Source organism: Vipera berus (assembly GCF_964194415.1).
Source record: "Vipera berus genome assembly, chromosome: 3".
In the NCBI taxonomy this organism is placed as follows: Eukaryota; Metazoa; Chordata; class Lepidosauria; order Squamata; family Viperidae; genus Vipera; species Vipera berus.
This window is the reverse complement of record NC_138204.1, coordinates 113848379-113920467: the sequence shown is the minus strand read 5'-3', so window position 1 is coordinate 113920467 and position 72089 is coordinate 113848379.

Genomic DNA, 72089 nt, shown 5'->3' with positions numbered 1-72089 from the left:
ACTCAGAGTCATGTATGTGAGATGGGAAGCTCTATAACTTTACCAAACAAACAAATACAATAAATAAAATGAGAAGTGAGACTCCATTCAGGAATAAAGGTGAAACCTTTCCAGGCCTCGGTAGTTCAAATACTCACAACCAATCAGCTATGCCAAGAATGAGTCCAAATATGTGCTTTTCTACCCAAATCTGCAGAGTCTCCAGATACCAAGATAAGATCTTGATAGCATCACCTAATTAGCCTGGGGTTCAGATGTACAACTAGGTACTCCAACTATTAATAATAATTAATAATACCTGACCCCCAGCCAATAGATGACCTCAATAGCACCATGTAGATGCTAAACAGGAGGGCAAAACCATTAGTCTCAAAAATGTCCTACACTTCAGGGAACTCTGATTCGATCTCTGTTTTCCAACACTGACTGGAACTGACCACAGAGAAAGAGAAAATTATCATCACAATGCCATGCCTCCCACTCCAAATCCCTGTATATATGATCCATAAAGACACTCAGGTAGATGGTATTGATAGCTGTTGCAAGATCAAGGGCAGCATTGAAAGCTGCATTAGCTCCGTCCCAATCCTGCCAAAGGTAATCAGCAAGCATGATAAATTTTGTCTCAATATTATGACCTGATCTAAAATCTGACTAAAGGGATCTAAATAATCTGTTTCCTTCAGGTCCTTCTGAAGGAAAAGGTAGCCACCTTTTCAAAATCTTTCCCTAAAATATGAAAGCTTGGAGACTAGATGAAAAGCAAAGGCTTTTTGAGGAGGTCATATATCACCTCCTCGTTCAAGGAAGGGATATCATCCTATCTCTCTCTTGATAAAACAGATACAGACATATGGATCTAACCACATGTCACATCTTGGGTGGCCTTCACCAGCCAGGAGGGATATGTTTCTTGTAAACAGGTGAGTAGATTAACAGTCCCAACAACTCTATCCACTTCCTCGGGTGTTACAGGTGTTACAACCCACCATAGGTAGCTGAAAAACATTTTGCTGCTTGCACTTTACCATTTGGAGTTTAACTACAAGTGATTCTGAACAACTTTATCCATTTTATGCTAAAATGTTCTCATAGTGGCCATAAGGATGATCCTTATTCCTCCCCAGCAAGGAATGAGTCATTTTATAAAGGGCTGTTGGATAGCTATCTACCTGTATAGTGATACGAGTGAACAAATAGCTTTTTTTTTACACTGGTACCACATTTTTGTAATTCTAAATATGGGCTCTTACCGATGCTTGGTCAGATTCACTCTTCATTTTCCTCCAATAGTCCTCTAGGCATCTCTTCTGGCACCTCACCACATATAACATGAGCTTTCCCGAAAAAATGGAAAGCTTGATTCCATTAGGATCTTATGCTCTTATATTTTATGGCACCCAAGAGAAGAGGCATTGGAAGTTAGAATGAAAAGCCAGTTCAGCTGCACACCAGGAGCATTGCATCGGGACCATTCCGTCTTGTGCTATTATGAAGCATCTTGCAATAACAAGCAGGGGAAAAAGCAGCAAAACACAATTGTTTGCATTTTAGGAAGCTCTCTAATGATTTAAAGATATATAGCAGAAAAAGCAAAACATCATTAAAGTGCATAGGGGAAGGAATAATATGACTCAAGATAAATACTGTTCATACTGCATCATATTTTTTTTATTTTTTAAATAGCTTAGGCATTAAAGGGGCAGTAACCATGAACAAAAGGCAGCCTTTTTTAACTGAGTAGAATAATCAATAGCTTTATTATGAGGTTTAGCAAAATAGCTTTTTCTCCCAGCTCTTTTCATGCTTTTTTCTTATAGTTCCCATGTAAATAATTCAAAATACAGCTTTAAAGAATCATTTGTGGCTTCCTTTAAAACAGAAAATGAATAATCAGGGGCTAAGAATGCACCAATGCATTTAGGGCTGGAGATATAAGGATTAATTATAAGATTGTGGATTCCCAAACTGTTTTCAGGTTGTACGCAGATAACATTCTAAATACAACAGTGTATGCTCATAAGAGATTTCTGAGAACAATTAGATAGGACAGCTTTTTTTAAAAAAAGTTAAGAGCTGAATAAGGATTATTTATAAGGTAGAAATAAGGTTAGAAATTATAACTGTAATTTAAATTTTGCAAAAGGCAAACCAACAAATTGCCTATGTCAGTTGGTACAGATTCTTCAGTTAAATTGCACTTCACTCCAGATTCCCACAAATCAATAGCTGCTGATAACCTTAAAAGTTCATATATTTTTTGCCACACACAAATATGTAGCTTTGGATTATTATCCTCAGTGAATGAATGAATGTAATTTTTTATTCATTTTTTTAAAATTTGATTCTCTTTATCTAGTGTTAGAACTGTATGAAGAACAGATTGTGCATTATGAAATATTGGAAATTAATTAGTAATAGTTTTTACAACTTTTCAGAAAAGAATTTAATATTAAAGTTCCAGAGAGCTGTTAGAAGAAATAAAGAATAATATTACAATGACATCTGTAAAATCATTAAGGAAACAGCCGTGGAAAAACAAGGAAAATTTCCCAAAATATCTCTGAATTCAGAAGGAGATTCTAACTTCAGAAAGGCATCCCAAAGGACACCAATGGGCAAAGAAAAAAATGTTTTTTTAAAAAAATCCAACAGAGATGGAAGGAATATATAGAATTTATGTATAGTCGGGATAGCATCCAAATGCCTTAGATGTTCCCTATTTAAAGGAATCTCTAGTATTAGATGATTTCATTTCCACATTCCAGGTTTTATTGAATTGGAAGGTTACAGGAATTGATGGAATATCTACAGAATTGTGGCAAGTAACAAAAGAAGAATCAGTAAATGTTTTAATTAAGCTATACCAGCAAATCTAGAGAACAACACAATCTCCAACAGATTTAAAGAGGTCAGTCTACATACTAATTTCAAAGAAAATAAATTTAACAGCTTGTGTAAACTATCACGCAATAACCTTATTTTTTCACATGTTAGCAAAATGATGCTCAGGATCATCCAATGCGGATTAGAGCTTTTTTTGGAAAGGGATATGACAGATGTTGAAGCTGTTTTTAGTAAAGGCCAGGGAACAAGAGACATAACCGCTGATGCACTTGAGATAAAACTAAGTAATTAAAAAAAAAAGAAATTGCTATATGTTTCATGGACTAAGCTTTTCATTGTGACAACTGTGAAAAATAATGGACAATCCTTAGGAAAATGGGAATCCCAGAACAACTTATTCTCCTCATGCAACATCTATGTACACAGGACAGGAAGCCATAATGTGGACAGAATATGGGGAAACAGGTTAGTTTCAGATTGACAAAGGAAAGGTTGTATAGTTTCATCTTATTTGTGTAACCTATAAGCTGAAAATATACTGAGGAATTCTTTTCAACAAATAAATGATGTATTGGGAGAAGATGAACATGATTTTAAAACTGGAGAAAGAACCATTAATAACTGTTCTATGCCAATGATATTATTCTGATAGCTGAAAATTCAAATAATCAGCAAGTCAAGAAGCACAGTGGAAAAAATGGGACTAAAATTAAATCTGAACAAGACCAAACTAATGAAAACAGGTTCAGGAACCAGAATTGACAATGAAGATGTTAAAACAATTGATAACTTCTGCCTTTTAGGATCAACTATCAATAGTATAAGGGACGCGGTGGCTCAGTGTGTTAGGACGCTGAGCTTGTCGATCAGATGGTCGGAAGTTTGGCGGGTCGAATCCCGAGTGCCGTGCAGCAGAGTGAGCACCTGTTACTCGTCCCAGCTTCTGCCAACCTAGCAGTTCGAAAGCACGTAAAAATGCAAGTAGAAAAATAGGGACCACTCCGGTGGGAAGGTAACAGCGTTCCGTGCGCCTTTGGCGTCTAGTCATGCCGGCCACATGACCACGGAGACGTCCTCGGACAAGCGCTGGCTCTTCGGCTTTGAAACGGAGATGAGCACCGGCCCCTAGAGTCGGAAACGACTAGCACGCATGTGCGGGGGAACCTTTACCTTTACCTTTTATCAATAGTAAAGGAAGCAATAGTCAAGAAATATGCTGCATTTAATAGATTACTTATGAAGGTTTTGGAAAAGTATTCAGATGTTGGGATAAGCTTCAAAGTTTACAGTCATAAGAACTTTGGTTTCGTGTAAGGTTTCATGTAAACAATCAAGAAACAATGGATGGGAACTAATCAAGGAGAGAAGCAACCTGGAATTAAGGAGAATCTTCCTAACAGTGAGGACAATTAAGCAGTGGAACAGCTTGCCTTCAGATGTTGTGGGTGTTTCATCATTGAAGGTTTTTAAAAAGAGACTGGACAGCCACTTGTCTGGAATGGTATAGTGTCTCCTGCTTGACTAGAAGACCTCCAAGGTCGCCTTCCAGCTCTATTCTGATTGATTGATGCAAACAAAGGTTCTCTATGACACTTTTTATGAAAACAAAAGTTGGACTTAAGCAGCAGGTCATGCTTTTGAACTTTGATGTTAGAGGAGACTCTTAAGAATGTAATTAATAGCTCAGAAAAACAAACAAATAGAACATAGAACAAACTGGTCTTGAATTCTAACTTGAAGCAGAAACCAGCATGCTCAAACATAAAAGTCTGGACACATTATGAGAAGATCATGCTCCCTTGAGAAGTTGTGATCTTTCACCTTAAACATGATGGAAAGGGTATGGAAATACAGTCATATGAATCTAAAACCTGACATGGAGCTGCTTTACATTTACTGCATTGGAAAAGAATGGTCTGGCATCTATTCAAAATTCTCAGTGCAAAATATGAATACGGTGCTATAGACTGTGGCCTGTGTTTGACTCAGAATGCAAGGCAGCTTAGCATTCAGAACTACAAAGTGTTTGTACTCTAAACTCACCAATATTAAATTCTTCCTCATCAAAGGTTTAAGCCACTCTCCCATTTTAGAATAGCTATTTGTCTTTGCTTTTGAAAATCTTCCCTGCTCGTGTAGAAATATGCCTTATGAACACATCTTTTAACTGAAGCACCTGTGAAGCTTTCAAGGAAGTCCAGAATTACCTTGTAAAAATAATAACACCAGCATCTGATCTGGCTTGCATAGATTTAAACAGTGGTGCATTGATAGCTTTCTGCAGGCATACTGTGTTGTTTCCAACCCATCTGTGCAAAAAGCAAACAGGGCACCTGAAATTTATGTGAATGCAGTAATACGCCTGCTGAGACATTTTATTGTGGCTACATTAAAGGAATGCTGCAAAGTAATTTAAGACAGTCTGATTGCTGCAGTACAGCTAAAAACAAAGTGGAGTTGAAATGTTGAAGAGCATTCAACAACAATAAGAGCAATAGGAACAATTAAAAGGCACAGTGAAGACAACTTTCTTGATCTTAACCCAGGATTGGCAGGTTCTGTTTTGATATGCCCAGAATGCAAGTCAGCATTTTAATTCCAAGGGGATACAGGAGGCATTTAGAGTTACGTATTTGGAAAGCCTATCTCTTCAGAAAGTTACTGCTTTAACAACCTAATCAATAGAGCTGTACCAATTATCATTCCTCTGCCAGTTGTTTTTCTAGAACAGTACTGGCTTTCTGAGCAAATCTGCTTGGGGGCAGATAAATTCACTGGGCACTAAAACAACCAGTTGTAGTAGAGTCTAAAAATCCAGATAGCTTTCCTTGCCAAGTCCCAGAGTTTCCTAAGTCTTGATGTTCCTTCTGTGCAGGATTCAGTTGCACAGTGTAGGATCTAATGGGAAATATTTTGCAGGACACATCTGCTGCTATCTCTTTTTGTATATAATTATGAGTTGTAACCTTGTTCTTTTTTTCCGCCTTTGGGCCACACATGTTTCAGCATACAATGCTTTCATATTAGATAATGCTTTTTCTATTTGCTCAATGTAAGGAAGACAAATTTATCTGTAAAAAACATTGGTTATGTTTTCTGCACACTATGGTTTATAAACTATAGAGCATTTATTAGAAGATTAAATTAAATGATCAGGGTGGTTCAGTACATATATATATATAGGTACATGCCTAATTTAGCTACCTCTCTTTGTGAAGTTAATGATCTTGGTTTCAAGCTTATAAAAATTCTATGGGTGAGAATGATGCATATACATTAACTGCACTGTACTAAGCGTTATATTTTACTCCCTTGAAAAGAGCCTTGGTGGAGCAGTGGGCTAATGCCTCCTTAAGTAACACCAGCTGCCTGCAATTAGTGCAGGTTCACATCCCACCAGGCTCAAGGTTGACTCAGCCTTCCATCCTTCCAAGGTAGGTAAAATGAGGACCCAGATTGTTGGGGGCAATAAGCTGACTTTGTAATAATGCCGCTTGGGGGGTCCCCCAAAAGCCCTAATAAGCAGGCATATACATAGAATGAAGGCTATTGCTAAGCACATTGATTTGTGCTTCTTAGATTGTAAGCCGCCCTGAGTCTTCGGAGAAGGGCGGGATATAAATGGTATTAAAAAAACAACAACATTCAACAGTCGTTAAGCTTGTTAATAAGGAGATACACACTTTATTTGAGGAATAAGACTCATCTACCATGATACTTAGCACAATGCAGGAAAATGAGATTAGTAGTTTTGTAGAACAGAGGAATTTCACTGAGGTTATTCTGAACCCGATAATATGACAAGAATCAATTCCAAATATGATCTGTTATGAAGCAATAAAAAATAGAACTCAGAAAAATCCTTTTTCTGACAACTCTAGGGCAAATCGGAATAGAATGTCCTCTACCTTTACTTATTATTCCATTAAATACACTATTACTAGTATAACAGAAATAAGAAAGACACCATCCCCACAGAAAGCAGTTAATTGAGAAATGCTGATTAAAAAATATTTAAAGCATGATAGCAGATTCCAGGTTGGTGCAATGTGATGTTCAAAGATGTTGAATTAGTCCCCACGGAGACTCATGTTCAAATACTTAGCCATGGAAACCCACTGGATAACCATTAGTTCTCTCAGCGTACTATACTCAAGATCCCTGTTGTGGGAATAGAAATGAAAAAAAAATCCCCATATCTACCATTTTGGTCTCCTGGAGGAAAGATGGAATATACAGGAAAGGGAATATGAGTGTGTATTATGTGTATGTATGTGTGCATATGCATATGTGTGTGTATGTGTATTTATGTATGTGGATTTAGATATAGTACAGGTTCTACACATCTACACATCTGTTGTTGAAATCTCCAGCTACTCTTTGTGGAAGCCTTTCTTAAGACAACAATTTTCTTTTTGTAACAATATTCCTAACTACTCACTTGCAGTTTTTCTGATTCTGATCTGAGAGAATATCCAGTATCTTGGTACTCCAGGATTATTCCCTGCAGAATGCAAACCTCCAGGAAAAAAAATAAATAAATTCTCATTTTACTAGAGTGTATGCAAACTTCTGTTAGTGGGTAAGCTTTCATCAAATGAAAATTACCAAAGGGCAGGGAGAGATAGAAACATTTATGTTAGGATAGCTATCAGTAAAAAATAGTATGTTTATAATTCACACAAAAAATCACAAATGATGACAAATAAATACAGACCATTAGTATCATATTAATATCAAAGAAATAAATGAGTTATATGTGATAACTGAAACGAGCAGAAAGGATGATGAAAAAGATGTGCTTTTTGAAAAATTCTTCAGTAATATTTAGACAAACAAGACCAGATTTTATTTTAGATGTTACAATCATAGACGGATTTGTTCATGTGAGATCTTTAAAAGTGCATTTGTGTAAAGAAAATAAAAAGAAATAAGTTTTACAAAGGAATCCCTGAAGGTATGCAGCAGAAGCAGGCTATGGAGAGGGCTGACTGGCACTTCTGGCATCAACCTCCTTAATTATCACCATTCTCTCTGGCCCTGTATGCATCTGTATTTTACAGTAATTCAGCAAAGGTTATAATATAAAGCTAAACAGTTCTCAAATTGGCATGAACTGCAGCCAACTTCAAATCAGTGCAAAATATGTGCTTGACAGGATTTCAAAATGTAGATTAATGTCACTCGAGGCTCATCCCCACATTCTGACTCCCCTCAGCTGTGCCTTCAGCTCACAGCAACTCACAGCAAAGGTAGCTTTCACCGGACTTATTTATTTATTTATTTATTTTATTTTATTTGTATACCGCCCTTCTCCTGAAGGACTCAGGGCGGTGAACAGGGCAATAAATACTAAAATACAGAAATACAAAAATTAAGAAGAGATTAAACCATAATGCCCAATAAAACAGATAAATTTACATAAAAACAGTGATAAAAACCCAAAACCCATCAGACCAGGCCTGCTCCACATCAAAAGTGGTCCTTTTTGACTTCTGTCAGCTACACAGTCTGTCTATGGTGCTTAGTTGTAGGCAATGCCTCCATTCTTATTGGTCAATGTTCCTCTCCCTTCTGGTCAGTGGCAGCTGCTCTCCATAGTCTTTTAACCTGGATCTAGGAGATTGCTTGAAGGAAGGTTCAGTATCAGAAGGAATCTTTCCAGTTAAAGCCGGCCAATGCTCTGCTTTGCAGGGCAAGTCTCGGGCCTTCAATGGACTCTTTATGAACCTCAAGTGCTTTGGAACAGTGATACCGTGGTTTCTGTACGAGTAAGGCCCCAAGGTATACTTGAATAATGAAAGAGTGATAGTTGGAGTAAGTAGGCCATAGGGTAGTTGCTTTTATCTTTTTATATCTCCCTGTTCCCCCACAGAGGAACATCACATAAAAATGCAAGGAGGTAGTTTCATTTTGCTCATTTTGAATAACCTATGGGATACTACTGATGCTGTGACCTCTTGCTGCTAGCCTTCTTTACATCCTTAACTGATTGGGGGCATTTGGGATCTGGAATGGAATTTCATGTGTCTTGCCAGTCTGTCTGTTTGTTTGTTTTTCATATTTCTGTAGCATTACCTCCTCAGAGGCCGTCAAAGCCCAGGCCCTCTCAGCCCCGCTCCCCTCAGTCGCGCTCTGCAGCTACCCTCTCAAGGTGTTAATAAAGTGTATTTTCCAGCAGAGCAAAGTGTATTTTCCAGCAGGAGCTCACGCAAAGTGAGGAGGTGGCAGATTCTCGTTGTCAAGGAGGAGGGGGGGCTTTCAGGAACAAAGATGACCAGCCCCTAGCCCTGATAGTCAATGCGTGGCGTTGTTTAACAGCCCCAGGCAGTCTTAGCAGCAATAGTCAATAATTTTACAACAACTGTTTGGAAACAAGGGGGTGGGGAAAACCCTGGCTCCAGGCAGCAATGGAAACACAAACAAAGGTAGTCAGCGCTCTGCAGTAACAGCTTGTCCCACAAGGGCAACTCCCCACAATGGGAGTTACAGTAATCAAAGTTTGGATGGCCGCTGGTCTCCAAAGCAATAGCGACCAGCCTCTCCTTCTCTTCTGTCATCACTCGCAGTCTCAGGTCTTGTTGATGTCAAAACCCCTCTCCCCTTTTCCTTTATTGTTAAAAACTGTATTTAGCAACCCCAGCAACTTTCTCTCTCCTCACTCTCTCTCTTGCCTCTGCTCAGGATATCCCCCCCCCCCACGAAAGAAGCAATAAAATTCCACCTTCTCACTCTCTTTCACTCTCTCCTTGCCTCTCCTTCTGATCCCTCTTTGGCTTCACCTGGTCTCTCCCTGACAACAGCCATAGCAACCACCCCCTTTCTTCCCTCCTTTTTCTTTCCTTCCACCCGATCCATGCCTGCCATGCCCCAAACCGGCAGCAGCTGTCCGAGCTTCCCTCTCCTCAAGCAGGCTCCCACAAAGCTTTTCAGCCAGCCCTGCTACATTTCTAAACATCCATCTCTCTCAAAGAGGGACTCTGGGTGGTGTATAATATATTCTTATTGATAAAATAACATAAAATTAAAATAGGATTAAAACTTTTAAAACTCTAGAATAAAGACAATTAAACATCAAAATGGGGGGGGGGGAGTCCTAAGATGGCCATTTAACAATGGTTATTACAGGTGAGGGGGGTTTGCATGGGATTAGCCAGCCCCAAGGTTGCGTGGTCTTTGGTGTCCCCCACACAAGGCAGCAGAACCAAGTTTTATAAACCAAGTGACAAATAAAACTGTTTGCCTATATATGGTAAGAAACAGACCACCAGACCTATTTGAAGGCTGGAAAATGGCTGGAATACTCCACACTCATCCTCCATTCCATTGTCAACTGGGTTATGCTGGGGTGGAGACTATTATCAGACTGGTACAGTCTTCCTGTCTGTTTGATTTATCACATGTATATGTCTCTGGGTGGCATACAATCAAACCTTAAAAAACAATTTTAAAAAGCATTCAAGTACAAAAATTAATCTTATTTTTAAAAGGCTAGGAGAGATTGCCAGATATTATGAACAATAGAGCTACCTCATCACATCATCATTCCCTTCTAAACTCCAGGTGTGTTGAGACAAAAAGATTTTGAGGGTCTTCTTGAATGTTGACAGAGATGGGATCAATCTCACCTTGGGTGTGCTTGTCTCTGTGAGTGTGTGGGATGTCCCACATGGCAGGTGTCATGACAGAAAAGGCCCATCTCCTGGGTCCCACCAGATATAATTCCTTAGCAAATAGGTCCAGCAACATATTTCTTCTGCCAGCCCTGATGGAATGGGCAGATGTAATTGGGAAGAGGCAGTTTCACAAATAACTTTACTGACTTAATTATTATTTGGGCTGTAAGAAGATCCGGAGATTTCTTTTCAGAATTAGCCCAAGCAGAGCACCTGCACACCTGTGACCCATCACTCAAGCAAATTGAGGTGCTTCATTGCAATAGTCTAAAAATTCTACCTCTCCATACTCAGCCATGTCCACCTCAATAGTTAGGGCTTCCCTTGCCAGTAACAGGTACCAAAGTAGGCATTCTACACCCTGCCTCTCTCTTCTCCCATTTCTAAAGCAAACAGAAATCCCTTTTGGCTTTGTGGCTATGGCAGAAGTGACACTGGGAGGGTAGTCAGTGTTTCTTTCAGCTGCCATATTTTAAGCTGTTTCCACACTGAATAATAACATTTTAATGATGCCATGTGGGAAAGCCATGAATCTGCATGAATCGTGCAAAGATGCTGGACATAAATATATTTTGTATTAAATGTTCCTAAAATAATAAAGCCATTACTGCATAATTTGGAAAGAAACTTAACTGAATATGATATCCTTTGATCTGTATCTGCATATCAGTCTATAGGAAATGACAAAATGTTACTTCATTTTTGTGCAAGGCAGTGAATAACAAAGTCCTCAGTCTGGCAAGATTTTGTCTATAGGTGTGAAACAATAAAGAATTCAATTTAGAAGTATTGCTATGTGTCATTCTTGGTTGTGCGCCTGACATCAATCTTGCCAGACTGAGAACTCTACTATCTGCAACTACAATATACCCTGGGAACTATTAGGCAGGGGCTGTCTTCACCCTCTTTCTCTCACACATAATATCTGAGCTGAGCTGCCTCTTATTCCTCTGGAATGCACTCCCTCCCTCCCGGGAACCTGCCTCCTCACTATATTCCATTACAGCACTAGAGCTACAGAAATTCTCTGTCTTTAATACTTCTTATCTTCATCCTGATCTTTAATACCACCACTTAAATCAGGGCTTTTCAACTTTTTCACCCATTGTACCACTTTTAGGATATGGCAACATCCGAGTACCACCAGTTGCCTAGCAAGGTGTCAAAAACTTGATGACCAAAAAAAAAGGAAAAATGTGATGAAGTACAGGTAGTCCTCGACTTACAACAGTTCGCTTAGTGACTGTTTGAAGTTACAATGGCACTGAAAAAATTGCCCCCCAAGCCACAGCTGAGCAAGACACCTGCCTGCCTGCCCGGTGGCGTTCTTCCTCCTGTCTGAGGTTTTCATTGTTGTGAGCATTTCTGTTGAGGATTGGTTTTTATTCCCTCCCCATCTGCTGGGTGGTTGCAGCAGGTTTTGGTCACTTCACATGATCCTGGGACACTCTAACCGTCATAAATATGAATCAGTTGCCAAGCATCCAAATCACAAGACCCTGGAGATGCTGCAACATTCCAGCTGATCGGTGCTTCTTCTGGGCTCAGAAGCGCCAGGATCAGCATCAAGCTCCAGCTGGAGCCTGGTGCTGATCCTGGTGTTTCAATGAGCCCTGATGCAGCTCCAGCCATCTCTCGCTCAGGCTTGTGTGGTACTACCACCGGTTGAGCTCATTCCCCTCCCCCACTACCACTTTTCTAGGATGGTCACGTACCACCTGCCAGGTGCCAATGTACCAAAGGTGGTACCTGTACCACTGGTTGAAAAGCCCTGACTTAAACAATCACATTTTTATGTAGCCATTGTATTAAATTACCTGTATATTAAGCTTAGCTTTCTTCATTTTAGAGAAACAGCTAGAGTTAGACTCCACCTGCTATTTATTTCTGCTCCTGATTATAACTTCACATGAATTCATAGGAAAACCATCCCCATTTTTAAGGGTAAACAGTGACCAAGAGGCAATTACTTTCAATAGAAAATTGATGACCCCTTTCTGTATCAGACGCATATTCTGGAGATCTAATTTTACTAAATGTAACCAGGTGATTTGTTCCTATTTAAATATGTAATTTATATCATGTAGTTAGTCTCTTACCAGAGTGACTATAATTCTGATATGCTAAAGTTTTGATCATGCATATATAAAGTGATATATACTTCAGATTCATAACAGGTTCAAAATCTACACCAGATTTTAGACTGCTGTGCACAGTTATCTCTTAGGATAACTGATACCAACTTATCCATCTTATTGGAATCTGAAGTCCTGCACATTTAAATTATACTTCAGGCAGAATCAGGTGACTCTGAGAATAATTGTATAATGCCTGTTCTTAGCATTTTGTCCTTTCAGAACTAATTAATCTTCTTTATACTTTTGGAGAGTTTCTGTAGTTTATGCATTAAAAATGTCCTGTTAAAGCAAAGTCAGATCAGAGATCTGTTTTCCTGTTTTACAGGAAAGCTTCCAAAAGGCTTTGCAAAAACTTGTGTTCCAATATACTGTGATTCTGCCAGCAGTTTAATTATTTTGTGTTGCCAAAATGGCTATATGCATGCATACCCCCTAAGCATGGGGGAAAACCCAACTTTTTTGCAGAAAAAAAATGGAAAAATCGTATCTATCATGTAAAATATCTAAGCAGCCTAAATGAACTGAGCAAGCTCAGTGAGGAAAGAATCACAATATTCTTTGGAAATGTTAAAAAAAAAGATATGGAACAAAATGAAATGGAATTAACTATCCTTGAAAGGAACATGCCTGCCTGGCTGGAGGCTGGAACAGGCTCACTGTAAACTTCCAGCATTTATCGCAGGTCTTAAGTCTTGGATTGTCTTTCTATCTTTCTATGTTGCCCTTTCTGTCAAAGAACCAATGTGCATTTTAACAGATTTGTGGGCACAACCATATGAGATTTGACAATGTGCCTTGAAACAGAACCAATGCTCCCCTAGAGCTGTGCATTGCAGCAAATGATAGCGTGAACAACTTATTGAGATGACTTATAGCCACAGGTAAGTTCTGATTTTTGAAGCCACAGTAATTGAGAGAAGTTGGGAGATGGAATTATCTAGAGTTATCAGCACCCCAACAGAGATCAGGTTTATGTTAAAAGCAATTCAGCCAGTGGTGTCTGAGCTATTGGCCTGTCGGGTGAATATCTGAATAAGGAAGGCCAAGAATAGAACTAAAAATGGTCCTTTTAAAATGGAGCATATGCTCTCATTAACAGGGCTAGTTCACTTTGGGGTACCAATGTACAGAAGTACATATATAGCCCACAGGCACAACCCTTGAGAGAAACCCAAAGGTCAGCTAAGAGGTTGATCCAATAGGTCTGGATGGGATGCATCTGACACATTTGTCTCATTTAGACACCATCCTCCATCTGGTACATACTGTAGATGGGCCACCTGTGGTGTTGTTTCTCTTAGAAAGTTTCTGCAGCACCGCCATTTTCTAACTGATTTCCTGCACTCATATCTCTTACCTATTGACTTAAATATATATATATATATATATATTCTAGCTGCCTTCCTGAAATGTCAATTAATTAAGATACTGAAATGTTGGAATGAAGGAGATATTTCAAATTTTAATAGAGAGGTGGAGAGAGAGAAAGTGTGAGGTAGCAAGAGTGGGACAGAGCACTATACATAATCTCCAGGAGAAATTAATGGCCTGCAGTTATTTCTGGTTGTCCAAAGAAAAAGGCTGAAATGTTGACATCTAAATTCAAGGAAAAATGTTTGGAGACTTTCTACTAAGGGTACCTTCAATATATCAGGGAAAGTATAGAGTTTCTGGTGGTTATCATTGAGAAACCATTGTTCTGATTCTATCTTCAGAAGAGGTTTTAGAGATAACTTTGATCAGATTGTGCTGTTAATTGGACCTTGTTCAGATTTTTGCAACTTCCTTAGTGTTTGTAATATCAGATTCCTCTCATTTTTAATGCCCTTGCATGTAAATTCATAAATATCAAGACACTGTGTGATGCAAACCCACCATTCATCTGCTACCTCTCTCTCTCTCTCTCTCTCTCTCTCTGTGTGTGTGTGTGTTTGTGTGTGTGTGTGTGTGTGTGTGTGTGTGAGAGAGAGAGAGAGAGAGAGAGAGAGAAAATCTGGTCTCTATTTTTGCAGAACAATGACCTATTTCCTTGTATAGTTTTGTTGTTGTTAGTTGCGAAGTCGTGTCCGACCCACTGTGACCCCATGGACAATGTTCCTCCAGGCCTTCCTGTCCTCTACCATCTTCTGGAGTCCATTTAGGCTCACACCTACTGCTTCAGTGACTCCATCCAGCCACCTCATTCTCTGTCGTCCCCTTCTTCTCTTGCCCTCAACCTTTCCCAGCATTAGGCTCTTCTCCAGTGAGTCCTTCCTTCTTGTCAGGTGGCCAAACTATTTGAGTTTCAACTTCAGGATCTGGCCTTCTAAAGAGCAGTCAGGGTTGATCTCCTCTAGGACTGACCTGTTTGATCGCCTTGCAGTCCAAGGGACTTGCAGGAGTCTTCTCCAGCACCATAGTTCAAAGGCCTCAATTCTTTGGCGTTCAGCCTTTCTTATGGTCCAGCTTTCACTGCCATACATTGCAACTGGGAAGACCATAGCCTTGACTATACACACTTTTGTTTGCAGGGTGATGTCTCTGCTTTTTAGTGTGCTGTCTAGATTTGCCATGGCTTTCCTCCCCAGGAACAAGCGTCTTTTAATTTCTTGGCTACAGTCCCCATCTGCGGGTGATCTTGGAGCCCAGGAAAATAAAATCTGTCACTACCTCCATTTCTTCCCCATCTATTTGCCAGGAATTGAGAGGGCCAGATGCCATGATCTTGGTTTTCTTAATGTTAAGTTTCAACCCAACTTTCGTACTCTCCTTCATCACCTGCAACAAGATGCTCTTTAGTTCTTCTTCACTTTCTGCAGTAGCCTTTTAGCAGTAGCCTTCATTCTATGTATATGCCTGCTTATTAGGGCTTTCACACACACCCCAAGCGGCATTATTACAAAGTCAGGTTAATTGCCCCCAACAATCTGGGTCCTCATTTTACCTACCTCGGAAGGATGGAAGGCTGAGTCAACCTTGAGCCTGGTGGGATGCGAACCTGCACTAATTGCAGGCAGCTGGTGTTACTTAAGGAGGCATTAGCCCACTGCTCCACCAAGGCTCTGTATCATCTGCATATCTTAGGTTGTTGATAGTTTAACCAGATTATTAAAGAAAATATTCTGTTTTTAAATCAATATTGTAGCAGAATAACTTCTGGGGAAATAAACAGACACAACTGTAGCTTTCTAAGGTCTACAAGTTCTTTTTTGCAATTTGATAAATCAAAACAGCAATTAATGTGACCTCTTTGGCACAACTCTAAGGCCTGTATATTGAAATGTAGCATAAACACATATAGCTGAACTACGGGCATTTTCTTCCCTTCCTTCTTTTAAGACACGTATAATGATTTTTGGTCTGGAAATTGTTTGAGGCAGGGATCTTTTCTTTTCTAATTTATTTTGTAAAATTCTATTTACATTAATAGCTTGTGCTGCATTTCCCTAATGCAGGGATGGGCTCATTTGTAAGCAATCAGTTGAGATCTCAAGCATAAACAATTGGCCTCTTTCCCCAGCAGCTTGCTCTGTGAAGAGAGGGGGAAAAAGGGAGAGACAGTGGGAGAGCAAAATCTGACCCGTTTGTTCCTCTGGTTGTGCTCCACTTGCTTTAGCCTCACCTCTTCCATATAATGGAAGAGCCTCAATCAAATTGTTCCTGCAAGAGTGCAGCCATCAAGAACATCAAGAAAAGATATAAAATTAACCAAATTCATAATGTGCTTTAACTCCCCTTTAACATAGATACATTCAAATTATTAAAAACATAATAATAATAACTTAAACCAAAATATAATCAATACTAATACTAAAATTAATAACAATATCCCTCTAAAATCTACTCATAAGCTAAGTGAAACTTCTTAGTCCCATATTTATTCTGAATATAATCTATCCATCTTCTCCAAACTGAAATATATCTTTCTTGTGAATGATCCTTCAAATAAGCAGAAATCTATAACCCTGTATTCAGCTCTGGGAAGTGGGGGGGGAAGGGGGGTGGTTTGGGGTGGGTGGGTTTTGGGGATATGTATTATAATTTTTTTAAAAACTCTTTAATAATAAAAAAGAACATCAAGAAAAGGTCCATCTTTCCTGGTCTAATGGATGGGTTAGCAATCTTCTTGTCCAAACACGTTCTGTTGCAGGGGAAGCAAATTTATCAGTGAGTTGAGGCTGTTTAGCTGTCAAACTACAAAGCCCTTGCTTGGAACCAGGAGAAGTCCAGTAAGTCTTGTCCTCTGGAAGGGCAAGCCATTAATAAGGAGTCATTTGTGTGAATGGCATGTCTGTAAGAGTGAGTGGTCAGGCTGTGGAATCTGTGGAAAACGGAAGCATGTATTTGTTTGCATTTAGCATCTTCTGCTGTAGGGAATTACCGTGATGTGAATCTTGTTTTTTATCTCTGAATCTAGACTATAAAATAAATGTCAGGGTAGTTGGCTCTGAAAAATGAAAAAAATAAAATAAAATGCAAATGCTTGCAGAATATATTTCTACATGGCTGAGGAATACAGATGAAGCCTTTTCCTTGAGTAAATCTCAGAGGTGGAAAATGACAGGAAAACATTAAATGACTGCCAGAGAAGGGAACTGGAAAAATAGAGAAAGTGAATCTAGCTTTGCATAGACTCTCTGCATAGGTGAGGGAATGGCCTACATAAGTCAAAGGAAGCCAGAGAGAGTGACCAAACAACTTTGGGATGGCTACTTTCTGCAAATTGCTTAGCTCAAAATGTGCTGGGAAATAAAAGCAATATATTCGGATGAAAGTCATATGTTTCTTAAGCTCATCCTGGAAAAAGATTTGTCAGACTGGTCCTGTATCCCTCGAGTGGAAGTTGTGTTGGAACTTAGAGTTTCCCAGGGCAGGAATGCCACTTCCCACTGAATGGGAGAAATGCCAAACAAGGGCTAAGTTGTGACAAAACAAAAGAAAAATGTTCTGGATTTAAAATGCAATAGGTATAAAAAGGGACTGAATCTTTATTAAGGGAAAGCATTGTGGTTCAGTTTAGGTTGCCTTGAAAAGTCTTAACTACTCATTATGTCACAGAGGCTATTCTTAAGCATATGGAATAAATATAAACTTACATTTTGTCTGAAAAGACCTTTGCAACTTTCAGTGCAAGAAGAATTTTATAGACAAGAAATTGTAGCTAAACATAAACAGTTAATTTACCGTGATGTAGTAATATTTTCTCATGGGTAATTACATTGTAAAATGAAATCAAGAGAATATTGTCAAAAGAAGGATATTCTTGTCAATGGTTTTCTTACGTACAATTACCAGAAAGGTCTAAAGAAGATAAAATGTTTTGTAAGACTGAAGTTGAAATAGAACTATGTACTAATGATGAACATGTTATTACTAAAATGTATAAACTTCTGTTGAAATATGAGGCAGAAGAAAAACTGAAAGAATGTGTGTTAATATGGGCTAAATATTTTGGCTACAGTATATAAATGCATCCATAGGAAAATAGGTGGTTGAAAGGATTGAAATTTACATTACAGTATGTTCTAGCCTTAAAGAGAATGTTTATAAAAGGATGTATCATGGTTCTTTATCATGAGAGAAATAGTTTAGAATGTATGAAGGTACAGTACTTTGAATCTTTGCTGGAAATGTGAACATGAAGGCACATTTTAACATATTTGGTGGACATGTAAAAAGAAGGCAAAATAATTTGGATACAAATACATACTTAATTCAGAATATTTTAAGGGTTGAAGTGAAACCAAAGACTTTTCTTTGGGGACTAATTGACAGGCATCTAGAAAAAAAACTAATGAAACTTTTTTTTATATGGCAACTGCAGCAAAAGTATTATATACTCAAAAGTGGAAAGATAAACCACTCACCACAGAAGAATTGTCGATGTAAATGATGAAATTTGGAGAGATGGCTAAATGAAGTACATTGATAAGAGAGAAAAATAATATCTACACGGATGGCAGATTGAATACCCCTTTATAGACTTTTTATATCAAATAGGAAAAAAAACCCCACTAATAATTTGTGATTTTCTTATTAGGAAAAAAACACACCAGGATAACAGAGAAAAAGGAGTTATTTTAAAAAGTTTTTATCATACAGTAAAAGATAATTTTGCAACTGTACATATATTTGCTGCTAAGGAAATCAGACACTTCTTCCTTCTATTTCTTTTTATTCTTTCTTTCTGCACTTTTTTCTTTTTCTTTCTTTTCTTCATTTCTTTTACCCTTCATTAGTTTGTGTTAATTTTAATGTTCTTTGTAAAACTTTTACTAGAAATGTATCAGAAAAAAAGACTTATTCAAACCAGGAAAAAGGAGGGTTTGGGGGGCACTTAAGGCTGTATGGTTTGAGGAAATAATAACCTGATACCTCTTGAAAGAAAGCACCTTTCGGACAACAACATCTATATTTATTCCTCTCTGGAAACCCTTTGTATACTTTTCGCATTAAGCAGAAAAAAATTATCTTATGATTTATGAAGATTATAAAAAATAGATAATGGGAAAAAAAGACTTTTTCTTTTTGTGACCATAGGAAAAAAGGTAATTTTGTAACTGTAATTTTGTAATTGTACTTATATTTGATGCAGTTGGAAACTACTTCTTTTCATTCTTTTCATTTGTACCTTTTGTCTTTTTCTTTAATTTTCTTTCTTTCTTTCTTTCTTTCTTTCTTTCTTTCTTTCTTTCTTTCTTTCTTTCTTTCTTTTCTTTTCTTTTCTTTCTTGTTCATTATTGTTTATTCAAAACTCTCAATAAATATTATACAAGACAGAAATCCTTTACTAGCAATTGTAGAAAATTAAATTTATTTCACCAAGCACACATTGTTCTTCCACTGAGCCACCACAGAATCAATTTTCCTGGGCTCAGCTATATCTGTCAAATTTGGTTCATCAGACTTGATTTTATAAACAACAACCAAAACCTTTCTCAATTATTTTGGTCCATATCTCTTCAAATATATGCATTTTTAATTTGTAATTGTGTATAATCATTTTGTCAAAAGTTTCCCCTCAAATAATATTTTTCTTATGGTGTCTTTATGAATACATGCTTTGCATACATTTTTAACAGCAAACAGAATCACAAAGTTTGGGGGGGAAAAAGCTAGATAAACTTGAAGAACAATGCAGGGGTGCTCAGTGATTTGAAAATGTGAAATCCACATTAAAATTTGCTGTAGATACATCCTGAATGAGTTGCTTCTCTGCATCCAGTATACAATGGAGTCATGGCAGGAGTTCCCTAAGCCCTCACATTAAAGCTGTTCTGGTAATGCAAGAAATTTTTAGGACTTGCTTACTCATGAGGGGGCAAAAAGTCAATCTCCTTCTTTGCTGCAGCCATCCCAGTAATTTAGCTGCTTTAGTTGTAATCCTTTCTATTCACAAACTCTGGAAGCGGCATTTTTGAAAGACTGATGCGTCATCTATGATGGATTTCCTTCCCCCTACTATGGTTTCCTGAGTGACTGGAGGAAGCCATGCTCTAAAACCAGGGTATAGTGCCCTTCCAATTATGCTCTGTAAACTGTAGTTTGATGCACATGAGCAAAGGTCCTGTTGTAATCTATGGAAATGACTTTTCAGAGACCTTCTGCATTTTCTTGATGAATTCCTTTTTTTACAATGTGAAAGGGACAGACAAAGTCCCTTCTACCTTACAAAGTTCATGAACAATTCAGGCTCTGCCAGTGCAATTAAGAACTCTATATCTCTTCTTATATGGATTTTGTTTATTGAGGGGTTTACATTTGCTGGCTCCATCACTCCCCTCTATTTTCACACAGGTCACTCATCTCCCTATGCCTCTTAGCGGCCATGTCTCCCTTGTCCACGCTTTCTGTCTGTCTTCCTGCTTATTTAATTGTTTTGTTTTTCTGTCACGTCCCCGTATTGTGCTTGCCTTCTTTTATATTCACCCTTTTATGGCATATTTCCCAACCCCAATCCCCAGCTTTTAGAATATTTACATTCTTATGTCTTTCTCCACCTCACCTACAGAGCTCTAATCCATTTATCAATCCTGTTTATTCTTCCTGCCACTCTTTTGACTTTTTCATGAGTGGGAGAATGCATCTTTCCCTAGAGTCCCCCCCCCCAGCCCTTCCTTTGCCATATTAGCAATGGGGATCTGCTGTTTCTGCTCTAACAGTTTCCTGGGTAACTCCCCAATGCCCAGAAGTGTCAGAGCAAAAGGCCCTGGGAGTCCTGCCTCTTTGCATCTCCTTTGCCCCTGTGACATAACGGAGGAGATCAGAAGGCCAAAAACCTGCACAGAACTCTGAGGGCATTTTCTGGGGTCGACTTACAAACTGACACTGACTTACAACCATTCAGAAATAGCGCTGAAACCCCCAGAGTACAACATTAATTGTTGTGCCATCTCAGTGTTTTCAGGCATCATTTTACCCCACAGAGATAGTAAATCTCCACCAAGCAGTGAAATGGGAATATTTTGCATGGCCCTACCCAAATGCCATTATTGCATCCTTTTACCTATCCAAAACTCCATCTATGTTTTATGCCCAGAGCAATTACTATTGTGATAAGCAGATTTCACACCAATTGGCAAACTGCTGGCTGTGCCATCTGCACGGTCAAGCAAGCAGTTTCTTGCCAGTTTCATCATCAACATTTGCACTGCCCAGACTTGGAGCTGTGCTAGCCTTACAGACGGCAGCCTATAATCCGTCCATGGCTTTGCCAGGTTTAAGGTTGGAAATGTACAGATTCCTTTATTAACATTTATCAAGTTTACAATGGTTAATCTTGGAGCTTTTTGCCCATTTAGCAGAATATAAACCATTTCTTTCGTTATGGGCTGTGCCTTTTCACTTTCCCCTATGAAGTCCTATCAGAGTGTCTCTGCCCGGATGCTGGAATTCCATTCCTTGTATACTCAGGAAAGAGTGTGCTAAACATTTAGCAATTGCTCCCTGTCTAAGTACTAACACCACTTGTCAAAGAGTGATAGATGGGCATAAGGGGGAGCAGGGTCAATAGAGGCATATCTACTCAGATATAGCATCTGAGCATGCACTGCTGTGGCTCAATGACTTTCTCAGTCCTTTGAGTATTTGCAAAGGCTGGGGGAAGTTTTTTTTTAAATGGAGATAACAAAGAAACTATGAAGATCTGTATGTGAACGAAAAGATTTTTAGGAATAGAGCATGGCACAAATGTCTGTTCAATATTTTCCACAACGCTAGTAAGTGGTGAAATTGGGGGAGCTGAGTTCTCCAGGGGAAGGAAAATGCTTAAGTTCCTCATCCAGGGCAGGATTCTCTCTTAGGGGGTAACAATAGCACATCCTCTGTGATGTTTAGAAGGAATTGATGCCCTCCCTTGTAGTTTAATGGATGGATGGTGTTATGTATGCAGGCACCTGCATAGCAACAGCCACCAGGGGGCGTTGGCCTGAACGGTTTCGGCAGGAAACCCAGTTTCGGCGGGAAACCTAGGGCCAACCCCATTGGCTGTCAGCTTACCTGGCTAGGTATTTAAGGAGGCCAGGTAACCCTCATTCCCCAGTTCGCTACCCCCCTTCCAATAAAGAGCTGAACTCATACACCGGCTGGCATCTCTTCCTTGCCTCGGACCCACTACACAATAGTGGCAACGAGGATGGGATTGCTGCCGACCAAGAGCTGAAGTCACTGGGGCAACGCTCCGTGAGCTGAAGGGAAAGGCATTTTTCCTTCCTTCTCCCCCCCACGACCGCCAGCCGACCGGATAAGCCGACCGGACCATGCCGGTCACCGCATCCGCAACCAAGACCGCACACCGCACCACGACCAAGACCGCAACCGCCGCGATGGCAAGAGCCGGTCAACCCCGCAAGTTCGACACCCGCCACCCCGAGACCTGGGCCCGTTACCTGGCTCACGTTGAACTGTACATGCGGTTCAACCAGAAATCAGAGGACGGGGCGAAGGCAGCAGCCCTGCTTTGCCTCGGGGGGCCAGCGCTGTTGGAGATCGCCGCGAACCTGTTCCCCCAAGAGGCCATCAACACCGTCGCATACCGGGACCTCGTGGCCAGACTCAACGCCCACTTCAAGCCCCGACGCTCCAAGGTGGCTGCGTGGTCACAATTCGAAAAAAGGGACCAGTGCCCTGACGAAACTGGTGCCGATTTCCTCGCCAACCTACGAGAAGCCGCCGTCGCCTGCAGGTTCTCAAACTTGGAGGAGTGGCTACGGGACCGGCTGATCTGCGGCCTACGAGACAGGTGACTGCAAGAGCGCCTATTCGAGAGAGAGGAGGTTTCGCTCCAAGAAGCCGAGGACGCCATCCTAGCCCACAAAGCGGCCTGCGGGGCTGTCCAAGCATGCCAGGAAACCAGGTCCAGCAACCAGGTGACCAGCGTCCACCGGCAAGGTGCCACAGAGGTGGACGACCAGAGCATCGACCTCCTCCAGCGGAAGTCGACCCTCGACCAGCGAGCCAAACACCCAGACAAGCCCAGGCCTCCCAGCAACGCCGCCAACCCTCAGAAGTGCACAGGGTGTGGTGGGAACCATGTGCGCAGCCTCTGCAAGTTCCGGTCAGCCACGTGTCGGGCCTGCAAGAAAACAGGCCACATAGCCGTGGTCTGTTGTAGCCGCCGCCCCCGAGAGGAGATCCACGAGCTGCAGCCGGAGGAATCGCCATTCGAAGGTACTGGGGCCCTGACCAAAACGCGAATTGGCTATGTTGAGAGCCGGCTGGCCATTAATCACATGGGCAGCCACCGGCTGCTCAAACCTAAAATTAGATTAACAATCCGCTTGCAAGGCATTCCTTGCAGCATGGAGCTTGACTCCGGATCAGCGGTCTCGATCATTTTGGATGAGACCCTTAACTACATAAATAGCCGGAGCAAGCAGCGGATTAAATTATGGCCTACAAATTTAACCCTGACCGATTTCCAGAACTCACCGGTCAAGGTAAGAGGGGAGGCCACCGTCTCAGTGGGGTTTAACGGTCGTGAAGAGCACCTGGGGGTTGTAGTAGTAGAGGGCCGGAGAGCCAGCCTAGTCGGCCTAGACTGGTTCGAGGCCCTGGGAATCGCAGTCACCGGAATCCACCGGATCCAGGGGGACCCCATCGAGACTGTCTGCAAGGGGTTCGCAGACGTCTTCGACGGGACACTGGGCAGGTACACAGCCCCCCCCATAGCGTTCAAGCTTAACTCAAACGTTCCCCCCATTAGGGTACGGCCGCGGCGAGTCCCCTTCGCGTTCAAACAAAAAATAGAGCGCGAATTAGATAAGCTGGTGGCCCAGGGAATCTTAGAGCCCGTAGATGGGGGGGGAGTGGGAAACCCCCATCGTCACCCCCCTCAAGTCCAACGGGGAAATAAGGATTTGCGCCGACTACAAGTGCTCTGTGAACCGCGCACTGAACCCGCACGCTTACCCGGTCCCCACGGTCAGCCACGTTCTCGCTTCCCTCCAAGGCGGCGCCATCTTTGCAAGGCTCAATCTTGTGCAGGCGTACCAGCAACTCACGGTTACTAGGGCAACAGCTGACATTCAAACCATAGTAACACACAGGGGGGCGTTCCGAGTGAACAGGCTGCAGTTCGGAGTTAGCGTTGCTCCGGGCATCCTCCAGGAAGTTATGGAGAGGACACTCAAGGGCATTCCAGGAGTCTGCCCCTATTTCTATGACATCCTGATTGCAGGAGCGTCGGCAGAAGAACTAGCAGGTAGGCTCAGGGAGGTGCTGTCCAGGCTACGCACAGCTGGACTCAAACTTAAGAGGGAGAAGTGCAGCATAGGTGTTCCCTCCACATAATTCTTGGGGTTCAGAGTAGATGCCAGGTGAATCCACCCCTCAGAATCCAAGGTGAGGGCCATCAAGCTAGCACCCACACCCAAGAACAAGACAGAGCTGCAGGCATTCCTGGGCCTGTTGAATTTCTACCATGCATTCCTCCCACACAAGGCAGCCATTGCAGAGCCACTCCACAGGCTACTAGACAAGCAGGCAGCATGGGTCTGGACTGCCGCCCACGACCATAGCTTCAGGGCCTTGAAAGCACTACTGTCGGATCAGTCCACAGTAACCCATTTCATCGAGTCCAAGCCCATCTGCATCGCATGCGAAGCATCCCCTTACGGTGTGGGTGCAGTGCTCAGCCACCTTGAGCCCAATGGGGCGCAAATCCCCATAGTCTACTATTCCAGGACGCTGTCTGGAGCAGAAAGAAACTACGCCCAAATTGACAAAGAAGCCCTGGCAATCGTGGCAGGTATCAAAAAATTCCACGATTATCTGTATGGCAGGGAGTTCACTGTCTACATGGACCACAAACCACTCCTGGGCCTGTTCACAATGAACAGGCAGACTCCACAAATCCTGTCCCCCAGAATGCTCCGGTGGTCCATCTTCCTTGCAGCCTACAATTGCAAGCTGGTGCATAAGCCAGGGAAGAAGATGGGCCACGCAGACGGTCTAAGTAGGCTACCCATAGACACCCCTGATCCAGACCTGGCCCCAGCCACACAGATCCTAGCACTGCAGGAGCCACCAGAGTGCCCAGTTCATGCCAAGGACATTGCCAGCCACACAGCCACAGACAACATCATGAGCAGGGTACACTCCTGGGTTTGCACAGGGTGGCAGGACAAGTCCCCGGGGCCTGAGTTCCAGGCCTATTTCACCAGGCGCAATGAGATCTCCATGCACAGGGGCTGCCTCCTCTGGGGAAGCAGGGTCATCAATCCCACCACCCTACGGAGCAGGGTATTGGACTCCTTACACGAGGGACACCCAGGGGTGGTTAGGATGAAGGCCCTGGCCAGAAGCTACCTCTGGTGGCCAGGGCTGGACAAGGACATTGAGGAATGGGTCAAGGCCTGTTACACATGCCAGAGATCCAGACCGGAAATGCCACACGCACCCGTGCACAGGTGGGAGGCCACACACACACACTGGTCCCGCATCCACATTGACTATGCAGGGCCATTCCAGGGCCAACTATTCTTAGTAGTGGTGGACAGCCACTCCAAGTGGTTGGAGGTAGTCCCAGTGCCCAACATGACCTCGGGGAGGACAATCCAGGTGCTCAGAGCTCTCTTTGCCACACACGGCCTCCCCGACGTAATTGTGTCTGACAATGGGCCTCAGTTTACCGCTACTGATTTCCAGGCGTTCTTGAAGGCGAACTGGATTAGGCACGCCACCTCCGCGCCCTTCCATCCATCGACCAACGGGCAAGCCGAACGGATGGTTAGGACGACCAAAGACGCACTCCGGCGCATCATTAGTGGGGACTGGCACCACAGACTGGCGAAATTCCTACTCACCCAACACACTACACCATGCGTTGCTACCGGGAAGAGCCCAGCAGAACTGCGATGGGGACATCACCTCATCACCAAGCTGGACCGTTTACACCCAGACCGGGTAGCAGCCAAGACGGTTAGGTCACCACCATCATCATCTTCATCGCTATCATCACCAGCACACAGAGTTCTCAACGTGGGGGACCTGGTTTGGGTGAGGAACTACGGGGCAGGGCATCCATGGGTTCCAGGGACAGTGATTGAGAAAACTGGACCCCTCTCCTACATCGTGGGGGTGGAGGGGGACAGGCACATAAGGCGACACATCAACCAGCTCAGAGGAAGGGTCCCTGAGTGCACCACACACGCCCAACCAGAAAGCCACACCCCAGGGAGGCCAGTCCAACCGGAAACAACACAGAGCAGGAACCAGAGGAGGAGGGCCTCCTGAACCCAGTCCTGTTCAACCCCGCACAGAGGCCCCAGGAACCAGCTGTCCAAGCCCAGGGCCAAGCCACACTCAGACGGTCCACCTGGCCCCACAGGACACCTGCCTACCTGTCGGACTATGTGTGAAAATGACCCTTCCACAGTTGAATTGTTTTTTATTATTATTGACACACAGTGTATATAGTTATAGTTAGTGCAAGTTGTTTCATTGTTATGTGGTTCTTCTCTAAGGGGGGAGGGGTGTTATGTATGCAGGCACCTGCATAGCAACAGCCACCAGGGGGTGTTGGCCTGAACGGTTTCGGCGGGAAACCCAGTTTTGGCGGGAAACCTAGGGCCAACCCCATTGGCTGTCAGCTTACCTGGCTAGGTATTTAAGGAGGCCAGGTAACCCTCATTCCCCAGTTCGCTACCCCCCTTCCAATAAAGAGCTGAACTCACACACTGGCTGGCGTCTCTTCCTTGCGTCGGACCCACTACACAATAGATGGAGACAGGACATTTGGGCTCATACTCATTTGACTGTTCTGAAACAAAATAAGTTCAAGAACACCATACTGCACCTACGAGCATTTGTATAACATTCTTTAAATACATTTCTAAAGGGGTTTTTTTCCAGCAAAAGGAATGGAATCTAGTAACAGAAGAGGCATGATAATTTCTCTACCTAATAATTACTAAGTAATAGCTCAGCAGAATTGATAAAAGTCTCAATTCCTGAGACAGAGGGGGGGGGGGATTCCTAGTTTACTCCTTGTGTTCTGTTCCCTCTGCTGTTATTTAAATCAAGCAATAAACATACTGACAATGTCATGCTAACCCTTCAAAAGTAGAAATGCCACAATACTTCATATCTGACACAACTTTTAAAAATCTTTTTTAACATATATAAAAAACAAGGTGACTCCCAAAAATACCAATGACAGGAGTGTCTTGAATTTTCTGCTGCCATGAACCACTACAATTTCAAATAGGATTTATCTTTCTCATCACCTTGATATTACAGATGCAGGAATCTGCTCTAATAATACATTGAGAGTTGCAATGAACCCTTTGAGAAATGCATAAGTTTGGAAATTAGAAGAGATGTTTCCATTCCCCATGGAAAACCTTTCAAATACACTGCAGAATTCCCATTTCTTGATAACAAAAATTTAGAAAATGTGATCTTAATTGCTTTGCTCAGATTACTGAAATAGAAGTAGGCTGAAACCTGATAAATGTGAATAATCATGAAAGTATTACTGCTCAAGGATTTTTACCATTCAAATTTAGCTCTCCTACATTTTGATTTTGTTGATGTGGTACACATATTTAAACAATAAAACAAATTTAAAAGTTCTACAGTGATAGTGTAGCAGCAGCAGTAATAGTAGTGGTAATGAAGAGGCATTCAAGGCAATCCTATACTCACTGGCCAACTTTTGCTGAAAACTGGATTGATGTAAGTATGCTTTATGTCCAGAATCTTAATGAATTAAATAGGCATATGTACATATAACACTGAGATCCTTCTCAATTTGCCTGGACAACTGGGCTGAGCTACAACTTGTATGAGGGACGTGGTGGCTCAGTGGGTTAGGATGCTGAGCTTGTCGATCAGATGGTCAGCAATTTGGCGGGTCGAATCCCGAGTGCCGCGTAACAGAGTGAATGCCTGTTACTTGTCCCAGCTTCTGCCAACCTAGCAGTTCGAGAGCACATAAAAAATGCAAGTAAAAAAATAAGGACCACTACAGTGGGAAGGTAACAGTGTTCCGTGTGCCTTTGGCGTCTAGTCATGCCAGCCACATGACCACGGAGATGTCCTTGGACAAGCGCTGGCTCTTCAGCTTTGAAATGGAGATGAGCATCGGCCTCTAGAGTTGGAAACGACTAGCATGCATGTGCGGGGGAACCTACCTTACAACTTGTATGAGACATTAACAGACAGTTCTGATGAAATGGACTGAACTACCTAAATAATACCTGGGTGTGGATGTTTCTCTAGCTTTAGGAACAACCAGGTGAAGGAATCTGCTGAAATAAGGTGAATAATATGGAAATAAAGCATTTAGGGATTTTCATCAAGGCAAATATATCAAGCAATGGGACCCTTGCCCTTTGGGCTTATCCACACATCCTACTTATTGTGGCATAAACATGTTCTACTGTCCATTTTTAGAAAACATGTCCTCATGATGTAGCCTTTTTCTCATTCCCAACCTACTCAGTTCACCCAGCCAAAATATCTCCTTAGCTACTTTAAGTCTTGACATACAAACAATTGATAAGGCTTCATTCATGACCTTCATGATGACATTTGGAGTGGGAATCTGTTAGGTTCCTATTGGCCAATTCAAGGCTGCGGCAGGGATACCCCTCATCTTCCGTCATTTGACACTGCCTTCCACTGACATTCTGGCTTGGGTTGCTGCAAAAACAAACTGGTTTCCTCAGAGGTGTCTGGTCATGTAGTGCCTGACCCATGCTTCCTAACGTACTGCTCGGATGTAGCACTCTAAGATATTACCATGTGCTTCCTTGCAGCTCTTACTAATTTGGGAAATTTACCAAAAAAGCACCTCTGTCAGGCTGATAGGTTACAGACTGGACCAGGATGAAGTGAGTCAAGGCTCTCTCATTATGCCATGTGAGCTCCTTTTTCTTATACTGAGAGCTTATGCACCAGAGACAATTTTTTTTGTGTGTCCAGTCACACTTGGGCAATAAAGAATATTCTGTTCTGTTCTGTTCTATTCTTCCTGTACTAGTATTCCAGGAGAGTAGTAGACCCATATTCAAAAGTAGCCTAAGTGGCAGTTTTCCACCAGCAGTGACTATATGTTCATTCTGGTGATCTGTGACTTGGGCAGTTTGAAACATGGTTAAAACCTTTATTCCCAGCACCCATTCACATTTGTCCAAGTTGGCTCCGTCAGTTGACTCTACCACATCACCACTAAATTACCAGTCAACTTGGACAAGTCCACCAAAGTCCACTGCCAGAGTTGGTATTCTTCTGCTCTTTCATTTTAATAATATGCTTTCTTTTTAAAAATTATTGTATAGGAAACATGTTTGAAAAGAACAAAGCCCAACAGCTGTCTACCACAGGAAGTTCTCTAAGGGCATTTGCTCATTCGTAATTTATTACGTGTCCACAGCATCATCCAGATACTGTTGATATGAATTAAGACCTTTCCCATTACTGTTATTTTGGCAGTACAGTGGCTGGGTTAGTCTAGAAGAAGCTATATTTTGTAATGGGAAAATGACAATATGATTTAGCTACTATGGTGAATATTGTGCAGCCAAAAATAAGAGGTCATCCAAAGAGTTTTTGTCTTGAACCAAAGGAGCCCTCCAGCCCCCCCCCAGCTCTTTTTTGTGCAGACAGGCTTCTGTATATAGAGGGACTCATTATGAATCTGAAATCCCATCCAAATTTTATCTGGCCTTTAGGTAACATTAGCCAAGTGGAACAAATAAAAAGACATCCTGCTTTTGAGAATACATTTACTGTATACCTTGAGGATACATTTACTGTATAGCTGCTGATTATTAACCTGTTACTGGAGATGGAAACTATGAAATGGGTCACATGATCATCTTGCAATACCCATGGCTTTAAACAATTCCAAAATTATGGGGGGGTCTATGTCTTATTAAGAGCAATGGGAACAACTGATTTTCTGCATGACTCCCAGCAACTAGCAGCTTAAAGAAAATAATTTTGCCTCCTATGATTACAACAATATATTCCACGTGATGTATGGTTGGTGAGCTACCACAAAGTTTTGCCTTGGGCCCAGTACTCTTCAACATCTTCATAAATGATCTAAGTGTGGGGAATTGAAGGGGTGCTCATTAAATTTGCAGATGACATAAAGCTGGGGGGGAATTGCTAACACTATAGAAGACAAACTCAAAATTCAGAAGGATCTGGACATACTTGAGCACTGGATCCTATCCAACAAGATGCAGTTCAGTGGTGAGAAGAGTAAGGTCTTGCACTTAAGCAGGAAAACCCAAATGCACAGGCATAGGATAGGCAGTGCTTGGCTAAACAATAGTGCTTGTGAAAGGGATCCAGGTGTCCTGGTAGACCACTACTTAAGTATGAGCTAGTGGTGTGCTGCAGCTGCCAAAAAAGGCAATGTGGTCCTAGGCTGCATTAAAAGAGGGATAGCATCAAGATAATAGGAAATAACAGTACCACATTATACTGCACTAGTGAGCCCACATTTGGAACACTATGTCCATTTCCGATACAAAATGATGCTGAAACCCTAGAAAGAATGTAGAGGAGAGCAACAAATATGATAAGGAGTCTGGAGGCTAAATCATATGATATATGGTTAAGGGAATTAGGTATGTTTAGCCTAAAGAATAGAATAGAATAGAATAGAATAGAATAGAATAGAATAGAATAGAATAGAATAGAATAGAACAGAACAGAACAGAACAGAACAGAACAGAACAGAACAGAATAGAATAGAATAGAATAGAATAGAATAGAATAGAATATTTATTTGTTTATTTATTTTATTTTATTGGATTTGTATACCGCCCTATTCCCGTAGGACTCAGGGCAGTTTACAGGGCAGTTAAAACCACGAATACAAAAAATTAAAAACAAATAAAACAATTAAATTAAATTCAAGCCCCAAGAGTAAATCTAAAACCCAGTTAAATTAACAACCCCACAGTCTGGACCAAACAGATCAAAGAGCCAGGTTTTCAGGTCCCGGCGAAATGAGCGAAGGTTGGGGGCAGTCCTAGGTTCTGTGGGTAGTTGGTTCCATAGGGCAGGTGCACCCACAGAGAATGCCCTTCCCCTGGGAATAACCCGCCGGCATTCATTAACCGGCAGTACCCTGAGAAGGCCCTCCCTGTGGGGGCGCACAGGACGATGGGAAGATGATGCCGGCAGCAGGTGTTCCCTTAGATAGTCCGGACCCAAGCCATTTAGGGCTTTATAGGTCATTACCAGCACCTTGAATCTCACCTGGAGGGCAACCGGAAGCCAATGCAGCTCATGGAGAAGAGGTGTTACACGGGAGTATCGGGAAGCTCCCATCAAAACTCGTGCGGCTGAATTCTGCACCAGTTGAAGCCTTCGGGTGGTCCTCAAGGGCAGCCCCATGTAGAGGGCATTGTAGTAGTCTAACTGGGAGGTCACGAGCGCATGAGTGACTGTACGTAGAGCATCTCGGTCCAGATAGGGACGCAACTGGCGCACCAGGCGAATCTGGGCAAAAGCCCCCCTGGTCAAGGCTCCTATATGATATTCCAAACTGAGCCGTAAATCCAGGAGGACTCCCAAGTTGCGAGCCCTATCAACAGGGGGTAATACCTCATCCCCTATTGTTAATGATGGAAAAGGCTGGTCAGCCCGAGATGCCGGTATGAACAGCCACTCAGTCTTGTCAGGATTGAGACGAAGCCTATTTCTCCCCATCCAAACCCAGACCGCCTCCAGGCAACGGGACATCACAGTGAGGGCATCACTGGGTTGGGTCGGGGTGGAAAGAAAAAGTTGGGTATCATCAGCGTACTGGTGATACCCCACCCCGAAACCATGAATGAGCTCACCCAGCGGCTTCATGTAGATGTTGAACAGGAGGGGAGAGAGGACCGACCCCTGAGGGACTCCACAAACGAGAGATCTCGGGGTGGACCTCTGTCCTCCTGTCAACAACGACTGCGAGCGGCCCAGGAGGTAGGAGGAGAACCACTGTAAAACAGTGCCTCCCACTCCCAGCCCCCTGAGACGCTGCAGTAGGATACCATGGTCGATGGTATCAAAAGCTGCTGAGAGGTCTAATAGGACTAGGATAGAGGAACAACCCCTGTCCCGAGCCCACCAGAGATCATTCACCAGTGCGACCAATGCCGTCTCTGTGCTATGCTCAGGTCTGAAACCCGATTGGTACGGGTTGAGATAATCAGTTTCCTCCAGGAACAGAGGAAGCTGATGCGCTACCACACTGTCAACAACCTTTGCCAAAAAGCGAAGGTTGAAGACAGGACGATAGTTATTCAAAATCGCCGAGTCCAGGGTGGGCTTCTTGAGGAATGGCCTCACCACTGCCTCTTTCAAGGCAGAAGGGAAAACACCCTTGCTCAAAGAAGCAGTTATTACTGCCTGGAACCAGCCTCGTGTCTTCTCCCGGGCTGCATAAACCAGCCAGGAGGGGCACGGGTCCAATAAACAGGTGGTAGAGCTCAGCCTCCTCATGATCCTGTCCACCTCATCGGGGGTCATAGGATTGAACTCAGTCCAGATAACACTATCAAGACCACTCGAATCCTCCCTGTCAGATTCTGTCCAGTCAGAGTCCAAGCCGGCCCGAATCTGAGCAATTTTATCTGCAAGATGACGACTGAACTCCTCGGCCTGTCCCTGCAAGGGATCCTCCCTCTCCTCCTGATGAAGGAGGGAGCGAGTAACCCAAAACAGGGCAGCTGGGTGATTATCTGCGGACGCGATGAGGGTAGTGAAGTAATTAGACTTCGCCGTCCTCATTGCAGCGAGATAAGACCTTGTAAAGGCTCTTAGTCACAATCGGTCAGGCTCAGATCGGCTGGATCTCCAACAGCACTCTAGACCCCGTCTCCGACGTTTCATCTCCCGGAGCTCCGAAGAAAACCATGGAGCCCACCGCGATCTGCGTCGGGTTGGGGGTCGCAAGGGGACAACACGGTCGAGTGCCTCAGTGGCAGCCCTTTCCCAGGCATCCACTAAGGTATCGGCCGAGCTGTCAGTGAGGGAGATAGGAACAGACCCAAGCACCATCTGGAACCGATCAGGGTCCATTAGGCGCCTGGGGCGGAAACACCTGGTCGGTTCCGCAGCCCAGCAGTGGGGGGTGACATAGCGGAAGACCAGCCGCAGTAGATAATGATCGGACCATGACAGGGGGACAATAGTTGGTAAGCCCCCTCCCAGATCATCCAACCATTGTCTAGATAAGAAAACCAGGTCAAGAGTGTGACCCCTCCCATGAGTCGGACCCTGAATTACTTGAGTCAGGTCTATGGCCATCATGGAGGCCATGAACTCCCGAGCTAACTCTGACGATACTCCCAGGGAAGGCAGGTTGAAGTCACCCAGAACAATGAGTCTGGGGAACTCCACCGTCAACCCTGAGAGGGTGTCGAGCAGCTCGGGCAGGGCTGTTGCCACACAGCTGGGCACAAGGTATGTTAGCAACAGGCCCAACTGAGCCCGAGGGCCACATCTCAAGAGGAGGGACTCACTCCCGCCTATCTGTACAACGGTGGTCTCCCTCGAACATAAGGTCTCCTGAATAACCACTGCCACCCCACCGTCCCTACCCTGAGCCCACGGCTGGTGTAGTACACAGAAATCCGGAGGGCACAACTCAATCAGAGGGACACCACCCTCTGGGCCCAACCAGGTCTCTGTGATGCATGCCAGATCCGTGTGTTCCTCCTTGATCAGATCACGGATGAGGGGAGCCTTGTTCGCAACGGATCTGGCATTAAAATACACAAGCCTGAGCCCAGGGTCCTGATCCCCATCAATCTCGGATAAAAGGGGGCCAACCGGAGGGTCGGAGCAGATCACCGCTCGAAGACAGCGGGGGCGTGATCCCAGATGTTGATACGGCCCTCTGCGTAACTGCCTGCTGCCATTCCCCATCGTCGTGGGGATTTGCAACCCCACCCCAGTATTAACGGAACCAAAAGTCCGTGCCCCCAACCCCATCTCACTGGGAACCGTTATAGGCCCAGACTGACAGCCAGCTGGAGAAACACAGCCCGATTCCCTCCCCTCCCTACCATTCTCTCCCCTCCCTAACCCTTTAAAATGATTGGCTAAAAAACATACCAGGGGCCTCTTAATAAATTTATACCAGAGGCCCCTACCTAAGCCCAACCACCTCTCGGGGTCCCAACAATTGGGCCCGTCCTTAAGGGAAGAAAGGGACATGGCAACAGATCGTATCCAGGAGGGAGGAGCCCCCCTGAGAGCAAATAAGTCTGTGCTAGAGTACTGAATATGGGCCATAGTATAATTAAAAAACCGCATAGGGCAATATAACCAAATGGTTAGATGACAATAATGATGTTAAATTAAGGCCAGAATAGATTGGACAACTATTTTGGCAGGGGGTTGAACTAGAAGACCTCCAAGGTCCCTTGCAGCCTTATGATTCATTGATTCTATCCTTTGTCACTCATGCAAATTTCAATCTGTCTTTCTCCTTCTCTTCTCCCAATATCTATTCCAAAATATTCCTTGTTGCTGGTGTCTGGGACTTGTAACCTGCCAAGTGAAACTTGTACTATACTTGGCAACTGCTCTTCTCAGAAAACTGAGGATGGGGCAGATCAGCATAATTTTTAAAGGTCTGGAACAGAATGATAGTCTGGGCTCCCAAGATCTGGGGAAAATGGAACTCTTATCTTTTAGCCAAATATCAAACCTGAATAGACATTTTCTGGACCTCCCACTGAAATCTGCAGAGTTTGCTTTCAAGCAAAAATGTTTACAATTCCCGTCCTTTTAAAAAAACTCTTAATATTTCTACCTTTCTTCATATGTTGTGTCTCCCCCCTCTGTTTCCTTTTGCTAGTCCCTTATTTTTATACTGAGGACTAACCCATCATGACTGGCAAGCTGAATAAATATTTCTACTGATTCTGGTTGGCATTTGTATCCACAATCAAATAATATTAGCATAATGCATGCAATTTACATAATTCCTTCAGTTCATAGTCAGCTCTCAGACGTGTGCATTTCTGGTTACTTAATTTTGATTTGTAGACTTTAAGTAACTCCCATTGATGTCTAAATGTTATTCACATTAAAAGACATTTAGGTTAAAATTGCTCTTGTTCAAAGTATCTAAAAACTTAAGAGCAGAACGAGGGGAGGTTGGCTTAGGAATTGCCATAGCTGTGAGGAAATTGTTTTCAGACAGCAATTCCAGAGGTGTGAACTTTCAGGTATAATTGGCTCTGGAGATGTTGTGATTTGGAAAACAAACAAACAAACAAACAAACAAACAAACAAACAAACAAACAAACAAACAAACAAACATCTTGTTGGAGGATAGCTAGGTGTTACTTATGTCTGAAACTGGACAGTAGTTTGTTTGTTTTTGGTCACAGATTCATTTTGGACAACATGGAGAGCAGGTTCCATCCCTGAAGGGTTTTCTTCATCTCATAGCATGCAGAGAAATACAAATTCTTGCTTCTTCTAGAACAATGTTGAATTTATTCTACATGCATGAAACTGCATACTGAAAGGCTCTGCCTTGCCATCTCATCAAAAAAATACTCCCTGGGAGCTATGGGAAGGGTTGCTTGTTTTTAGCATATTACAGCTTTCCATTTATATAGAGATAGGGAAGGGTTGGAATTTTCCAGAACATCCTAGTAACTACCCAACCGTACAGTAAGCTATGAGGAACAATGCTTTTATGGTGGAGAAGTGCAGCAGATGGTTAACGCTAGGTCATTTTAGGGCCATTCAAAGTTATGAGGGCCACAGAACAGGTGCTTTCCTGCCCATCATAAACAGTCACATCAAACCCACCCCTGCCCACAATTATATGATTGGACAGCTTTACAAGTCATTGTACCCCAATTTTCAATGTTTTTTGCTGGTTTGAATTGGTTTACTTAACAAACAGGACATTCACCTAATGACGTGGTGTTCACTTAACAACCATGGTATTCGCTTAACAACTGCTGCTGCAAAAAAAATAAATCTGAAAAATTACTTCCAGTCACCTGACTTTCTCAATTTACAACTGTAACAATTTACGACTGTAATTCCAGGCTCAATTATAGCAATAAATCAAGAACTATCTTAAAAGAGATTCTATCTTAAAAGTCTTGCAGAGAAAGAGAACATGATATTGCAGCCAACCCAAGCAGGCTTGAAACAAGTGAAACAAGTGGGAACTAACTTTCCAAGTTCCCCAGCTTAGCCTCCCCCCCATTTGCATTTGGGCCAGCACCCATCTCATTCTTGAAGGACCCCAGCATAAATTCTATTTTAAACTATGGGACATTCATTACAATAATTTAATTATTCTTTGGTCACTTTCCAGACACCACTAATATGGTAGTCTTTTGTTTAGCCATTAAGCTGAAGTGTTTTAGGATTTTTAAAAAATATTTAATGTTTTCAATGTTCTTCAATTACAAACAAAAAACAAAAAAACCCTGCAAGACCTGACAGGATTGTTACCATTATTCTATAACAATGAGGGTCTCTAGAGACAACTGCCTTGAGCTGCTCCTTCTCATTCCTTGCAACCAATACTAACCATAACATTGCATTTTAGTTCCTCCATTTACAAACATGGCAATTCAATTTTCACGTATCATTTTGAGCTGGAAAATATGAAGACAGCAGGATGACTTCAAAAGTACATTGAACATATTTTTAACAAGAAAAAAAAATCGACTTATTACCCCCAATTTGAAAATCTCAGTCCCTCCTACCATGTGTATGACTCAGCCACATTGATGATGCTTTATCACACTATTCACTATAACAGTCAGTCCTCCTACACCAAAGATAAATGCATCTCCTGGACCCCAACAGATTATTTATTCTCAGTTGATTAGTTGATTAGTGCTCTCACAGGGAGACTGGAATACAGATATAGAAAACACATCCTCCTTCACTGGTATTCTGAAATAGTATGATGCCATTTGTACTCAGCTGGATTTAAATCTCATGCCATCTTTATAAAGATGGCTTTAGGAAAGCCAATGTAGATCTCTCAAAATGGGCCTGAGAGATGTCTTAACTAAACATTCCTAATGTGGTAAGGGGTTGTAGAGAGCAAAGTTTCTTCCAGCTCTGGCCAACAGAAAGTATTTTACTTTTGACGTGGTGTAAAAACAAAAATGTACGGTCAAAAATAAACAGTCCAGGTCATACACAACAGCAACAGTCCAAGGAGTATTCCAAATACAAAGTCTTCTTACCGGTCCAGAGGTCAATACACAGTTGTTCAGGTTTACCACAGTGGTAAAGCAACAGTACAGCAAAACAGCAATAGTAGAGAGAGCAGTGAATTCAAAAAGAGAGAAGCTACGTTCCTAGCTCCCTCTTATGGCCATGAGAACACTTACACACCCATTGGCCAATTAACATCTTAAAGTCACAACATCATAGTTTATATATTTTCAACCTAACTATGTAGACTATCACCATATGCCTAACAGCCCGTGTGTGGCAAACAGCTTTCTAAGCACCTGGATGGTCCTAGCAGGAGTCATGGTTGAAATAGGAATTACTTCCAGCCATTTAGAGTGGCTGTCGACCACTATCAAGAATAGCTGTCCCTGAAAGGGCCCAGCGAAGTCGATGTGAATCCTTGACCACATTGTATGAGTTTCCTCCCATCTGTGGACAGGAGCATGTGGCATTTCTGGTGTGGACTGTTGACACATGTAACACCCGGGTACTTGGGCCTCGATAGCCTTATCTAACCCTGGCCACCATAGGTAGCTTAGTGCCAATGCCTTCATCCAAACTATGCCCGGATGTCCCTCATGCAGAGATTGAAGTACACGATTCCTTAATGAACTGGGACAATAACCCTGCTCCCCCATAAAATGCAGCCTTTGTGAGCTGAAAGCTTGTGTCTACATGTGAAATAGCTCTGGAACTTGGGTCCAGGGCTGTTTTCAAGCCACCCAGTGTGAATCCATGACAAGACTCTACTTAAAACCTTGTCTGCAACAGTTTCTGCAGCCACATCCCCAGCATGGAGGGGAAATTCAGGCAAATCCTGAATTGACAAAATGTGAGCTGCTAGGGCTGGATCTGGCTCTATCTGTGGCAGTGGCAACCTGCTAAGGCTGTCTGTGTGGCCCATGTCTTTGCTGGGTTTGTGAACCAGCCTGTAGCTGTAGGCTGACATGAAAATGGACCATCTTAACATCCTAGGGGACAGAATTTGAGGTGTCTGCCTATCAGTAGTAAATAACCCCAACAGTGGCTTGTGGTCAGTGTAGACCATGAATTCCCTGACATACAAGTAATGGAATTTCTTCACCCTGGCCACAATGGCCAAAGCCTCCTTGTCAATTTGAGTGTAATTGCACTCAGCTGAGGACAATGTCCTTGAATAATAGGCAATTGGGACTTGAGTCCCATCACTTTCCAAATGGCTTAATATAGCCCCCACCCCATAAGGGGATGTGTCACACGCAAGGCATACAGGCAAGGATTCTTTAAAGTGTGTAAGCACTGAATTGGTGGACAGTAGTGACTTTACTGCCTTAAAGCTGTTTTCGTAAACCTTGGTCCACTTCCATGTGGCGTTTTTTGTCTAAGAGCCGGTGTAGCAGCTCTGCCACTGCAGCTTGTTAGGAAGGAACACATGGTAAAAATTAAGGAGACCCAGGAATGCCTGAAGCTCTCCCTTTGACCTGGGGCTTGGAGCCAGCTGAATGGCCTTCAGCTTGGACTCAGAAGGGTGGATGACTTCAGCATCAATACGGAATCCCAGGAATTCAGTAGAAGGAACCCCAATGTTACATTTATTTCTTTTGAGTTTAAGGCCCACTTCACGGAACCATTGAGCCTCCTTGCAAGCACCTCAGTGGACTCCCCAGTGATGAGCACATCATTGAAATAGGGGCAAATCCCCGGAATGTCCTTGAGCGTACGCTTCATGACTCCTTGAAAAATTCCAGGGGCTACGCTAACCCCAAATTGGAGATGTTTGACTTTAAAAGCCCCCCTGGGTGTAACAATGGTTTGTGCAGATGCTGTGGCCTTGTCCATAGGTAACTGCTGATAGGCCTGTGGCAAATCTAATTTTGCAAATACAGTACTCCCTTGCAACGATGCCAAAATGTGGCTAATGACTGGCACTGGGTACGCATGCTGCTTAAGTGCCCTATTTTTGGTGCACTTGTAATCAGTACAAATTCTGACCTCCCTGTTGGCCTTAAGTGGCATGACAATTGGGATTTCCCATTCACCCCCATCTACGGGTTGTAGTACCCCCTGGTTAACTAGCTTGTCCAGCTCTGCATCAATTTTATGTTTAAGTGCAAATGGCACTCTGCGGGGTTTGATCCTAATAGGCATTATGGCAGGATCAAGTTTAAAGGCTATCGGAGGGCCCTTGTACTCTTCCAGGCTTGTGTCAAAAACATCCACAAACTCCTCACATACTGATGCCAAGTTCGCCGTTTGTGTCCGGTGGATTCCATTGACTTGGATGCCCAGAGCATCAAACCAATCAAGCCCTATTAAGCTCGTTCTCTGGCCCTCCACCACAATCACATCCAGGGCCCCCGAGAACCCCTTGAACTTGACGGCCAAAGTGGCCTCGCCTTTGACAGCAACTCAGGAGTTTTGGAAGTCAGTCAGGATGATGTTGGATGGCCTAAGCTTGGCCCACCTCTTGCTGCAGTTGCAGATGAAATGGAAGGTTTCGAGGGAAATGATGGACACAGATGAACCAGTGTCCATTTCCATCCTGCAAGGAATGCCTTGCAGCTTGACTTGAAGTCACAGTTTGGGCTTAAGGGGGTGGCGAGCTCCTGTGCGGCAAATGCTCCCACAGCTGGAGCAAAACCCTACACTAAGCTGCCAAGGGCCCCCGGTATCTCTCTTGATCAGAACGTCCGATTGGCAGTCCTTCTGGTGACCTCTACAGACTGATTTCCCACCAGTTTTCCCGCAGGCCTGACACGTGGCTGTCCGGAACCTGCAGTTTGCTCGTTGGTGGTGGCCGCCACAGCTTGGACACCAAGGGAAAGGAACTGCCTTGTAAGGAGTCTTTGGTTCTTTGTTGTGGTGCCGTTAGATCTTGTCAACTTCATGGTCGAAGTCGATGTCTTTGGGAAGTTCGGCATCCTCATGGTGGACAGCTTTCTCATGCTGAGTGCTCTTGGCGGGCTGCATGGCCTTCATGGCTCCTCCGGCAGCTTCATTGGCTATGATTTCTTTTAAGGCTTCCTGGAGCGAGAAAGTCTCTTTTGCAAAAAGTTTCTGTTGTATCTCTCTGCTCTGAAGTCCAAGACAAGTCGGTCTCGAAGCCTTCTAAGTCTGAAAATTGGCACAGGCGTGAAGCTTGTCTCAATGCCGTGATGAATTCCATTGCTGTCTTTCCAGGTTGTTGAACTCATTTTTCAAAGGCATGCCTCCATGCTATCACCAACAATTTGGGCTGGAAATGGTCACCAAGCCATTTCTTCAGGTCTGCGTAAGTAACAGACTCCAGCTGCGCTGGTGCGACCAAGTTCTCCGCGATATCAAAGGTTGCAGGCCCGCAGACACAGAGGAGTGTTGCGCATCTTCAGCGACTTGGTTGGCGTGGAGGTAGTTTTGACCCTTGAGATGTAGGATGCCCATCTCTATGGGTGAGTAACATCAAACTCCTCAATCTTTCCAACTTTCGCCATCTTCGGGAAGTCTTCATGGCCTGGGCCTCTCGTTGCCTCATCCTGCTTCTACTGTAGGCCCTGAATGGTCCGCAGCGTGGGTGGTCGCTAGCGTGGCTTGCTAGGCCGACTGAGTGGGGACGGGAATGCATTCCCTGCCAGGCGCTTTACTGGCCTCACCCCCTAGTGACTTTCAGTTCTTCCAAAGAAACAGGATCCCACTTTCGTCACCAGTGTTGTGTAGTGGATTCTTGGAAAGCAGGAGGCGAGACGAGAGGGTTCAAACAGGAACATTGCTTTATTGTAGTAACAGGAACAGAACTGAGAACAGAGGCTTCTACACAGCTACTTATATGGTTGGCCACTAGGCATCGGCCAATAGGTTTAAAGGAACCTATTCCCACCCCAGAGCCAACCAATGATCGTCCTGGAGACTGCATGTCTGGGCAGCCAGCGACCGTTACACATTTACCCTAATTAAGCAATCTCAAGCAGCTTTCAAAGACACGTGAAAACAGTTCAAATAAAAAGTCCAATACATTACAGTTTCCATGACAAATTGTCAAAATGCAGGGTTATAAGGTCAAAAATAGCTGTCTTCAAACCGCTGGCTCTCAGCAGTAATCCTCCCTTCCTTGTACTTTTTCTAGTCAAAGAGGAAATTTGCAGCCATTGAGTCAGAAAAGGTTTCCCCACAAATCTGCTGTGGCTGAGATTCAGAGGTAGGGGCAGAGCCTGAAAACAAAGAGTAGCATCTGACAATGGAGTTGAGCAGGGAAGAAGATGAAGTTGCCCATGGGAAGCTGATGAACTAAGCAGGATGGATGGACTGGAGAAAATGGCCAAATATCTCAGTCTGAAACTCTTTCTAACCCTTAGGTTAACTCTCATTTTCCACTGAGGAACCCAGGAAGAAGACAAATGGACTGAATTTTCAGGCAAACAAGCAGATTTGGGAAACCGGGGTGCTTTCATCTGGGGAGACACCCCCCCCCCCCACACACAGAGGGACTAAGGAAACAGTAAGTAGTCCCCTTTTTCCACAGGAAGATTTTTTACTTCTGTGAAACTTTCCATAGATTTGCTTGCAGTGTTTGCATAAACGATGCAGACGGCCTTCCTACCTAGCGTTCTTCCTCAGAGGTGCCCTTGAAGCCGTATGGTTGATGGGCACATTGTTCTCCCTTGCTTGGAATAAAGCCACCGGGCTCTAATGTAATAGGAGAGGAAAGAGAAAGGGCAGCCAGCCAAAGAGTTCCTGGAAGCAACATAAGCATTTAGGGGAAGGTGGGGGGGACAGGAAAGAGGAAAAGAGGGGATCTGGCTCAGTGTGCTTCAGAAGAGGCACAAAGATTTCTCAGCACTTCATCCCCCACACAAAATAATAACATAAAATCAAACCATTTTTCCTAGTTTAAAATGGAGACATATGTTTTATTTTTTGTCTGTATTGTCGAATGCAGAAGACCAGGCGGGGCACGGAGGAAGAGACGAGGGCAAGGTAGGGTAGCTTATGCGATGGCCATGGCTCTGCAGAGACCAAGGAGAATGAGAAAAAAACATTTTCCTCTGGCAGCCTTCGCTGAGAGAGGAGGAAACTGCCCTATTTGCTTATCAGACTGTGTCTGCACTGGGCCCCAGTCCCTCTCCAATTATCTTGCTATCCTACCAGACAGTTCACATCCCTCCCTATTGTTTGTTGTTTTTTTTGGACTGAGCTGAGACTGAGAAGCGCATTGCTCTGGACCCATGAGAACAATTGTCCAAGGCTTGACAATAATTTTGAGTCCAGCAACACAGTGTTACATTATTCCCTCCTCTCCTTCCATTTGTAGCTTGGTGGGGCCCAGAGAGGAAAGAGGAGATAAGGGAAACGGGCTTTACATGCACAAGCAGGAAGGCCAAAGTGATCCACTTGAATCTGCATTTTGGATCTTCAGATTTTTTTCCCCACACTTGAGGAAACTTAGTACTTGTGGGTTAAGAGGACAGGATTTCTTCTGCATAGTTGACTTGCTAAAATACAGGAAGTAGGACAGGAATAAATGGACACTAAAAGGCTCTCATCATGATGGATTTTTTTTTGTTCTGTTTCTTTGTGGAACTGAAATGGAGGTAATTGGTACAGCAAGTGAAGAGGACAGAGAGCAAAGAAAATAGCTTTTCATAAATAAAAGCAACTTCTTTCTCTCTCAGTCTCTACTCCTCTGCCAAGAGAAACGAGTCTTTCCCCAAATTTTGATTTTTTTTAAAAAAAAGTATAGTGTACATTTACATTTTACATTGAACATGTTTCTTCTAGATACATATTTACAATTTAATTGAGGTTCTACAGGTATTTGAATTGTAAGCCACCCAGAGTCATGACCTGAGATGGGTGGCTATAAAAAAATGAATGAATGAATGAATGAATGAATGAATATTCCCTTTTCAAAACATCTTATTTTGGCCTCTAATTTTATAGGAATCCATCTGCAGCGTTAACTTTGGGCTGTTGTGTTTGGACTAGGCTCCAGACTTTGTGTGGCACTGGCCCTCCACATTGCTTAAGACTGGCCCTGAGCTTTCAGTGGGCAGGCTGACTGAAGGTTATAATTCTAGTGGCTTATTGGGAGAAATCGGTAGTCTCCAAAAATTGTTCAATTTGTGGAAAAGCAGAAGGTTTCAGAGCGTTGTATTAGAATGTCATAGATTATCCTAATGATACTTCATTTCTCTACTCAGAGCAAGGATCGTCCAAATGTTTCTGCAGTTTTTTTTCTGAAATCCACAGCTCTCATGCCCATTAATACATATGCGCAGAATAGCCTAGCTGCACCCTTTATCATCTTTGGTAAAATACCTCAAGAAATAACAAGAATTGGATGATTGATGGTCAAGATCATTTCCTCTAAATTCTCTTTTCTAGCACAATTTCACACACACACACACACACACACACAATTAGTTTTCTAATTTCACAATTAAACATTTAAAAAGCAATTTGGTGGCTGGGTGGTCAATAATTCAATAACATATATAAATCTTTAGCACAAATCTGAAGTTACAACATCAAATATTTCCTCTCTTTTCCCTTTAATATCTACTATCTCGTATTGAGCCAATATAGTTCTTATTGTTATCAACTAAGTAAAACCATCTTTGTTACATTTATCAATAGTTTTTAGCTTATACATATCTTAATTATGTTTGCTTTCAATTCTTATATATAATCAATGTCCTGTTATTGCTTTTTTTCTCAGGCTTTAATTTCCCCTCAGTATTCAAGTTAACATTTGGTATATTATAATTTCCAAGGTTTAGGTGACCAGAGTTTCCTTTATCTCAACTTGTACATTTCCCCTTTTTTATAAGAGGGAGTCAAGCTATTCTCCAAAGCACCTGAGGGCAGGATAAGAAGCAACAGATGGAAATTAATCAAGGAGAGAAGCAACCTAGAACTAAGGAGAAACTTCCTGACAGTTAGAACAATTAACCAGTGGAACAACCTGCCTCCAGAGGTGGTAAATGCTCCAACACTGGAGGTTTTTAAGAAGAGACTGGACAGCCATTTGCCTGAAATGGTATAAGGTTTCCTGCCTGAGCATGGGGTTGGACTAGATGACCTCCAAGGTCACCCACCAGCAATCCTTCATCGGTGGTACCCTAAGAAGGCCCTCCCTGTGGGAGCACACAGGACGATGGGGAGTTAATGTTCCTTCTTTACACCTGAGTTTTTCCACAGGTAGTACCTGATAAGTTCAAAGAGTTTTTTCTAAATTCTAGGCTTCAAGCCAAGTCTCTTTTAGTCAATAACAAGTTGTAATACCATACTTCACCACATGATGTCACCGATGCCATTTAAAACTTTTTCAGTCCCGTGTTTTTATAATAGTTTTTCAAAGTTTATTTCTTTTCTTTTTATTTATTATTTATTTATTATTTATTAATTAGATTTCTATACCGCTCTATTCCCGAAGGACTCAGGGCAGTTTACAGGGCAAAGTTAAAAACAGTTAAAACAGTACAAAAGTTAGAATACAGTTAAAATTAAAATAGAATTAAATAACATTAGCCCAAATTTAAAATTTAATTTAAAATTTAAAACCCCTCCCTCAGTCCAGGCCAGCTAAATCAATGAACGTCTCTTTAGATGAATGTCTCCAGTAGAAATAGGAATAGGAAAACTTTTAGGAAAACTTTTTAGTTCCCAAGTTTCAAAAGTATATGCATCCAATTAGATTAAAGTTGTTTTTATAATTGCTTTGTTTCCCCTAGGTAGTCAGTCACCACTGTTCTTATAGGGTGGGGCAGGAATTCCCTTCCCTCTCTCCTCACAGGGGGAAAAATACTTTGGGCAGCTTTTGCAAGAAAGATATTTAGTCTTAAAGAGAAGATCAGATCTCATGCAGTTTCATCCATGTTGCTTTAAAGGTGCTTGGTAGTAATTTTGACTTCGGCTCTCAGCAGCTTAATGATAAGCCATATTGCTATGGCCGGTCTTTCCCCTGCTGGTTTGGAGAGCTGCCCTGGATCAAACGGAAGGGCTGCCACCCTCCTGCAATCAAGCATGGGTCCCCTCATCACTCTTCGCCCCTACAGGGTGACTTTCGACCCTTTCCAGGATCCCCCAGTGGGAAGAAATTGGATGCTGAAGACGGAGTTTGCCTCCATGCATCCGCAGGTGCCGATGGCAAACCGGAAGTCTCTCTAGCACAATTTCTTTTTGTTTTCCCTGCCACAGACAAATTTCACAGAAAAAAGATGCCATACATATTTGTATGCATTTTTGTATGAACTTTTCTGTGCTTTTGCAAGCAGTTCTTGCATAGAAAAATATAAGATTGTTCAAAATGCAAATTTCTTCCTATGTGGTGTGCATTTCTCCCTAAAGGGCATATTTTTTCCATTGTGAAGAGAGCAAGCTTTAAGCAGGACTAGAAAGGTATTTTGTCTAAGAGTTCAAAAAAGTCACTGCCAGCTAGGAAAGTCAGGGTAGAGAATAGATGCTGCATGGCTCAGATTCTGGATATTTTAGAGATTACTTTTTCCCAAACGTGTCTAACCTGCCTATCTGGCCAGCTAGGCAGTGTGGTATGTGGGAGATAACAACAAGTGTTCTCTGTAGCGGCCTCTCTCTTTTCAGGCATCTGGAATATAAATGGTCCCGGCCCTCATGGCATTCTAGAAATTGGTGAAAACATGAACTTTCCAGAGAGCCTTTGAGATTGGGATATTATGGTGGCACTTCTTAATTTTATAATTTTCAGCTTTGTATTTATTTATATTCAATGACTCATTTATTAGCACTGGAACTGGACATAGAACTTCAAGTGGGGACTTTCTTTGATCTAGTTTCTATGCTTTCCATAAATGCTGCCTATTCCATGTAGCCCAAAATACTATATGTCCTGTTAGCATCATTCTGTTGGTTCATGTTCAACAAGAAAATCAGATCATTTTCACATGTATTATTGCTAATCTTCCCAATTCTGTATTTGCGCCTATCTATTCAGATCTAGAATTTTGTATTCCCCCTTATTAAATTCCATCGTATTCATTTCTGATCAAGCCTGTCTATGTCTTTTTCAAGCTTCTCTTTTCATCTGTACTATTAGCTATTCCTTCCAGCTGTGTCATCTGAAAATTTTAAGTGTCCCCTCAATTTCCTCACTCAAATAATTGATAAGAAAGTTGAACAGCCATATCACGCTCCACTTGATGCTTCCTTCCAAGCCATTAATGAGCACTCCTTGAGTGTAATCCATTCAGCCAGCAATGACCATCTGACAAATAGTACCATAAGTTTCATACTATGGCATTCAGTGAAGGAGAATAAGATGAGACAGTCTGTCAAAGGCTTTGCTGAGGTCCTTCTATGTCCCCTTTTCTCTTCAACATTTTAGAGAGTTCTGTGTGTATCTAGGCTGGCCTGTTTGGATCTCTCCCTCCCTCCCTCCCTCCCTCCCTCCCTTTCTCTCTCTCTCTCTCTTTCTCTCTCTCTCTCTCTCTTCGAAATTGCACATTTTGCTTTCATTATTTTGTTTCATTGGATGGCCCATCTTTCCTGGTTCCATTCCAATCAGACCCCGATTTACTAAGTTGGGTTCCCTCTGTTAGCTGACTTCTATTCCTTGAATGCCCATCTGCAATCCTCATGTTTAATGCGTTTTATTATGCTTCCAGAACTTAAAAGAATTTCATTAATTTTAAAATTCTTACACATTTTCTATATTCATTGAAATATAACTGTTAACACTGAGCTGAAAATAGAGGAAGGAGACAAATTCAGAATCAGGCACTGTGGATTCAGGTTGTAATAAAGACCAAAGACAAATAAATGTGCATGCTGTCTCAATACGGATAATTTTTTGAGAGCTCAGTGGAATTATAAGACAACTTAAGTCTTAGCAGACAAAAGGTCATTTCCTTTTCAGAGAGAAAAATCCCTCTTCCAAACTCCCGTATTTCTCTTAATAAGATTTAGGGTTTTTTTTCCCTGTATGCAAATGTCTGTCAGCCTTTGCATTACCAATCCCATTCATGGATTGCATATCATCAGCACATAACCCTAACTGTGCCAAACACCTGAAAAAAATATCCAACACTTGTTCCACAGTGAAATAAAAACACAAGAGAAGCTATGAATGTCAAAATTCTTAAAAAAAAAAGACCAGATATTTAGATGAGAGCCATTCAAAATGCCCTGAGACGTGTAGTGTTTATGACTTTTGAGTTGCACAATGGATGGAGTAATATTTTCTCTGGCATGTCTTCCTATTATGCACTTATTTTTAAAATTTGTTCTTGGGTAGTATGAGTGTACATTTTAACAATCTTTTATAGTGAGAGCACGAGAATGATCATGTCTACATACTTTTACATAAGAAAAAACTGGTATTTAAATAACGATCCCCTACATTCCAAGGAGCCTGATCTCCCCTATTGACTCAAACCCTAAGGTATTATTATCCTGAGTAGCCTAATGTCATATATTAAAACTGTAGACTTATTTATTAAGAACTGGCCTTCTGACCTCTATTTATTTTGCTTAGCATCTTAACCAAAATAGCGAATGCAACTCAGAATGTCAAAGTGTGGAACACATTCTTGAAGATTAGGAACTTTCTCTTTCCCAGAAGCAAACACAGAGAACAAAGAATGAGTGCTGGCTATTCCCTGTAGCCTTTTTTCATCATATGTCAAATGTATTTTACTTATAATGTCAAAGAGCAATTCCGTATAACGTCTAGAGCGGAGTTTTACTGCTCTCAAGTAATATACATATATCTTTTTCTCCCCCCCTCTGGTGTAACTTTTATTTCTTGCAACTAAAATGACAACATCTGTATTAAGTTGGCATGGAAACTGAAATGGCTCCCTTGCCTAAGACATAAGCATTTTCATCACAGATCTCTGACATGATGATTACTACTATGGCATGACATACACTAGTCAGTGCAAGGATTACAGTACTTATTCAATCAAAGGCCTTTCCCACTGCATTGGGCCTATTTTAATGCCATTCCTTAAGCTTAATGTATATAATGACTTCCAGCTTGAGGCAATTAACAAACAAAACAGTTGTTGTACAGCTGCCTGAAGTCTTTGATACGGGATTAGCTGTACCTCAGTTGCAGTGCTGATGCAATTCATTTCTGCAACAGTCACATACTCTACTGCTATACCAGGGAAATATATCAAGGAGCGCAAAAGCCACTGGCAAATAGTTTGGAACAGAGGCACAAAGCTGCCAAATCTAGCTAAATGTGTTGAGAAGGCTGCATGATAGGACCATGTACAGGATAGGGTTGAAAACACAATAAGACCATATATCAATGGTTTCCCAAAGACTCCTGAAATGTTGGGGAAATTGATCTGGAGTATCAAGTCTGAATGAGAAAGTATTTGCTTATTAATAAGCCTCTTCATTTTGCCAAGCTGCACTGGAAGAGCCACAGAAGCCACTTCAGGCTGCAGATGTGAGTTCTGATTTGCGAGTAATCTTCCATACAAACAAACCTCGTTCCTTTTACACAAGCAGTTAGATGTTACTAAAAACAGTGCAAAGGAATTCTGCTTGTGCCATGCTGCTTTGACTATGTTTTCCAATCTCACAGGGCTAAATGGGAGAGCTTTGCCTTGGTTTGCATTGGGAAGAGAAGAAGGTTTTCTGATCCGATCCCTTATCTAGATTTACAGTATGGTTTACACATTGCCCCCAACCCAAAGAGCTGGAAGTCGTGGATTTGTGTAAAATTTGATGTACTAATTTATTTAAAGTTTTGAAATTATCTATCATCTATCATTGTCTGTCTGTCTGTTATGGAGAAGATTGTGACCTGTAACTGGATAGTAAAGCTCTTCCTATGACTTTTAACTAGTCTTAGAATAGTTATCTCTTCTCCATTTTGAATCCTCTGTTTACTTTTTTAAACATGTGATTTTTGAGAAGTTCTTATAATTGAATAAGTTCTTATAAGCACTCTCTACTGCTTAGTTCAATCCAGGCAACTATTCCCAGTGAAGCATGTTGTACCTGTTTGCTCTCTTCTTATTAGATATAAGAAGCCCCGGAAGGGGGGGGGGAAGAGAGAGAGAGAGAGAGAGCGCAATCCTATTTTAGCATTTTTAAACATAAGCACTGAAAATGTTTTGCGTAAGGAGGAAGTGGTTGGCTTTGCTTTTCTCAAATAGTGTTTGACAATTGGGAAGTAACGTTGCTATATTCTTGTTTAGCTTTTAAACTTATTAGCATTCTAGAGGCTTCGAAGCTTCTCAGACATGACTAGAACTCAAACCTAATAAAATAAATAAAAATAAAACAGTAAAATTATTTATATGTCATATTTCACATACAAAATAATTATATTCAAAAGAATATAAATACAAGTCATTTCTGGTTTCATCCAAGAGATATTTCTAACCTTTTAATAGTTAAAAAAAAGATCAACGCCCAGACATCATGTAGCAGTAGTATTTTTATGATGGTTCAGGAGAATTAAGCCAGAAACTAAACTTGAAATTAAATTAATTATAGTTTACATTTCTAATGGCAAATCAGAATTTAGCAATAGTTGTTAGAAGAAAGTGGAGTTGAGAAATTTCATAACATTCAGTGTTGCATATATACTAGATATGTTGGTTTGTGCTGGGAAAAAGTAAAGAAAAAGAGCTTCTAAAATTTGATTGTCCATTTTTACATTCCCAGAAATATCAAGTGATTTCGTCTGCTGTACCCCAAAGAAAACTCTTTCAAGATGTCTACATTTCATCATGGTTTAGTATTTTTTTTAATCATGTGAGCAATGTATATATGTCCCCTAAGGTGTAAAAGAACACACAGCACTTGGTTCCTGATTGTATCACAGCTGGAAAATGAATTTTGCTAAGAGATAATGGAACAGTGCTGAAGATACACAGGCTGTGCTGAAATGTGACAGAGCAATTTAACCCGAGGGCTAGCAGTGTGTAAAACTCTAAAGTAGACATGGCAGCAGGAAAGGATGCAGAGCTAATAAAAGCAATCAGTATGCTTGGCTGAGACTAGATCAATCAGACCAAGATAATCAGGTTTTCAGCTTTACAAATGGAGGGCAGAACTTCACTTTACATAGGCCACTAGGCTACCACCAAAACCAGTAGTCCTGAGTTAAGTTCTCCCACTTGTGATGACTTCATTAAATTGGGGGTCTTCCACTATATAATTGTTGCTGATGGGTAGGCAGAAGCATAAAGCAATGATGTCATGATATGCAGAAGAGTTTTAAAGAGGACGAGGAAAAACTGATTCAGGAGGTTCATTTCTAATACCAGCTCTCAGTTTGTCAAGTTCTGGCTTTAAGAGATGCTTCAAAAAATGACAGGTTTTAGTCTACAGCTAAAGTTTAATCAGTGCAGTTTACATCTGGATTATACTGCTTTAGATTGCAACCAGGTCAGGACTTACACAGTGAACTATTTCCACATTCTGAAAAGGTGGGATGATAAGAGAATGACAATTCTCTTTACTTTACTTTACTTTGCTCTGCTCATCTTAATCATATGAGTCCCCAGATGTGAGGTGAAGTGGCATAACCAGAATGTAGATTTAGTTAGAAAAGGGATGTACAACCAGGGCTTGGGATCCAAACACTTTTGCTGCAGCTTTAGAGACCTTTGGAAGTTGTCAAGCGGTAATTTTTAAGGTTACAATAGGGAAAATGTTTAAATGCACAACTGGCAAGCAGTATTATCAATTATATTTAATTTTATTAAATGGGAATATCAGTATAAACAAAGCAATTATTTTTAAAATGTTAACCTCTTCAAAGGGTAAATTAACTACGTTGTGAATTACCAGTGTTAAAACAGCCTCATGTCCATGTAGAGATTAAAAAGAATCTGTGTCACTTAAATATATCTGTGGCATTCAGTTTATGGCAATTGTGTCTATATTTTATTAATTGCATTGGGCAGAAAGATGTTTTTCCTATTCAGCTTCAAATCGTAATATATGAATCAATGCAGATCAGAATTTTCTAGTATTGCATAGCTTACTATTTCCTATGCCCTATTGTAACTGCATTTAAAAGTGAGATTCCACCACAAAGCCTTTGTCACAATTTCTAGCTCGTAAGGTTCCTTAGTACAGGGGGACCTGTTCTCCTATACTCTTTCAGCCATTCTGCATCACACACACACACACACACACACACACACATAAATGAATGAAATTCCTGCTGAAGAAAAAACATGCCCAAAGAAAGAGATATTAATGCTGGCATGGGATATATATGATCTCAAAATATCATGTTGCTTTCTTGGTACAAAATGCCACTACAATAAAATCCATCTTATAAGAATAATAGGAAAAATGAGTATTAAATACTATAACTTTCTACAAAATGAAAAACTGCACATTTATATGTAGTGCTCCACAGATTAGACAATGTAAATATATATTATGGTTTATGGAAAGGAATGCAAACACAAAAAAAAGGTTTCCGTTCTTCCAATTAAAATGTGTCCTATTGGCTTGAATGCTCAGGTTCACTCAGCCAATAAAAAGACAGCTCAGAAGAAGAATACATCTCCTGCTTACATCTTATTTGTGCTTTTCCTTCACAAATAGTAGTAGTATAGTGTAATGGTAATAACAGTATCCTGGAAAGGAGAGTAATACCTCAATGAGAATAGAGCACTGGTTCTCAATCTTTTGTTCCTTATGTCCCACCAATCATTCTATCAAAACAACTTGTGTTTGGCCATGTTGAAAACAAAAAATATGCTTTTTCTGAAAAGAACATGTGAATGTTTACTGGAGTTCTGGTGTTATATTTACCATTTACAGTAAATGTTGGGGTTTTGATAAGTTTTGATTGATTTACCCAGATTCCACCTACAGGTGAAACTCAAAAAATTAGAATATCGTGCAAAAGTTCATTTATTTCAGTAATGCAGGGGAAACTAATATATGAGATAGACTCATTACATGCAAAGCAAGATAGTTCAAGCCGTGATTTGTCATAATTGTGATGGTTATGGCATACATGAAAACCCCAAATCCACAATCTCAGTAAATTAGAATATTGTGAAAAGGTGCAATATTCTAGGCTCAAAGTGTCCCACTCTAATCAGCTAATTAAGCCATAACACCTGCAAAGGGTTCCTGACCCTTTAAATGGTCTCTCAGTCTGGTTCAGTAGGAATCACAATCATGGGGAAGACTGCTGACCTGACAGCTGTGCAGAAAACCATCGTTGACACCCTCCATAAGGAGGGAAAGCCTCAAAAGGTAATTGCAAAAGAAGTTGGATGTTCCCAAAGTGCTATATCAAAGCACATTAATAGAAAGTTATGTGGAAGGGGAAAGTGTGGAAGAAAAAGGTGCACAAGCAGCAGGGATGACCACATCCTGGAGAGGATTGTCAGGAAAAGACCATTCAAAAGTGTTGGGGACTTTCACAAGCAGTGGACTGAGGCTGGAGTCAGTGCATCAAGAGCCACCACACACAGACGGATCCTGGACATGGGCTTCAAATGTCGTATTCCTCTTGTCAAGCTGCTCCTGAACAACAAACAACGTCTGAAGCTTCTTACCTGGGCTATAGAAAAACAGACCTGGTCTGTTGCTCAGTGGTCCAAAGTCCTCTTTTCTGATGAGAGCAACTTTTGCATCTCATTTGGAAATCAAGGACCCAGAGTCTGGAGGAAGAATGGAGAGGCACACACTGCAAGATGCTTGAAGTCCAGTGTGAAGTTTCCACAGTCTGTGTTGATTTGGGGAGCCATGTCACCTGCTGGCGTTGGTCCACTGTGCTTCATTAAGTGCAGGGTCAATGCAGCCGTCTACCAGGAGATTTTGGAGCACTTCATGCTTCCTTCCACAGACGAGCTTTATCGGGATGCTGACTTCATTTTCCAGCACTACTTGGCACCTGCCCACACTGCCAAAAGCACCAAAACTTGGTTCAATGACCATGGGATTACTGTGCTTAATTGGCCAGCAAACTCGCCTGACCTGAACCCCATAGAGAATCTATGGGGCATTGCCAAGAGAAAGATGAGAGACATGAGACCGAACAATGCAGAAGAGCTGAAGGCCGCTATTGAAGCATCCTGGTTTTCCATAACACCTCAGCAGTGCCACAGGTTGATAGCCACGCTGCATTGAGGCAGTAATAGCTGCAAAAGGGGCCCAAACCAAGTACTGAGTACATATGCATGCTTATACTTGTCAGAGGTCCAATACTGTTGTATGTACACTCCTTGTTTTATTGATTGCATGTAATATTCTAATTTTCTGAGATTGTGGATTTGGGGTTTTCATGAGCTGTACGCCATAATCATCACAATTATGACAAATCACAGCTTGAACTATCTTGCTTTGCATGTAATGAGTCTATCTCATATATTAGTTTCCCCTTTTAAGTTGCATTACTGAAATAAATGAACTTTTGCACGATATTCTAATTTTTCAAGTTTCACCTGTAAATTATTGAAAACCAGTTTTGTTATGAGAACCAACTCATCCAGTGCACATTTTCCTCTTATCCCCAGGTTTCGAATAATGTCCCAAGGCTACCACAGCTCCTCTAGATCAGGGGTAGGGAACCTTGGCTCTTTTTTGTGAGTTGTGGACTTCAACTCCCAAAGTTCCTGAGTCCGCATGGCTGGTTCAGGAATTCTGGGTATTGAAGTCCACAAGTCATAAAAGAGCCAAGGTTCCCTAACCTCTGCCCTAGATGAAGGAAGTGCAATGTAAGTGTAATGTATTGGGCTCCCTTGTAACACAACGTGGTAATGGCTGGTAGGCTGTTTAAGCTGGGAGCTAGATAACTGCTCCCAGCACCTCAGACAACCTGTCTCCAGCTGCCCCTAGGCGGCAATAGGTTGCTTCAACCCTATTGGCTGCCACCTAGGGGCCAGGGGTATAAATTGCTGCATCTGCAGCCCAGTTCTCTAGTTCAGATACTGCAAACAATAAACCATGATCTTTGCTGAACTCACTCACCTCGTCTTCGTTCCTGCACAACGAACCCAGTACATAATAGTAACAATGGGCAAATGTATACTATAATGTGAGGTTGTGGAGGTTCAGTTCCAGCCTATTGTACTTGCTGGCTTCATCACCTAAATGTCATCTTCAAGATGCATGGTCTTCAATTATATGATCCAACTGTCAGATAAGTGGATGCAGTAGAATGTGTGTGTGTTTGTGTAGCTTGTGTTTGTATTTATACAGATTGGGATTCAGGATGCTTGGAAGTTGGACACCAGAGTGGGAACACTATTTCTTCCTACCTGTGTACCATCACCAAAGTACATGTGACGTTACTATAAACCTTCCTAAACTAGTGCCTCCCAGTTTGTTTGAGATTGTATTGCAGTTGTCCCTTCCAGAAATGCATAACAGGGGAAGCTTGGCAGGAGAAATATATCCACTGAGAAGGATACCTGACCTGGGAAACTGCTTCATAGTCTCCATTCCTCCCATATCATAATTTCTTTATTGGAAAAAATGAAATGAGGCACTATGGGGAGGGGCCACAGCAAAATGACTAGCTCTTCTGGCCCTCAGACATGCCCTTGAATAAAAACATGAGCCCTTGAACTGGTATAGATCTGCTATGGGATAAAATTTGTATGGACAAATAAGCAAACATAAAACATGTCATAATGGAAGGAAGAGAATAAATTCTGTGTTTTGCTCTGCTGGCATGATGTCAAACCTCTCCACAGAGAACAGTAATATAATAATAAACCATGAAAAACAATGTTTGAGAATGGCTGGCATGGAAGAAATCCAGAATAACATTTAGGTTCAGTTTACGGTTTTGTGTTTCCAATATGTTCAACTTATTTAGCATCCAATATTTTCATATTCGGATCACACTTTCAACCTCACCTTGCAATTCAGTATGATTGTCAACTCTCCGCCCCCCCCCCAAGTCTCATTTTTTTCACTTTCTTCTCTTTTCTATTTTTGTCTCCTCCTCCCCTCTCCTCCTTTCCACTCATTAAAAAAGAACTCTGCAGCAAAGAAAATGGAAGTCACAGAACTGATATGATCTACCTTTGATTGGAAGAGCAGTAATTAGAGAGCAGTAATGCAGGCTAACTCACTGCTCACTCCAGGAGTTCAATTCTGAGCGGCTGAAGGTTGACTCAGCCTTCCATCTTTCAGAAGTCAGTAAAACGAGGACCCAAATGCTGACTCTGTAAACCATTTAGAGGGCTGTAAAGCACCATGAAGTGGTATATAAGTCTAAGTGTTATTGCTATTAGGCTAGGCTAGGTAGTTCAATGCCCTCTAACTCCCTTCAAGCCTGAGCCAACATGACCAATTCAGTACAGCCAACTTCTCTGTATTTTCAATTAACTCAGATTCAGGCTGTGCAGTTTGGCCTTCAGAAATTCTTGTTAGGATAAGGCAACCAGAGATATTGCATGTATAGCAAAACAACTAGTTATTCAATAGTAAAGCAGGCTCATTACACAGAAATGCATGCTTTGGGTACATTTCTACTCTTGTATCCCTACCAATCCTCTTGCATGTCAGAGCCTTTGTCTCCAAATTTTATTTTCATAATTTATTTTCAAATTTATTTTCTCAAACATGTTTTCTCCTTAATAAACTCTGTTATCAACCATTTGAGGATAACCAATATTTGATCATACAGTCTGTAGGTTATAGAAGTTTATGCCATAATATATATTATAATCTTTATAGTGCTAGAAGACTTTACGTGCCTTTACACATTATTGTATCTAGGAAAATGAGGCTCTAATTTCCAGAATATATAGCCTTACTCATGAAGGTTACTTTTTAAGCACCTGGAAACCATTTTTTTTCTAAAAAAAGAATGTCCCTTGCTGCTGTAATGGGAATGCCACCATCATAAATGCATAAATTGATCAAGAATAATAATTCTTCCTTGATTATTGTAGAAATAGTTATCTTGGTTCAAGGGAAGCTATCTATATAACTACTAACACAGCGATGGCGAATCTTGTAGAGACTGGGTGCCCAAACTGGAACCCAAAACTCACGAATGTATTGTCGGGTACCGGGCAGGCGTGGCTCATTGGGTGGGCGTGGCCCCTTGGGTGGGTGTGGCCCATTGGGTGGGCGTGGCCGCGGTGGTAAAGGCAGACTGGGTGGGACTAAAAAGTTCAATCAATCAATTCCAACATTGCGAGATCTTTTTTTTTCCCCGTGAGAAGTTGAAATTGATTGATTGAACCTTTTTTTTTTTTGCACAAGGAGGCGGAGGCCTAAAGCGAAAAGGTTTTATAAAACCTAGCTGAAGGCCTAGGACTGGGGCGATGGCGCGCTTGCCCACAGAGAGGGCTCTGCGCGCCACCTGTGGCACACATGCCATAGGTTCGCCACCACGGTACTAACCTACCTTAAAGGATTTCCACAGAACCCCTTTCTACTTTAAAATAATGATTATTGAAACTAGGGTTTCCTGCTTGAGCAGGGAGCTGGACTACAATATCTCCAACGTCTCTTACGGCTCTGTTCTGACTGACTGATATCAATCAGAAAGGAAAAAAAAGGTGTCGGGAAATTTTGCAAGATATCCTCTGCACACTTTTGCTAATTTGATGCCAGTTTGCTTTTCCTTAGCCAAGAATAACTTTAATAATCTTTTTTCCCCTCCTTCTACAACCAGTGGAAATATTTATCTCAACATATCAGTGTTCCTTGATCTGAGACTTTATTGGTCAATGGTTCCCAATTATTCCCTAGTGATTGCTGAGAAAAAAGATTTATGTCCTCTGACCATGAGGGATAATGAGAATTTTAATCTAACAACAGTGGGAAGAGGAAGCTGTAGAACCAGAACAATGTATTTCCCTACAGTTATGCAGAAATATCTAAAACTGAGCCGACTCGGGATCCCAAAGGATAGCTTGTCAGCATACCCGGTACCTGATTTCAGCCTTATGGTATTTATGAGTAGAATAGTTCCTGCACAGTGGACCTGCAATACATGGAAATCTGCATGAAACATCAGCTTAGATGCTAAACAGTCAAGAGGTTAACAGCTGAGTGGTCTTTGAAAACTTTGTCACAAGAAATACTTGTGCCAGCCTGCCCTGGAGGAAAAATCTGTGACCTCTGAACTAAAAAGAATTGAAATGGCACAACAGTTGCAGTGTACTGTGCCGTAAAGGCTGATTATAATGCCTGCCTTGGTCTACATATCTGCTCTTCTTGCTTGCTATAAGCCATGCAGAGATCAAGAGACAGGAACTTTGAGCTTGAAGCCTTACAATATGATTATGGTGGCATTACCTCAGTGTACCTCAGGGATCACCTTCTGCCGGCATCAACTTCCCTCCGCTCTGTGCGTTCCCACAGAGAGGGCCTCCTCAGGGTGCCACCGGTCAGAGAATGTCGTCTGGTGGCCCCCAGGGGGAGGTCCTTCTCTGTGGGTGCCCCGGATTTATGGAATCGGTTGCCGGTTGAGCTCCGGATGGCGCCCGACCTTCGCTCCTTCCGACGCGATCTGAAGACTCACTTGTTCGAACAAGCCGGCCTGGCCTGATGGGGGATGGGTTGGGATTTTATTGTTGTTTTTAATATATCTATTTATTGTTTTAGCTTGGGCATTGTGTTTAATTCTTTTTTAACTTTTGTACCTTTGTATTTTTATATGTTTGCCCTGTTCACCGCCCTGAACAGGAGAAGGGTGGTATACAAATAAAATTATTATTATTATTATTATTATTATTATTATTATTATTATTATTATTATTATTATTATTATTATTATTAATTATTATTATTATTATTTTATCTTCTCTTTGTGACATGAGTGCAGCAGCTTGTACTCCAGAGAGGTGCATATCCTGCTCCCAGTGAGAGCAGATATTGGCTTCCCCGCTCCATCTTTCTTAGCATCACATGGCCTAGCAGGCTTCCCTATCCTGTTACCTGATGGGAGGGAAAGAAAAGCAGGAGATGGCAGCAAAGGCAGAGCAGCTCAGAGCTGCTAAGTAGCTCTGGGAGGCAGAGGTGATTGATGAGCAGCTTAGGCAGTTGCATGTTGAGGCAGAACTCTGGAGAGCTAAGCGAGGGGCCACAGAAAATTTCCCCAGGGCTCCCTCATTGTTGCACAGAGTTTTGTTTTTGTTTCCAGGTTGCTCACGTCTGGGGTGGCATATGGATTTAGCCTGCCTGCAAATGCGTGCCTGCTGCTGCTGCTGCTGAAGGAAAATTAATTAATAGATGTATAAAAGAGAACAAGATGTGCATTAGATTTGGAGCCCCGCATCTCTCTCTCCCTTTCTCTCATTTTAGAGTGGAGATAAAAACTAACAGAAACCAACGCAAAGTACGGAAGGAAAAAAAAGAAAGGACAAAAGCAGAAACAAAGAAAAGGACCAACATACAGTAAGAAAAGATAGAAAGAAATAGAGGAAGCTTCTGATTTCTTTTGCAGCAAATACAAGTATAATGACAAAATTATCAGTCTATGGTTACAACCCCCCCCCCTTTTCTATTATCTTAATATTTTCTAATAATCAAAAGCTAAATCAAAAGTTCATTTTTTTGCTGTTTCATGCAAAAACAAAACAAAAACAAACAAACTGTAAAGGGTTTCCAGTTAACACTAAATGTAGGTGTTATCTTTTCTCTAATCAAAAAAGTTAATTTAGTCATCTGGAGCCCCAGATCTTCTTGACCCAAACTGCCCCAAATGTTAAATGTTAGTGTTCTGGTTTTTTTTTAAAAAAAAACATGGGAAGAGGCTGGAATGGTTTTCCACACTAGCAAAGTTTTGGACCATTTTGCAGAATAATAAGCATAGTTGTTTTTGTTTTTTTAGGTCAAGTTGGATCCAGATTACAAATGTTCAGCACCGTATCCCTTCATTATTGGCCATTCTGTGGGCTTCTTTTAATGCACTATGGATAAAATAGCACCAACGTTTTGTTTCGATCTAGACAGGGTGTAGAGTGGGAATTCTAGAAAGACAGACAGACAGACAGAAAGACAGACAGACAGATAGATAGAATAGATATTGTATATACTGTATGTGCTGCAGGTTTACTCAAAGGTAAATCCAATGAGGATGTTAAAAGGAGGCTAGGAAGTAAGTCAATGTAATGCTTAAGATGTTGGACTGTCCTTGAGGACACACAGGTTCAAATCTTCCCTCAGCCATAGAAGCTCATTGGGTGACTGGTGCTCACTTGCTCCCTCTCAGCCCAACCTCTATTACAGCATTACTGTGGAGACAACTAAGAGAAGAATGTCACTTGCTCCTGAATGAAAAGTAGGGCAATAAATAAATAGCAGTTTTATTTAGGAACTATTGCATTCAATTTGCAAGACAAGAGGCCAGGTATTAGCTGAACTAGATATAAGGCTACATGTGCACTTGAAAAACAATGACTAACTCTGCCAAGTCTATTTTAAATGAAAAACCTGGTCTTCAGAGAATAAATTTCTTTCTGCCTTGCACATGGGGAACATGGAGAAAAGTAGAGGTACTTTTCATGTTAGCTAGAAAGTTGCTAGAAATCCTACTCCTCTGAATTCTGCCACATTCAGGAGTAAGCAAGAAAGCATGAAAGGAGATGAGGGCATCAGTAAGATTTCTTGTTCTCTTGGTGCACTGCAACACAGAAGAATAGGGCCGTAGTAGTTCCTAAAGCAAAGCCAGGTTTTCTCTGACTTAGACACTGCATCTTAGAGGTTCATCTCAGAAGAGATGTTGGCATCATTTTGTGATTGGGGAAAATATCATAGCTATCCAGTAATATTGGTCCTAATGTTTCCTCTTTACATAGTTGTTGCCAGTCCAACATTTGAGGTGCCTCTAGTGGTCTTGCTAAAACAACAGATGGAAGTTGTGAGTGGATGGCCATTTCCCCATTATGCCAACTATACCCTGACCTGAATGATGAAGCCTTATCAACAGTGACTCCAGTTTTGATTACACCTAGATGCTGAACGGCAACATATTCTGCCTATGGCTTCTTTTCATGACAGTCCAGAAGTTTTAGCTGATGCAAAATGCAGCAGTTAAATTAGTGGTTGCATCAACCCATTATTTTGGAATGACATCTATGTTGACCTCATTTCACTGGCAACCAACAGGCTTCCAGGCCCATGAAAATATGAAGTATCCTAATTAGCCTTAGCTCTTAAATATCAAATTTGGAAATGTGCAAATTGAAATATGATGAACAATTTGCATTTACATATCTCCACTTACAAACCTGCATGCAGGACCTCTCTCTGTCTCACTCTGTAACAGGATCAATATAAAAATACAGTTGCTAGATGTCTGGGAAAACACATGTAAAAACTGACAAAAGAGAACAAGACAGATTAATTCATTCCCATATCTTTTTTTTAATCTCATTTATATCCCGCCCTTCTCCGAAGACTCAGGGCGGCTTACAATCTAAAGCACAAATCAATGTGCTTAGCAATAGCCTTCATTCTATGTATATGCCTGCTTATTAGGGCTTTCAGGCCCCCCCAAGCGGCACCATTACAAAGTCAGCTTATTGCCCTCAACAATCTGGGTCCTCATCTTATCTCCTTAATTCCCATAATTAGCCCACTTTTTCTGATAACTGCAGTAAGTTGAGACTAAGGAACTGTTCTATAGCTTGTGAAAAGCAAGCTGCATATATTTCTAAAAACCATCTTTATTTATCAGGATTAATGTCTATTTCAGGAGTAAAACCTGACATTACAAATATATGTATCCCAAGGATAGTCTTGCATAGAATTTGCTTTAAAAAATATTGGGAAAACATGATTTTAACAATAAGCGAAGAGATTGCAGAAACCATTCCCTTATGGGATGCAGACAAATGATGCCTTGCCCTAAGATTAGCCACTCTATGCTAATCTGTTCCATTCATGTTTCAGCAGTTCTACCTGCCTTGCACATCCTATTCACACACCAGCAGAGAAAATGGCTCCTGTCCATCTCATTTAACATCTTCAGCCTCCGGTGACCAATTAAAAATTGTCCCCAACATTTTTCTTACATGCTTTTTGTCAAGTCATTTTGATACTCCCAAAGATGGCAGTTGAAAAGATCCTTTGCAGTACAGATTTCCTAAGGAGATTCTTGATTGACTTCGGAATGGATTTTTAGTTGTTTATCTGTGTGCCAATAAAGTTTCTGCTGCATAGTAATCACTGTCAATCTTCTTCTGGTAAACAGCCACATTTTCCAATTGCCTCGCATGGGCTGCATGAACAGCCCATGGTATGATTTGGTAAATGCTGCTCTCCTGCATTTCTAGTGGAGGCAGCAGCTATTGACCTGGAATGAGCAGCTGAGCAGAACAGCAAGTAGTGTGGGCATCATGATACCCTCAGCCTTACCTAATGAGGAGTTTGATTTTATTTAGCAATAAATTGTGATATAATAATAAAAGCACCTGCTCTGCAATGTGTTCTCCATCAATAACTGGGACTAATTCTCATAAGCAACCTGCGATTTTTATAGAGGGCTTTGCAGTTAAAATTGCATCTAGAAAAATCATAGATTGTACAATTGTACATAGATTGGACTGTGAGCCATTCAGTAAGTTCAGAAACAGAGGCAGTTGCTGCTTTGGGAATCTACAGCAGAATCTTTGAGAAGCATTTTACCCATTCCCATTTCAAATATACTTTTGTAGAAGAAACAGTTAAGTTAAACTGATAATAAAACACAAAGAAGTCTGCAGTGTAACACTGTCCCCAGATTACAATTCCAAGGAAGTTCCCAACCCCTTTTATACATAAATCCTAGAACTTTCTTTTCAATACTATACCTTTAGCACACCATTCAACTATGTATGTATGTATGTATGTATGTATGTATGTATGTATGTATATTGCTGGCATGCTATATTGCTGGAATGATTTACACAGGGGTATCCAGGGCTTTTTTTCTCATAGAACGCTCAGAACGGAGTTCCAGCACCTATTTTGGATGGAACCTTATAGCGTAGGCAAGGCAGGTTGTATGACATGTGTGAGTTCCGGCACCTTTTTCTTTTACAAAAAAAGCACTGGGGGTATCAATGTACAAAGGATTAGACAATGTACAATATACAAAGTTATTTAGCATATCTGATAGCTGTTCTGAACCAGCCCTCTTCTCGCAACCCCTAATTAAAAGAAGAGTCTGGAAAGCGTCCAAGGCTAAAAGGCTTCTGCCAAGATTTAATTACGCAGTTAACAAAAACACAAGAGCTTGTCTTCTCAAGCGGAAAAGTTGCTTTCAGCAACCAGCCCCTCCCCAAACACTTCTTTTATAGAGAGCTCAGGGCGTGGTCTCCCTGTGCCTCCTCCCGAGGAGTCCCATAGTCTTTCTTTGTTTGTCCCTGCTCGTCTGCCTCCTGCGTCGGGCGTCCTTGAACAGGGCCAGCTGTGGGTCATCATCCTCCGCACTCTCGGGCTCACACAGCTGAGAAGAGGTCCCCGGCTGAGGACTCTGCAAAGCCTCCAAATCATCATCAGCCGGTTCGTTTCCCTCCTCCCCCACATCTGAGTCCTCCGATACATCGGACCCGGCTGTCGGACCCACAGGCTGGCCCTGAGTCACAACAATAGCAAACAATGGGATGGAAGTGTACTGTGACTAGTTTGCCCTACTGATTTCAATGAACTGATTCTAAAGATGATTAGGTTTGAATCCAACCATGTTGTTTTGTAGGGGAGAAAGTAAGAGTGAGACAAAAGCCAGGTTTTTGTCCCAAGGAATTTGCAATCTATATGTCAGCAGAAGAGATGGCAGTGTAGTATGACATCTTGATACAGTCTGGTTCAGCCTTTCCCCAAATGCTATTATCAAGGCAGTACAGCAGATATTATATAAAACACACACACACACACACACACACACACACACACACACACACACACACACACATTATACAAAGCGTATGAGGGTACCTTCCCCTGTCAGGACCATAACAAATCTTCCTGAGTACTTTCAACTGAGAATTAGCAATTTCAAAACAGTATTCCAGGCCAGGGGCCTTGCCATCAGGATTCATGGTTCTACAATGTGAGGAAAATGCTGCAAGGTGATGTGCAGTGCCAAATAAAGCTCCTAAATTTTAGCCTTCTGTTAGAATCTTGATTTGCTGCTTGCAGCAATTAATTTGGAAGTGTGTTAATAGAAAATGGGAGGAAAAAGCTTTACTGTTTTTCAGCTCCTCAGTCTCCTAGGCAATTATAAATCAAGAGTAGAGTTAAATGTTCCATGTTTATGGGGAGCCTTCCAACCCTAAGGAAGTGGACTAGGAAATCGGGGTATAGGAGCATTTATGATCAAAACCCAGTCCCGGGTACATTGTACAATCCTGCAAAGTCTACTTGGAGTAAATCCTATTGAGTTTAGTGAAATTTACACATGGAAAATGTGTACAGGAGGGAGCAAGGAAAGAAGAAAGTCCCCAGAGAAAACTAGGTATATGAAATTCTACCTTCTTTTCTTGATCATACATTAGCACTGGAAAATCTTCAGATGTGCAAAATACAAACAGAACAATGTTAGTATTCTCCCCTAAGGAGAGGACATGTTTTTCTGTTTGTAGGACAGTGCAGTACCCTATCATCAAGTATCTGAGCTGTAATTAATTGTGTAAATACTGAAATGCAAAGTAGCTTTATGGAGAGTGGGATGGGGAGAACCACAGTTTGCCATCATTTCCATTTTGGAGATTTGAAATGGACACACAATAGTTTTGAACTTCTTCCTCTACTAAGATTTATCTAATGTAATTAACTGCCTGGGAAGATTCCCATCCTGGCTAAGCAAGTACACTGATTTTGCCAACAGATCCCACAGATTGCTGCCTTTACAGTCTTGCCTGGTTGCCTTCTATCTGCAATTGAGTCTCTCCAAAATTCCCATCCTACAAATAGGTTTTGGGAAATTTTGCAAATGGTGCCTGAATCTAGAGTCATAACTTTTATCTAAAAAAAAAAGATGTTGAGGCAGTGCTGGGTCCACTTAAACATGCCTCTGCTAGAAGTCAGAAAGGTCTCTTCCTTGAAATTTAAAACAGTAAGTATCAACCAACTGCAAAGAAGCTGTTGGTATAGGATACTGTTGTTGATGTAAAGCAGAGCAGGGAAATCATTTTGCAAGCAGAGGCCATTGTTACTAGTATTATATACACAAAAATGTGAACTCACAGTGCCGGTTCCTTAGCTCATATTGGTTTTCATATGAATTTAGTTCTTCCCAAAAACCTAGGATGTCATAATGTGTTGGTGTAGTATATATGTGGATCCAAGCAGTGTAGCCTTTGTAATTGATAGATTTTTTTTGTCGATGTGAAGATTTCCTAAGTGCCATTCAGTGGGTTAATAATCCTGGGATTTAAATGGCCAGTTTATGCCATAATGTCATGGCCCCATCAGATCCCGGTTTGGAGAAGGAGTTGGAATTGGGACCGTCTGACAGGGATGGCACATCTCCCTTGGCATGTTTGGAGAGGCCAGGGGTGAGGACGATGCTATCCCAGACCTATCAGGCTGCCTGCCTGCACAGACCACAGGGGAGGAATGGCTTCTGTTGACAAGCAGTGGTGCTGAGATCTCTGATGAGGAACAGCTGCCTCCTCCACCCCATCCAAGGGAGCATAGCCAAGCCCAGAGAAGGGCTGCAAGGCTACTCAGAAGCAGGTCACCCCAACCCTCCTCACAAGGAATACCTGGAGTGGAGCAACTTAAGGAGAAGTCGTGGGAAGTTAGTCTTTGCCAGGAACAATGATTTGCTTTGGCTTCCACTCCCGCGGCTTCAGCTTCTACCTGTTGCTGCTTACCTTGCCTTGCTTCAAAGGTTGCTCTTTGCTTTGCCTTTGCTTCTCTGTGTCCTTGGAACTGCTTCTTGCCTTGGACCTTTTATTTGCCCTAAGGATTGCCATTGTCTTGTGCCTTTATTCTGCCTTGTGGACTGGACATGGAACCCTGGACTTTGCCCTATGAGCGTGCTCCTACTCTGGGACTTTATTTATTTGGGGGACTGAGGGTGGCTGCTTTCAGGATAGCATGGGGGTGGAGACTTACTGATAGTTGGAGGGGAATTTGATGGACCATTTGTTGAGATAAATAAAGGACTCTCTAGAGGCCTGCTTTGCCTTAACCACCTGGGTCACAACACATAATCTTTCAAATTATATAACTTTTATTGTTTTATAAATGTATAAAATACAAAGAAAGATAAAAATAGGAAATTAAGGGCAGAAAAAAGAAATGGAGAAAGAAAACATAATATAAAAAAATAAAATATAACACACAATCTTTTAATTTCAGTTTTCAGATCTTGATACTTTGTGATGTTCTCCAATTCTTTCTCTTCTATCCTACTATCCCTTGGTATTACCACATCAATTACCTACACTTTCCTCTTTTCAACCACAGTTTAATCAGCTAATACTTTATCAGTTTGTATTCAGAAATCCCACAATATTTTAACCTGCTCATTTTCAACTACTTTTTAAACTCTATGTTCCCACCAGTTTTCAGTGTTAGCACATTATAATTTTTGCAGATGTTCCAGGGAATCACTTTGGTGATTGTCGCCTCCAGCAAGATGGATGGCATACAAGTTTAATAAATAAATATGCCATTGTTTAATGTTACTCAGGGCTATGTGTTTTTTTAGGCTAATGAGCAGAAAGGTCAGATATAAATTAAATAAGTTAATGGATTATTAATTATCACTTGTTAAAGAACACCAACAAATGTGTCATTGCTAAATTTTGACATTTTGCTCCTGAATATTGTTGGTAGTGGGAAAACATAAATGGGGACCTATGCTTATGAAATATGTTTTCTACATATGCTACAAGAATTCTGGTACATCAGTTGCAGCCCTTCATGGAATGGAAGCAGCAATCTGCAGTAACTCATCCCCTTATGACCATGTAGTTAGGCTTCTGGAATGTGCTCCATGGGATTCATTTTGAAATCTGCTATTGTTACAGGATTCTTTTGGAAATTAAATTTGAAGCACAATCCTGCTTGTGGGTACCTACAATACAATATCAACATTGGTTGCCAATATGTTTGGGGGTCCAATTTTAAATATTTGTTTCTACTTATAACGTTTGGTACCAAAGTATTTGCAGGACTGGCTGCCTGAACCAGCAGTGACTCATCCAAGAAGATCTTCCTGAGAAATGCAGTAGTGCCCCATTCCTGTGAATTGAGTAGGCCTGAAGCTAAAATCTATGGGCTTTTTTTCCCCAGTGATAGCCTCTGACTAGATGGATTGCCTGCCTCAGTAATTCCATTTGGAAACTAGCAGAGGATGAATTCTTATAGAGGATATCTGGAATGTGATCCTTCACCATCATTATTTATTTTTATTATGTTAATTGCTACTTTTTATTGGTTTGGGTTTACTGAGGTGTTAATGAGGGCAGGGGAGTACTTTTTTAATTGCTTACTTTTCCCCATTTCTTATAATGAAATTTTGATTTTTAAAAAAGTGGTTACTTGATTGCATGAAATATTTATCATAAACTGTCCTGCATTGGAATGATTTAGCACCATGCACATTTTATAAGCAATAACAACAACATAGAGAATCAGCATAGATTCTGCAAAGGGAACTCCTATTTCATTAACCTTTTAGAATTCCGTAAATGTCACCAAGCATATTCGTTTAAAGAAAAGACACAGAAATAGGGAAATAATGGAGAGATATAATATTAGTATAAAAATGGATGGGGAAAGTGTTTTCTTTCAAAGTTATTGGGCCTAGAGTGAGTCAATTAAGCTGAATGATGGCCAATTGAGGCCAGATTTTTAAAAAAGAAGCAACAACATTCTGCAGATGTAACAATCTGCAATCTTGGACTGCAATAAAGATGATTTTTTTTCCCAAATCAACAAAAAACATAATTACGGGTTCCAAATTAACAAAACTGTTTGTGGGATTGGATAGCTGACATTTATCAGATTTTTGTTCTTATATAAATATTCAAGATGGATATTTTGTATTTACAAACAGGTGACACTAGAATCATCCTCAATTCATTAAATCAGGGCTTTTCAACCAGCAGTACATGTACCACTGGTGGTACATTGGCACCTGGCAGGTGGTAGGCAACCCTGCCTAACCTAGACAAGTGTAGCGGTGGGAGAGAACGAGCTAAAGTGGCGCAGCGCAGGACAAGCCCTGAGAGAGAACCATCAGGAGCTGCAGGCAACTGGGCCTAGACAAAGGCACTTCCAGCACACCGGAAGAGAAATACGTGGGAGGGAAGGCTATAAAAGAAGGCAGTTTTGGTGGGAGAGGGAGATAAAGAAAAGACGCAGCCTTGGGAGGAGGAATCAGCTGTGCCAGCACCAAAGAGAAAAGAAGGAGGGGAGAGATAGGAGAGTAGATAAAAGAGGCCAGCTGGGAGCTGATCTACAACTTTGTGGCAGCTATGCATGCCTGGTGCGCACATGCATGGCAGGGAAAAACTGGGGAGAAATGTAGCTGGGGAGGGGTCGCCCTCCACGAGAAATGAAGAAAGGCACCATCGGATGGAGGTGAGGCACGGAGGGAGGGAGGGAGGAAGGAAGGAGATGGGAATGAGAAAGAGGGAGGGAAGGAGGGAAGGAGGGAGGGGGGAAACAAAGGAAGGGAAGGAAGGAGATGGGAATGAGAAAGAGGGAGGCAGGGAAGGATGGGTGGAGGAAAACAGGAAGGGAAGGGAAGAAGGAGATGGGAATGAGGGAGGCAGGATGGAGGGAGGGAAAGGAAGGAAGGAAGGAAGGAAGGAAGGAAGGAAGGAAGGAAGGAAGGAAGGAAGGAAGGAAGGAAGGAAGGAAGGAAGGAAGGAAGGAAGGAAGGAAGGAAGGAAGGAAGGAAGGAAGGAAGGAAGGAAAGAGATTGGAATGAGAGGGAGGGTCTGAGGGAAGTCCTGCTGCCCTTTAGCCATCCCCTTGGTCCCTCCTCCTGGCCTCTCCTGGGTGGTCTCCCATCCTATTGCTGAGGATGCTTTGGTTACAAAGCTGGGTCTCCTCGCATTGAGAGGGAGTGGGCCTCCCTCTGACCTTTGCCCTCTGCACCCACCATGAGCAATCAGGCCAACGAGTGTGAGCACAACAGCAGCAGACTCAAGGAGGTAAGTGCAGCTGCGTGACCCCTCGGGGAAGGCTGGGCTGAGGTGGGTTGGGCTTTGGGTCCTGATGCCCTGGGAGCTCGAGGGCCAGGCTGGGCACTTGCCCTCCACTGCCCAGAGCTCTGAACAACCTGCACCACCATCTGGGAGTCCCCAGAGCACCTCAAGAGGGACAGCAAGGCTCCTCTGGTGGACCATGCCCACCCCAGACCCATCCCCTCCTCCGGAGATTCCCTGATCCCCCCACAGCCTTGCCTGCCTCCCACAGGTGCCCCCCGACCTGAGAAACATTGATCTGGCCACACCCCAGCCATTGAATTTGCTTGTCAAAAGGTTGCAAAAGGGGATCACATGACCCTGGGACACTGTGACCATCATAAATATGAATCAGTTGCCAAGCATCTGAATGTAAATCACATGATCCTGGGGAATGCTGCAACGGTCATAAGTGTGAAAAATGGTCATGTCACTTTTTCAGTGCCCTTGTAACTTTGAACAATCACTAAGCAAATTGTTGTAAGTCAAGGACTACCTGTACTTTATCACTTTTTTCCTTTTTTGTTTGGTCAAGTTTTTGACACCTTGCTAGGCAACTGGTGGTACTCGGATATTGCCATATCCTAAAAGTGATACAGTCAGTGAAAAGGTTGAAAAGCCCTGCATTAAATGAAATAATTACACATTCTTTCCATGCTAACTCTGTGGGGAGAGTTGTAGCTTGAATACAGACCACAAATATGCAACAGGCCCTAATTTAAGCTACTATCTTCACATACATTTAGAAATTACCTTTGTTTCAAACTCAGAGAATTATGGGTAGTTGGGCAGTCTTTCACAATATGGAACCTTATTAATGAGTTGTACATGCAATCTCTGGGTTAAGAACGTCCAACTTAAAGACAACCCATACTTACAAACAGACTGCCATAAAGTTTATTGTGTTAAATGCTCATGACACTTATAACAACTTTGTGTGACTTCTGCACAGCTTCATCAGTTTGAGAAAGGAGACCGCCATCTTCCATTTTAATTCAAATAATGTTGTTAACACTGCCGTGTGTATCTGTTCCAACTTAGCTACAAATATGACCAAAAGATAGATTTCGGAACAGATCTCGTTTGTAACATGGGGATTGCCTGTACAATTTTGGAATAATAAGCATAGGGCATGAATGGTATTTCCCTGCTTCTATCCCTCTCTCCTTTCTTTTATAGTTTTGCCATGACAGTTTTTAGACAGTAATCCATTTGGGGCAGAGTCAGGTTTCCTGTACTCTACAGAATGCAATGCAATGCCGCTTGGGGTGTGTGTGAAAGCCCTAATAAGCAGGCATATACATAGAATGAAGGCTACTGCTAAGCTTGTAAGCCCCCCTGAGTCTTCGGAGAAGGGCGAGATATAAATGGAATTAAAATAAAATAAAATAAATAAATAAAAATGTATATGAAAAATGTATACCAGGTATGCAGCCCTGAACAGTTTCTATGCTGTTTATTTTTGGAGTTCTAGAAACTGCTTCTATTCATGCTACCAAATGTATCCTCTGCGCTGCCACTGGTGCCAGAGTTTTGTTGGGAAGATGATGTATGAACAAAGAGATCTTGGCTTGAGTGGGCACATTTTATTTAAGTATTCCTTCCGTTTTTGAGAAACTGTAGTGCCAGAATGCCTTATTTCTCCTGTACTATTTGTGATTGCTTTAGAAGTATCTCAGGCAAGATTCAAAAGGATAAACCAATAGAAGGTATCAAGATTCAAGGAGAGGAATATAAGTTAAAATATTATGCACACAATATAGTTCATGTAAGAATAAAGTGCAGTAAGACAGCTAATGAAAACAATTATGTTTTGGTTATGCTGACTGTTATGTACTGGGCTCTTGTTATACACCACGTGGGTTGCTGGAACAGCTAATGGTTTTCCAGCAACCCAGACTTTAAGTCTCCTGTGCTGCAATTGGCTATCTCCAGGCAGCAATGATTGATTTAAACCTATTGGCTGCCGCCTAGGGGCTAGACTATATATTGCAGCTAGTTGCAGACATTTCCCCAGGAGAGTTCCAGCACGAAATAAACAATGAGTTATCCTGTACTCTGTTCCGTGTCTTCATTCCTGCATCAAAGAACCCGCTATTTAACAGTGGCGACGAGGATGGGATCCTGCTTCACCGACTAAAGAGCTGAAGTATATGAGGGAAAGGCAGCACTCGCTGGAGGGAAAAGGCACTTCCCCCCCTCTCAAGGTCGGCTAGCAAGCTACACTAGTGACCTCATGCTCAGTGGACTCATTCCCTGAGCCTGAAGCAGGATCCGGAAAATGCAGGAACCAGTAAGAAGAATGCCAAAGGTTGGCAAATTGAGAGAGTTTGACGTGAAACACCCGAAGGAATGGCCATCATATCTATCGCAAGTAGAAAACTACCTCAGAGCCAACCAGATTGCGGAAGAAGGACTGAAGGCTGCAATGCTACTCTCTGTGTGCGGCCCAGCTACCTGTTCTGAACCAGCCAACTACCGGCCTTGTAATAAGGCAAACCCCTGTTCAAGGAGTAGAGACTGGAGAGCGTCTGAGGCTGCAAAGCGTCTGCCAAGTTTAATTCACAAGCAAAACAACAGAACAAGAAACCAAAAGCACAGGAACTTGAATCCTCAAGCGGAAGGGTTGCTTTCAGCAACCAGCCCCTCCCCAAACACTCCTTTTATTTAGAGTTCAGGGCGTGGTCTCCCTGTGCCTCCTCCCGAGGAGTCCCACAGCCTTTCTTTGTTTGTTCCTGCTCGACTGCCTCCTGCGTCGGGCGTCCTTGAACAGGGCCAGCTGTGGGTCATCATCCTCCGCACTATCGGGCTCACGCAGCTGAGAAGAGGGCCCCGGCTGGGAGCTCTGCCAAGCCTGCAAGCCATCATCAGCCGGTTCGTCTTCCACACCCTCCTCCTCCCCCTCATCTGAGTCATCCGATACATCCGAGCCGGCTGCCGGGCCCACAGGCTGGCCCTGAGTCACAACACTACCTTTGACTTAGCTAAGAACCTTTTCGCGCCAACACCAATCGAAGCGGTCTCTTACACAGATCTCAAAAAGAGGCTAACCGGGCACTTCCAGCCCAAGATGTCTGAGATGGCTTTTCGGTTCAAGTTTGACAAGAGAGTGCAGCTTCCTGGGGAGTCAGCATCAGAGTTCATAGTGGGCCTAAGGCAGGCCGCACGCCTATGCAAGTTTTCAAATTTAGAAGAGTGACTACGAGACTGGCTCATCTGCGGCCTACGGGACAGAACGCTTCAGCAGAGACTATTCACTAGGCCTAATTTAATGTTTTCCAAAGCACAAGATGAGGTGATGGCCGATGAAGCTGCTGGGGGCACCGTTCAAACTGTACAGCCTGCCAAATCGACAAAGTTCAAAGAAACATTCCACCATGAGGACGCCAAATGCACCGAAGAACCCTCTGAGGAAGAAGAACCTGAAATCAACTGACTTCAAAAGCAACCCAACGTGCCACACCGCAATGGCCAGCCGGAAGAGGACAGATACAAGGCAGTTCTCTTACTGAGATGTAAGGTGTGTGGCGGCAACCATTTTTGCGCCAATTGCAGATTTCAATCAGCCACGTGCAGAGCTTGTGGAAGGACAGGCCACATTGCGGTGGTTTGCAGAGCCCGACAGAGAGACCGGCAACCCAAACACCAGTCGGAAGAACCGACTAGGAGAGGTACTGGGGCCCAGGATCCAGTTAGTGTGGGATTCTTCAGAAGCTGTAGAA